The 71,342-nt window shown below is 40.4% G+C and overlaps 2 protein-coding genes and 1 long non-coding RNA gene across 11 annotated transcripts; all 3 read left to right on the top strand.

The window, feature by feature from the left end:
* The first annotated feature begins 14,508 nt into the window (after positions 1–14,508).
* LOC123820829 lies at positions 14,509–16,008 on the top strand. Of its 3 annotated transcripts, none has more exons than XR_006786030.1 (3): positions 14,509–14,747; positions 15,098–15,179; positions 15,978–16,008. It is a non-coding gene; the product is annotated as an uncharacterized LOC123820829 (long non-coding RNA). The 3 variants fall into 3 exon arrangements; XR_006786031.1 differs by lacking the exon at positions 15,978–16,008 and adding an exon at positions 15,923–15,958; XR_006786032.1 differs by lacking the exon at positions 15,978–16,008 and adding an exon at positions 15,500–15,559.
* Positions 16,009–16,016: 8 nt separating this feature from the next.
* On the top strand, positions 16,017–19,553 carry ZNF32 (zinc finger protein 32). 5 transcript variants are annotated; one of them, XM_045841789.1, is made up of 4 exons: positions 16,017–16,078; positions 16,804–16,941; positions 17,209–17,348; positions 18,626–19,553. In XM_045841789.1, the coding sequence occupies exons 3-4, from the start codon at positions 17,279–17,281 to the stop codon at positions 19,375–19,377; spliced, it is 822 nt and encodes a 273-aa protein (XP_045697745.1). In that variant the 5' UTR covers positions 16,017–16,078; positions 16,804–16,941; positions 17,209–17,278; the 3' UTR covers positions 19,378–19,553. The 5 variants fall into 5 exon arrangements, with proteins under 5 accessions (XP_045697745.1, XP_045697744.1, XP_045697747.1 ...); XM_045841788.1 differs by having other exon boundaries at positions 16,018–16,078; positions 16,729–16,941; XM_045841790.1 differs by lacking the exon at positions 16,017–16,078 and adding an exon at positions 16,638–16,689.
* Positions 19,554–23,872: 4,319 nt separating this feature from the next.
* ZNF239 (zinc finger protein 239) lies at positions 23,873–71,053 on the top strand. 3 transcript variants are annotated; one of them, XM_045842440.1, is made up of 6 exons: positions 23,873–23,925; positions 24,669–24,715; positions 37,572–37,704; positions 66,861–66,930; positions 67,258–67,362; positions 69,147–71,053. In XM_045842440.1, the coding sequence occupies exon 6, from the start codon at positions 69,377–69,379 to the stop codon at positions 70,592–70,594; it is 1,218 nt and encodes a 405-aa protein (XP_045698396.1). In that variant the 5' UTR covers positions 23,873–23,925; positions 24,669–24,715; positions 37,572–37,704; positions 66,861–66,930; positions 67,258–67,362; positions 69,147–69,376; the 3' UTR covers positions 70,595–71,053. The 3 variants fall into 3 exon arrangements, with proteins under 3 accessions (XP_045698396.1, XP_045698398.1, XP_045698397.1); XM_045842442.1 differs by lacking the exon at positions 67,258–67,362 and having other exon boundaries at positions 23,880–23,925; XM_045842441.1 differs by lacking the exons at positions 66,861–66,930; positions 67,258–67,362 and having other exon boundaries at positions 23,880–23,925.
* The last annotated feature ends 289 nt before the right edge of the window (positions 71,054–71,342 follow it).

The following is a 71,342-nucleotide window of genomic DNA, read 5'->3' as shown; positions in this document are numbered from 1 at the left end:
CAAAGAGTGTTAGCTAGATTGATGGAGTCTTAAATATGACACCAGACTTCTGGCTTCATGGCTCTGCAGAGGGGAGGCTCAGAAAAGGGATAGTGTTCTCTGCTCGTCCCAATGTGAGACACCAGATTCTCTCAGTATTCCACTGGTGCCCTTCAAGCTGCTACCCAGTGCTGGAGCTCAAAACACAGTGAGTCTGAGTAGGTGAGTGTGGGGGAGCTTTGTCCCCAGAGCCCCCCGTCCACCACAGATGAGAATAAGTCTATCAAGACATGATCTGCTTGGGGAGGAAAGGTGGCCAATCTCTCAAAGGAGAAGGATCAAGAGCCTTTTCCTCAACAGCTTCGTTGTTTACACAGGAATTCAGGTAAAGCTCATTACTCATTGCTGGGAAGTAAGGATCAAATAACAAGGAACTCTGAGGGCCTATTTTGAGTCAGGGTCAGATAGCTAAAGAGATGTAAAAAACTTTAATGAACAAACTTACTTCTTCCTTGGACCCTTACCATTCAACTGAGAGCATTCTAAACAAAGCAGGTTTCACAGGATTTTATATATTCTTTCTTAGGCCTGATCACCCAGGGGACCCACCCTTTCCAGCACAGGGCTGCACCACCCTCTGTCATTGTTTCAGGCTTAGGTGGAGCAAGGGAAGTAAGGCAGCCAAGAGACTAGGAGATTTTCTCGCAGACAATGAAAACTCAAGTTTTGTCAAAGCCCAGGGGCGAGGGTCCATCACCCCCTTTTGCTGTAGCTTCCAAAATTTTTCCTTGGGGGCCTCCCACGTGATCGTGCCTTTCTTAGATCATTCCCCCCTTGGGGAATCTTACCCTTCATTGGCTAACTGACCAAGCCTTGGGAGCCAGGCAGGGTGAAGTAAAAGGACCAGAAGCGGTGCTCCTGCCAGGGAGATAAGCTTTTGTCTCCTTGGTGGCTTATGGTCCAAGGTCATTCCCTCAGCCTTAGCCTTGGCAGGGGTTACAGCTTCTGATACCTCCTTGGCAGGGTGGTTCCCAACAGGTGAGTTCCTGTGTGAATTTTTTGAGAGGGACTACTTGGGGCTCCACAAGTTTCTTCCACTGACACAATTTCCATTAGATTTTGCCACTAGAACTTATGTGGACTTATCTTCATGGCACTGGAACCCAGAACTCAGGGCCTTATGTGGGGCTCAGACTCCTTCTTCCCAAGACATCCACCATAATCCCTCTGCTGCCATCCTCTGATTACAATCAGTTGGTTTTTCATTTTTTTCTTTGTATTTTTATTTTAATCTTTAAATTTTTATTGATGTTCAATTACTATTGTCTCCATTTTCAAACAGCCATGTTCCCTTGCCCTACTCATGTCCCATGACAACCCTCCATCCTACACCCATTTGGCTTTGTCCATGGGATCTTTACACATGTTCCCTGATGACCATTCCCCTACTTTCCCCCATTAACCAACTCCCACCCCTCTGGTTACTGTCAGTTTTTTCTTTATTTCAATGTCTCTTATTATATATTGCTTGTTTGACTGTTTTGTTGATTAGGTTCCATGTATAGGTGACATCTTATGGTATTTGTCTTTCATTGCTTGCCTTATTTCACTTAGTATAATGCTCTCCAGTTCCATATATGCTGTCTTGAATAGTAGAAGCTCATTTCTTTCTCCTGCGTAGTATTCCATTGTGTAAATGTACCATAGTTTTCTGATCCACTCATTACTGATGACCAGACCACATAGGCTGCATCCAGCACTTGACTAATAAATTGTGCTGCGATGAACATTAGGATGTATACATTCTTTTGAATTGGTATTTGGGATTCTTAGGGTATAATACCAGCAGTGGAATTGTTGGGCCAAAAGGCAGTTCCAATTTTAGTTGTTTTTTTTTTTCAGGAATTCCAGTAATGATTTCCACAGTGGCTGAAGCACTCTGCATTCCCACCAATAATGTACTAGGGTTCCCTCCTCTCCACAACCTCTCCTGCATTTACGAGGCTATTCTGCCCATCATGAAGTGTTATCTCACTGCGGTTTTAATTTGCATCTCTCCAATGGCTAGAGATGCTGAGCATCCTTTCATGTGGCTCTGGGCCCTCTGTAGCTCCCCTTGAAGAAGGGTCTGTTCAAGTCCTTGGCCCATTTTTTAATTGCACTGTTTCTTTTGATGGTGTGGAATCATGAGTTCTTTATATATTTTGCAGATCAAACCCTAGGCTGAGGTATCATTTCCAAATATAGTTCCCCACATGGTTGATTTCCTTTTCATGTAGCTGATGTTTTCTTTAGCCATACAGAAGTTTTTAATTTGATGAAATCCCATTTGTTTATTCTTTCCTTTATGTCCCTTGCTCTAGGGGACATATCAGTGAAAATATTGCTGCATGGAATATCTGAGATTTTCATGCCTATGTTCTCTTCTAGGACTTTTATGATGTCATGACTTATATTTAAGCCTTTTATCTGTCTTGAGTTTATTTTTGTGTATAGTGTAAGTTGGTGATGGAGTTTCTTTTTTTGGAATGTAGCTGTGCAGATCTCCCAACATCATTTCTTGAAGAGGCCATATGCACTCCATTTTATGCTTCCGCCCTTTTTGTTGGAGTTAGAAGCATAACTCCATATGGGGTTATAACACATGGGGTTATTTCTGGGCCCTCTATTCTGTTCCATTGATCTATGTGTCTATTCTTATGCTAGTATCAGACTGTTTTGATTACAGTGGCCTTGTAATATAGTTTGCTATCAGGTATTCTGATCCCTCCTACTTTATTCTTCTTTCTCAAAATTGCTAAGGCTATTCATGACCGTCAATGTTTCCACATAAATATTTGAATATGTTTCTTCTAAATCTATGGAACATGTTATTAGTATATTAATAGGAATTGTGTTGAATCTATAAACTCCTTTGGGTCGTATGGACATTATGATGATGCTAATTGTTCCAATATATGAACACAGTATACACTTCAATTTATTTGTGTCTTCCTTAATTTCTTTCTTCAGTGTTGTGTAGTTTCTGAGTACAGATCTTTTATCTCCTTAGGTTTATTCCTAGGTACAATATTGTTCTTGTTGCTATAGCAAATGGCACTTTTGTGCTAATTTCTGTTTCTGATATTTCACTGTTGGTGTACAAAAATGCTTTTGATCCCCGAATATTAACTTTGTACCCTATTGTTTTACCAAATTCTCTTATTAGGTTGTGCAGTTTTTTGATGGAATGTATAAGGTTTTCTATGTACACTATTATTTCATGTACACTATTATCTCATGTGCAAAAAATGACAGTTTTACTTCTTCCTTTCCAACTGGGATGTCTTTTATTCTTTTTCTTGTCTGATTATTGTGGCTGAGACTTCCAATATTATGTTGAATACAAGTGGTGAAAGCAGACATCTTTGTCTTGTTCCTGATTTTAATGGAGAAGATTTTAGTTTTTGCCTATTGAGTATGATGTTAGCTGTACGTTTCTAGTATATGGCCTTTATTATGTGAAAGTATGATCCCTCTATTCCGACTTTACTGTTTTTATTATAAATGGGTGCTATACCTTATTAAATGCTTTTTCTGCATCTCTTGATATGATCATGTGATTTTTGTTTTTCCTTTTGTTTATTTGATATATTACATTCATTGATTTGTGATATTGTACCATCCTTGCATCCCTGGGATGAATTCCACTTGATCATGGTATATGATCTTTTTAATGTATTGCTCTATGCGGTTTGCCAATATTTTGTTGAGGATTTTAGTGTCTATGTTCATCAGTGATATTGGCCTGTAGTTTTTTTTTCTTTGTTGTGTCTTTTTCTCATTTGGGGATTAGGATAAGGCTCCCACAGAAAGAGTTTGGAAGTCTTTCCTCCTCTTGGATTTTAGAATAGTCTGAGGATAGGGGTTGGCTCTTCCACAAGTATTTTGTAAAATTCTCTGATGAAACCGTCCAGTTCTGAGTATTGTGTGCTGGGTGTTTTTTTTTTTATAACTCCTTCAATTTTACCAGCTGTTATTGATCTGTTCAGGCATTCTGCTTCTTCTTGATGCAGTTTTGGAAGATTGTTATTTTCTAGAAATATGTCCATTTCATCCAGTTGTTCAAATCTTGGCATATAGTTGTTGGTATAATTTCTTACAATTCTTTGTATTTCTGTGGTATCAGTTGTAATCTCCTCTTTCATTTCTGATTGTGTTTATTTGGGTCCTCTCTTTTTTTTCTTGATGAGTCTGCTTAAAGGCTTGTCAATTTTCTTTATCGCTTCAAAGAACGATCTCCTGGAATTATTGATCTTTTGAATTGTTCTTTTTTTCTCTATGTCATTTTATTCTGCTCTGATCTTGATTATTTTCTTCCTTTTACTAGCTCTGTACTTTGTTGTTATTCACTAGTACTTTTACATGTATGGTTAGGTTGTTTATGTGAAATGTTTCTATCTGTTTTAGGTAGGCCTGTAGTGCTATGAACTTCCTTCTCAGGATTGCCTTTGCTGTGACCCATAGGCTTTGGATTACTGGGTATTAAATTTCATTTATTTCTAGAAACTTTTTGATATCTTCCTTGATATCATTATTAACCCATTTTTTGTTGTTTAATAGCATTATATGCAGTATCCATTTGTTTCAATGTTTTAGAGTTTTTTCCTTGAGGTTGGTTTCTAGTTTCAAGCCCCTGTTGTACAAGAATATGCTTGATATGATTTCAATTGTCTTGAATTTGTTGAGGCTTGTTTTGTGTCCTATCATGCTATCTGTCTTTGAAAATGTTTCATGTTCATTTGAAAAGAATATATATTTTGTTTTTGGAGGACAAAAGGATACACACACACACACACACACACACACACTTAAGTTCATTTTATCTAATTTGTCTTTCAGTTCCACAATATCATTGTTGACATTCTGTTTGGATATTCTATCCATTGCTGACAGTGGGGAGTTAAAATCCCTTACTGTAATTGTGTAACAGTTTATATCTTTTTTGAAATCCTCCAAGCTTTTTCTTATATATTTGGATGCTCCTAAGTTGGGTGCATATATGTTTACAATATTTATGTCTTCTTTATAGATTCTGCTCTTGAGTATTATGAAGTGTCTTACTGGGTCTCTTTTCATGGCCTTTGTTTTGAAGCGTATGTAAGTATTGCTACCACAGCTTTTTTCCTGTCCATTTTCTTGGTAAGTTTTTTTTTCCAACCCTTCGCTTTCAGTCTGTATAAGTCTTTTGTTCGGACATGGGTCTCTTGTAGAGCATATGTGTGGGTCTTGTTTTCTTACCCATTCACCTACCCTATATTTTTTTATTGGAGCATTTATATTTAAGGTTATTATTGATAGGTACTTATTCATTACAATTTTGCTTCCTTTGTACCTGTATTCCTCTCTGTATCACCATTTTTCTTCATCTTCTTAAATCAGTTCTTTTGACATGTCTTGCAATGGTGGTTTGATGGAGGTGTAATCATTTATTCTCCTTTTGTCTTGCAAAACCCTTATTTCACATTCCATTTTAATGGAGAGCCATGCTGGATAGAGTAGTCTTGTTTGCAGGCCTTTAATTTTCATTTCTTGGCATATATCTGATCATTCCCTTCTAGCTTGTAGTGCTTCTGTTGAGAAGTCAGCTCTTAGCCTTTTGGGGGCTCCCTTGCATGTCACTTCCTGTTTCTGCCTTGCTGCCTTCAAGATTCTCTCTTAATTTGAATTTTGCAATTTTAATTATGATGTGTCTTGAAATAGGTATCTTCGGGTTCATCTTGATTGAGATCTTTGAGCTGCCTGGATGTGTAACTCTTTCTCTCATCAAATTAGAGAAGTTTTCCATCATTACTTTTCCAAAAAGTTTTTCTATCCTTGCTCTTCTTCTCCTTCTCTCATCCCTATTATATGGATTTTATTACATTTTGAGTTGTTCTGCAGTTTCATTAACCCCTTTTTGTGCATTTTGAGTCTTTCTTCCTTTTCTTGCTCTTTGTGGGAGTATTTTTCTACCTTGTCCTCCAGCTTGCTGAATCGATCCCATGCTTCATTCAGTATGAATTCCATTCAGAAGGAATTTTGATTCCTTCTACTGTGTTCTTCAATTCAGAAATTGTATTCCTCATTTCCTCTTGGCTCTTGTTGACTGTTTCTACATCCTTTGTCATGCTGATATAGTTTGTAGTAAGTTCCACACAGTTTCTCTGTGGCTTCTGGTAATTCTCACTGAGCTCATTGAGCTTCCTTATAACCATTGTTTTGAACTCAATATCTGATAGTTAGCTTGCCTCTATTTCATTTAACATTCTTTCTGAGAATTTCTCCTTTCCTTTCTTTTGGGGTTCTTTGTCTTCCCATAATTGTGAGACTCTTCTTGTTTGCCTCTGTGTCTTAAATTGATCCATTTTGACTCTCTGATTTTGTGATGTGAACTTCTATGGTAGAAGATCTGTGAGATTCACTGGTGCAGTATCCTTTATCTCCTGAACTTGATGCTATTGAGATGGCCTTTATGCCATTTATGTTGGTGCTCTGGTTGTAATTGGGTTTCGATTGTTGTTAGGTCATTCTTTGGTGGGTCATTCCCTCCAGCTGGTTGACTGAGGGTCACTCTGCCCACCACATCTTGTATGCTGTTGTACAGGTGTGGTCAGAACAAAATCACAAAGCCAGGGAACAAACCTATATCCGCAAAAATATCCCCACTCCCCACAAACCCATTATCAACAGCAAATGAACCAGTATTAATAAAGGTGTAAAGAGATTAAGTCTGTTATAAGAAAGGAGAGAAATAAACTATAGTATAAAATCTAGTGACTTAATATGCACAAACTTGATGGAAAAGAATAAATATTAGAAAGCTATGCAGAAACAAAGTATGGAAAATCATGGAGAAGACCACAGTGGATTTCATCTCAGTAGCCTCTAGTATTTACCACTGTTTTTTTCTTTCTGGATCTACCTCTGATGATGTCTGATGTTGATCTTGTCTGACCTTAGTCAGCCAGTTCAAGACTTCCAGGGATCTACTGTCAGTAGCTGTCTTCAGTTATTAATCTTGTCACACTGTATGTACTCAGCAGTCAAGCTTAAGAACCATAGGGAGGGGCAAAGTCCCTCCTGGGTTCAGGGCTACTATTTCCCCTCAGGCTGCTGCTTCTCTGAGGGGAGTGGTCTGCCTAAGCAGGATGCCTGCTGCCATATGGGGGATGACTCAGCACTAGGGCCCGGAGCTACTCTCTCAGTTCTCTCCACAAAGTTTTCATCTCCAGTCTCTCCTCTAGCCCACTCTGCTCCTGCCTTTGCCTGAGGCCAGGGCAAGAGACTGCAAATGCAAAGTTGTGTGTTGGCCCTTTAAATGGATCTTTGTGTCTCCAGTGATCCATGTTTGGCAGAGAGCTAACCTGCCACTTTTCACTGCTGGTTGTTATCTGTGTACCTTTTGGGCTCTAGTGCTCTAGGTTGGGCATCCCAGCTTAGGGTTTAAACACCACTCTTCTAAAGGGGATAGAACAAGCCACTTAATTATTCCTCCACTGTTGCCAGCTGTGGGCATCCAGCTAGCCTTCTCAAGTCCCCAGCAGCTCTACCTATCATATTTTTGGACTATAAGATGCATGTTTTTTCCACATTTTTGCTTCAATTTTTTTTTGTTTTAAAAAAAATTTAAGTGCCCTGGCTGGCATAGCTCAGTGGATTGAGCGTGGGCTGCAAACCAAAGCCTCACAGGTTCGATTCTCAGTCAGGGCACAAGCCTGGGTTGCAGGCCATGGTCCCCAGCAACCGCACATTAATGTTTCTCTCTCTCTCTCTCTCTTTCTCCCTCCCTTCCCTCTCTAAAAATAAATAAATAAAATCTTAAAAAAATTTAAGCAAAAAAATGTGGTAAAAAAAGTGCATCTTCTAGTCTGAAAACTGCAGTAACACAAAGAAACAAACACAGGGAGGTTGCCAAGTTGAGGAGACTAAGAAATATGTCCCAAATGAAAGAACAAAACAAAACACCAGAAGAAGAACTAAATGAAATGGATATAGCCAAGCTATCACATGCAGAGTTCAAAACACTGGTGACCAAGATGCTCAAGGAACTCACTGAGTACAGCAACAACATAAAGGAAGAAGTGAAAATTATACAATGAAATAAAGAAAATTCTACAGAGAACAAACAATGAAGGGAAGGAAGCTGAGATTCAAATCAATGATTTGATACATAGGGAAGAAATAAACATTTAACCAGAACAGAAAAAGAAATAAGAATTTGAAAAAAAATGAGGATACTATGAGAAAACTCTTGGACATCCCCAAATGTGCCAACATCTGAATCATAGGGATGCCAGAAGGAAAAGAGTAAGAGCAAGAAGTTGAAAATTTATTTGAAAAAATAGTGAAAGAAAATTTCCCTAATTTGGCAAAGGCAATAGATATACAACTCCAGGCATCACAGAGAGTCCCAACCAAGTGGGACACAAAGAGGACCACATATCATAAGGAGGATGCCAAAGGCAAAAGATAAAGAGTGAATCTAAAAGCAGCAACAGAAAAGCAGATTGTTACCTACAAAAAAATACCCATAAGACTGTCACCTGGTTTCTCAAAAGAAACTGTGCAGGCAAGAAGGGACTGGGAAGAAATATCCAATTGCAAGGACCTACAACCTAGATTACTATTCCAGCAAAGCAATCATTGAGAATGGAAGGACAGATAAAGTGCTTCCCAGACAAGGTAAAGCTAAAGGAGTCCATCATTGCCAAGCAATTATTACATGAAATGTTAAAGGGAGTTATTGAAGAAGAAGTAGATCAAAACTATGAAAATTTAAAATGCAACAAATTCACAACTATAAACAACTGAATCTAAAGGAAAAAACTAAGCAAACAACAAGAACAGGAACAGAATCACAGGTATGGAGATCATTTGGAGGGTTAACAGCTGGGAGGGAGAAGGGGGAGAAGGGAAAGAGATGCAGGGATTAATGCATAATTTCCTCCTTGGCAAAGTGTCTGTTCAAGTCTTTTGCCCATTTTTTTATTTTAGTGTGTATCCTATATTACTTTTCTTTTTTAAGTATATTTTCTTGATTATGCTATTACAGTTTTCCCAATTTCTTCCCCTTTATCCTCCCTCCACCCTGTACCCCCCAACCCTCCAGCATTCATCATTCATCTTCCTTCTTAGTTCATGTCCATGGGTTTTACTCATAAGTTCTTTGAGTTCTCTATTTCCTATACCATTATTGATCTCTCCCCATCTATTTTATACCTACCAATTATGCTTCTTTTTCCGTGCAATTTCTCCCATGCCTCCCTGCCCCCTACCCACTGAAATATCACCATGTGATGTCCATTTCTCTGATTAAGTTCCTGTTCTAGTTGTTTGCTTAGTTTTTGTTTTTGTTGTTTTTCTTTTTTTTAGGTTCATTTGTTGATTGTTGTGAGTTTGTTGTCATTTTACTGTTCATAGTTTTTTTTATCTTCTTCAATTTCTTAGATAAGACCCTTTAACATTTCATATAATAAGGACTTGGTGATGATCAACTCCTTTAACTTGACCTTATCTGGGAAGCACTTTATCTGCCCTTCCATTCTAAAGGATAGCTTTGCTGGGTAGAGTAATCTTGGGTGTAGGTCTTTGCCTTTCATGACTTCTTTCCAGCTAGTTCTTGATTGCAAGGTTTCTTTTGAGAAATCAGCTGATAGTATTATGAGCACTCCCTTGTAGTGCTCATAAGGAGCCTCTGCAACAAATGGTGTTGTGGGATCTGGACTGCTATATGAAAAAATGAAAGTTGACCACCAACTTAAACTAATACACAAAAATAAACTCAAGATGGATAAAAGACTTAAATATTAGTCAGTACACCATAAATGTCCTAGAAGAGAATGTTAGCAAGAAAATCTCAGATATTCCATGCAGCAGTATTTTCACCAATATGTCCCCTAGAGCAAGGGACATAATGAAAGAATAAACAATTGAGACCTCATCAAATTAATAAGATTCTTCACAGCTAAAGAAAACACCAGAAAAATGAAAATGGAACCCACTGTATGGGAAAATATATTTGCCAATGATACTTCAGACTAGGGTTTGATCACCAAAATACATAAAGAACTCACACATCTCCATTCCAGGAAGACAAACAATCCCACTAAAAAATAGGCAACGGATCTGAACAGACACTTCTCCAGGGGGGGACAAACAGAAGGCCCAGAAATATACGAAAGGATGTTCAGCATCACCAGCCATCAGAGAGATGCAAATTAAACCACAATGAGATACCACTTCACACTCACCATAATGGCCATCATAAACAAATCAACAAAGTGCTGGTGAGCTTGTGGAGAAAAGGGAACCCCAGTATAGTGTTGGTGAAAATGCAGATTGTTGCAGCCACTATGGAAAACAGTATGGAATTTCCTCAAAAAATTAAAAATGGAACTGCCTTTTGGTCAGTCAATTCTACTGCTGGGATTATACCTTAAGAATCCTGAAACACCAATTCAAAAAAACATATGCACACCAATTTATAGCAGCATTATTTATAAGAGCAAATTTCTGGAAACAGCCTAAGTGCCCATAAGTAAATGACTAGATCAAAAAACTGTGGTACATTTACACAGTGGAATACTACATAGCAGAAAGAAGGAATTCACACTCTTTGCAACAGCACAGATGGAACTGTAGAGCATTATGCTAAGTGACATAAGCCAGGCAGTGAAAGACAAATACCATATGATCTCACCTATAAGTAGAAGCTAATCAACAAACAAACAAGCAAGCAGAATATAATCAGAAACATTGAAATAAAGAACAAACTGACAGTAACCAGAGGGGGTGGAGTAGGGGGATAGTGAGTCATCTAGGAACATGTATAACGGACGCTTGGACAAAGACACTGCGGGGGTGAGGATTGAATGGGGGAGGGGGAGAGTAGGGATGGGGGGAATAATGGGGGGAATAAGACAACTGTAATTGAACAAGAATTTTAAAAATGATTAAGACATGATTGTCACAAAGTAGCTTCATTTACTTGCAACAAGTAAAGGAGAGAAGGGATTTATATTGAATGCTCTGTCTTCTGTAGAAAGACTTAGTCTTTAACATTTAGCAAGAATAACATGTAATAAGAACTGCCCAGACTTTGAAACCCTTAACCTATCTAACTATGCCTCCACTGAGGTTTTTCACTCCCCTTCTTAAAGGAACAGGAACAAGGGTCAGTTTTATAACTGCTTCCTGCTGAATGTGAACAGAGTACATCTTTGACTTGAAAAAGTGAAATTCTCTGGCTGCCTGACAAAGTCTTCAGCTCTCCTAGGTTCTGGGATTCCTGAGAACTGGAGTGTATAAAGAGATCACTACTCTAACAGGAGAAATGTGTCATAAGAAGTGGGGCAGATGTGGGAAAAATCAAAGAGACAGATCCTGCCACTCGTAAACTCACACTCTAGTGGGGATCTAATGAGCAAGGTGGTCCAGAGTGACAGCCACCAATAATGACAAAGATGCCAACAATGGAGAGAAGGGGGAAGGTGTCATATCTGAGTTTTTTCCCATATGATCCAGGACACCCCATGTTTTTTTATTCAGGAATCAGTTATTAAGTTGTTCAGTCATTCCAGGACTTTGAAAGACAGGTAGGAGCTGGGCAGGAAGTGACTATGTAGAAAGGGAGAGCCCAGTGGATAAAACACAGAAATCCAAGAGAGGGAAAAGATGCCAGATATGACAGTTCTACAAAATACCCAGTAGGTATCCCACCGATGGCACAATAGGTATCCCACGTGCCAAGCATGTGAAGCACACATGCTTGCCATATGGCCATAAAGAGCTATACCTTGTAAGGCACTTGGGCCTGGAGAGGAGGACAGCTTGGAAGGAAGTCTTGACATGGCCCTCTGCATCTGCTGCTATCTTAGATGTACCACCAAAAAAAGTCCCTCTCTCCCCATTCCCATGATAGGAGACACTCCTGGGAAATACAGATTCGTGTGTGTGTGTGTGTGTGTGTGTGTGTGTGTACACAGGAGAAGGGTAAGGCCAAACATGTCAGGCCTTACTGTTCAGGCTCCAGCACAAGGCCCTCTATGGTCAGACATCCTTTTAGACACCATCCCCTAGTTAGCCAGCTACACAGCTGCAGCCTACAAACTAAAAGTCCCTCTGAAACTCAAGATTCAGGAAGAAACCACCAGTTATTCTCTACTTCTTTGTTCCCTAAACCCACTGCCCTGTAGGCACTGGGATAAGCCTTGACATGAACAGATCACCTGAGGCCTATATGGCCCAACTGGCTCCTCCACCCTTTGTCCCCAGATTGAAAATGTTAGGAGCTAAGGACTGAAAGTGAAGAAAAGAAACAGCTTTGAGCACATGTTGTAATCAACAGTAGGGTAAAGAGTCAGCCATGAGGGGCTGCTCACATGAGGCACTGCCCAGTCTCACCTTCTCTCTGGCCCAGACACCCACACAGCAGTCACTTCCTACTACATTAACAAGCCCCAGCTCCTCTCAGCCCTCTGGCTCCTGGACTCGGAGAGAACATGGGCTGAGGTTTCCCCAAGGCTGGCCCTCCATGCTCCAGACAGGTGGGACTGTGAAAGGCAGAAGGCATTCCTAGGCTGCCTGATTTAACAGCCTGGCTCACCTGCCACAATTCAGATCAAAACTGCTAAAAAAGAAGGTTCTGGGAGGTGTGGCCTCCCTGTACCTGTCTCCCTTCCAGCTCACACTCAGAAGTGCAGTATTCTGTTACTAAACTTCTATGCCTGTCTCTCCTGTGATAAAACACTGGGCTACTCCACCTTGTTGCTTCCACAGGAGGGCAAGTGCCCAGGTTAACCCATTTCACTGCCAGTAGGCAGACTCTCACAGCCATAGAGGCCTGTGCCTAGGCTGAGGCAGAGCTGCTGCTCAAGGACAGGACACAACTTAGAAGAACCTTATCCTGCCTGTGGAGGCAGAGAACAAGGTCTCACCTCCACCTGCCCCACCTCAAGTCACACCACAGCTTTGGATTAAAGAGAGGGAGCTAATGGGCTACTACTCTGAAAATTAGCTGGGGTCTCAGGAGTCTTCTGAACTTGATTGGACTTTGACGTGGGAATTCATGAGTGCGCACTTGCCCAGAGTTGGCGACCTCAAAACCATCCTTGCAGGTGAATGGACAGAGAACAGTAAATTACCTCTTAAAGCAGCTCTAAAATCTTACTAAAAGCAATTCACCTCCCCGTGTCATTTCCACCTTCCTCCTACACAGTGTGGCTAGGCTTCCTAGCCGAAACTTTTGACTTCTGTTATTAAAATAAATACACGTGGTTGATTCTACCTGTTTCATTTTGCAAGTCTAGCATTTCTACACATAAGACAAACAAGACCACACAAAGAATAAAATCCAACTCCTACAGGACAGACCATCTCACAACCAGACTAGAGAGACTGTCACCTGAGGATGTCTTAGATCAATGGTCCCCAATCTTTTTGGCGCCAGGGACAAGTTCTGTGGAAAACAATTTTTCCACCATCCAGGGACGGGTGACAGGAGGCGGAGCTCAGGTGGTAACTCAAAAGAAGCTTCCCTGGCTCACCCTGCTCCTGGTTCGTACCAGGCCACTGAATGTACTGGTCCATGTTCTGGGGCTTGGGGATCCCTGTCTCAGATTCCCCAGCCGGCATTGCTCAACTCCCCGAACAGAGTTAGACCTAGGTGAGGCTCTGAATTTGGCTTCCCAGCAACAGTGCCTGCCCAACCAACCAGAAAACAGGCACGCACCAGGACTGAAACTACGTACGTTTCTGATACCCTCTGCCCAAAACGGGAATAACAACGCTAATTAAAGCGACCACAGGGGTTGACCTACCCGCCTCCCTTCCGAATCACTGAATGAAACAGGTTCAGGTGTCCACAGGCCAGACAGCTATCTTGGTGGTCAGCACCAAGGGGAAACTACCCACCAAGGGATAAACCCCAGAGGGACTGCTGCCGCCAACTTCTTCATCAAGCATCCACACAAGGCCAAGAGGGAGGGAGCGTTTTTAAAGGAGTCCCCATATGGAGTTGCCAAATTTGTTACCAACCCAAATGAGTTTACTGCTTGGGGTATTCATTTCAAGAAGGAGCAGTGGTTGTTACAAGGCAGTTTTATTTACTTGCAGCAAGTAAAGGAGACAGGATTCATTTCCAAAGATCTAGCTTCCAAAGAGAGGCTTAACCTTTAACATAGGGTCTCAACACATAACTCCTACACATAACACCTAAGCACCTAAGGCTTTATCAACCAACTTCTCCCCAAGACTTTGTTTCCTTCCATGATACCCTGCAAGGCCACTATATTACTGTTTCTGGCTCAGCAGATGGCTTCACCAGGCTGTCCATTCCGCCTGGCTCTCTAGTCTGTGGACATGTCCGCACCTCAGTAGGAGCGTTGCGACACCCAGAGGAACTACATTTCCCACAGTGCTCTGGAGAAGCTGGGCGCTGGGGTCTGTGACCTGAGGGTGGGTTTGTGCAGAGCCTCCTGGGAGTTGTAGTCTGGTTGGCTCTGCGGGCGCTGCTGCAAGCCGCGGTGGCCTTTGTTTGTGTGTGGGCTTGCGCGGTGGTGGTGAGTGAGGCTGCTGGCAGGTCAGTGCCCCCAGGTGAGCCAGAGCCACGCTGGCAGGCGGCTGCCTGGCTCCTCCATCGCTTCCAAGGCTTGGATCAGGCCAGGCCTGCCGGCTGCGAGGGAGCTAACCGTGTGGGGAGAAGTCTGCGGCTAGAGAGAAGGGTCCCGCTGGACCGGAGGAGGAGGGAGGTGAGGGGCTTGAGGTCCAGCGCGCAGGGCGTGCCGTCAAGGAGTGGCAGTGTTCAGGACCGAGGGAGAGTTTACTCCAAGGGGTAGGGGTTCCTAGACCAGGGATCGGCAGGGCAGGGCGTGTAGAGGGTCCTTCACCCTGCAGTCTGTGAACGGGTGTTGGGGCGGGGGGCGGGGGCAGCGGGCAGGTGCATCCTGGCCCAGCGGTGAGGGTTTCAAAGGATGGATAGAAGAGTTTCATTTTCTCTAGGGAGGATGAATGGGAGAAAGGACAAAACAGATTCAGTTGTATGGAGAATATAATCTTCCCTACCCAGAATCTCCTTATCCTGAAATTATCTATCCCCCAGGAGCTTCCGGAGACTCAGCAATCATCCTCTCTTCTCGTTCTCTTCTTTTGGGGACTCTGAAGTTTAGACCTTAAACCTACAGGTATTGTCAGAGACCCTTCACATTCATTTTATTCTCTTATTCTCCCAGGAACTACTTGATATGAAACTGTTATTAATCTATTTAGTAAGTGAGGAAGTGAAGTCAGCGCTGTTTGGTTGCTTGCACAAGGTCACATAGAGGAGTGGGAAGCCAAGTCTCATGACCTAATTCTGAGCTTTCCCACAGGATAAATGGCTTTTCTGCTAGGAAAAGCAATATTTGCTATGATAAAGCCACTTTCTCCAAAATATTCAGGAAATTAATTCTTCAGACATGTGACCTAGGGAGAAAAATAAGACAGTTTCTCTTTATTAATCAAGGAAGTTCCTGAGATACAATTGAGTTTGTTACTTGTTGAAGATCTCACAGTATGTGGAGAGATAGAGCTGTAAGTACTACCCACTTGTTCTGACCAAGCTCTATTTGCTGGATTCCCCAGGAACAGAGTCCAACTTCAGGCAGCAGGTACCAGGTACTTTCCATGGACTCTTGGTGGATGTGCAGTTGTTGAGCAGTAATACCTTGAATTTCCAAATTAATGTCCTGTAGCATCCTGACACTCTTAATAGGGGATTCCTTTGTAGCTTGTACTCCAAATTGGAGGTGACACCTCCAAATAAGAATTTAAAATGCCTCTTCGGGCACCACAATATGTAGCAGAATGTGGAGTTGAAAAGAAGACCAGGTGCTTCAGTTAACAAAACAAAGAATTATAGCATCACATTGCTATTTCATTAAATCAGGTGGCCAGCATTTTTTTCTTTAATATTCACTGGAGGATGTGTTTATTGACTTAAGAGAGAGAGGAGGGGAAGAGAAGAAACACATCAATGTGAGAGAGTAACAGCAATCAGTTGCTTCCTACGTGCACACCAACCAGGGATGGAACCCCCAACCAGGTATGTGCCCTGACCAAGAATGGAACCCACAACCTTTTGGTGTACAGAACAGCACTCCAACCAGCTGAGAGCTACCTGACTAGCGTGGTGGCTAGCATTTTGATGAGACATATTAGAAGGAAATGAAGATTATATACTGAACCACTGTATCAAGTATAAGAATGCAGCAATCAGGATCCTTAAGTAAGAAGAGAATATTCCAAAGAAAAAGTGTAGAAAAAGATAATATAGGGTAAGAGAATTCACAGGATCTAGAAGAGTAGTAAAGTCTTTCCAAACTCTGTTTTATTCTGTTTTATTTTATAAAAACTCCCACCAGCTCTATAGTGATGAGGATCTACAGAATTATCTAGTGCTGAGGTATAGGCTTTAGATCCAGAAAATCTTGGAGTTGAATCTTTCTCCCATCTTGACTCCTTACTGGCTCTGAGAATTTGGGCAAGTTACTCACTGTAATTGGAATGCCTTGGGCTTGGTTTTGGAGCCCAAAGTAGCTCTTCCTTTTCCAAGTATTGACAAATATTTACACTTCCCTTAGAACTGTTATCCTCATATATTGAAGAGTAAGAGGGGAGAATCTGGATCTGGAGCCTCCTAAGAATGGTTTAAAGGTAGCACATGAAATCACTTATTCTCTCCTTATAACTTAGGGGGAATTCGAGAGGAGAGCTACAGCCATTTCCATTGTAGAACCAAGCATGAAGGCTGAATGTTGACTTTTATAGATTCTGAATTCCTTTGGAGGCTATTCAAAGAGCAGATGGCTAGATGGGGGAAGAAACTGGAAGATTCTAATCACGTGCCAAGGCTAAGGAACAAACAGAAGTGCCCGTTATCTTAGAGACTGGCCAGAAAAGACAGAGGTGTGTTTATGTGTTCTCAGCTTTTCTACCTCCTGCCTCCTCCTGGGCTTGTTTGTATATGGTCATGGTACCTCTAAGACTATTTTTGCTGTTACATGTTATATGTGACTGACATTACATCAGGCCATCCAGAGTTCCTCCATTTACTCATACCCCAAACTGGAGCTCCTGTTGACTTTAAATCTTTTCATTCATCAGTTCTCATGCTCTTTTCCTGTTTTTGTTGTTCTGTTTCATTTTTGTTTGGTTGGTATTTTCCTCCCTCAGGTGCTCAAGAACAGCCTGTGGATGCATTATATGAAGAGGTGGTGATTAAGGTCATACAGCAGGAGTGGACATGTTTGGCTTTCCATCAGCTACCCTGCTGGACTGTCATGGAAGATATGCACAGAATGTAGCATTTTTCAGTGAGTGAGTCCTGTTTCTGTCCTTAGGGACAGTTGATCACTGTCTCTGTTCTTAGCACTAGTTGGCAGGGTAAGGAAGCAGAGGAGATATTCCTTTGATGGACTTCATCCTTCCAGGTGATAAAGGGAAACCCAGAAAGCTGGAGTCACAAGTAACAGTAGAAACAGCAAAAGGACAATCCCGATATGGAGGTAAACTTGAGGTAGTCTGTCAGAGAATGAATAAACAGCTTTAAATCTCAGTGCAGTCACTGAGTAAAAAAGGGTAAGGCAGAGGAACAATTAGAAAAATCTTCTTAGGATGACTCCAAGAAAACTGTTAATAGTGATAAATTGGAGCCACATTTAAAGGATAGTAGGCAGCTCAGATACAAGGCGATATTGGAAAATAATGTCAGTCACTGCATAGGAAGTGCTTGAGAATAACTTCCAAACACAAATTGATTTTGGTTCCACCATAGCATAGTAAACTGAAGTAGCATCAATTTTAAAAGGGAAAAATTCCTTGGATCAGAATCTATGGTTGTTCTGACTTGATCTGTAGTATCAGACAAGTCATTTAATTTCCTTGTACTGCAGGGTCTTCATCTGTAAAACAGGACAATAAGCTCTACCCTCACGGCTAGTAGGAATGAGAGATAATAGGTGTAAAGTGCTCAGGATTCTACTACACATTTTCTGACATCATGGAGTTTACTCCACTGTCAGAAAAGCAGACTAGTACAGAAGAGAATTTCTCGTGAGTTTAATGAAATCTAAGTTTCAGGATTCCTCTCTTGCATTGGTCTCTGCAAAGTCCTGTTCCTACTTTTATAACTTTTTTGTAATGGAGTGCCTCCAAAATGTTAAAGATTTGGGCCCTACACAACCTGGATCCTCACATAATTGAAGTTAGATAAAATTGCACTGAGTCTCTGTGTGATCCTGTGTAGTTTTCTTAATTTTTCTGAGTCTGGAGATATTTATGTCTACCTCACAAGATTATTTGGGAGGCTAAATTAAACAATGTAGAGGCAGTACACTGCTGTGGAGCACGCCTGTGTTTGAATCCCAACTCTATGCCTATCTACTGCATGACCTTTGACAACCTCCCTATGCTTTCATTTCCTTATCTATAGCAATCTCATGAGATTGTTTTTAGGGTTAAGTTATTTATGCAAAATTCACTGTATTATGTCTGGCATATAATAAACACTCAACAAAGCATTGTTTATTTTTTCCCTATTCTCACTCAGCATATTGGTACATTTTACATGACTTCCCTCTCATTTTACTAGATGTGATGACAGAGGCCCACAACAAATATGATCACTCTGAGGCCACAGGATCCTCAAGCTTGGATTTCCAGAATTCTTTCAGAAGAGAGAAGCTGGAACAAAAATCCCCAGATTTTAAGACACTACAGGAAGATCCACCTGGAGTGAAACAGAGGGTCTATGAGTGCCAGGAATGTGGAAAATCCTTCAGGCAAAAGGGTAGTCTAACATTACATGAGAGAATCCACACTGGTCAAAAGCCCTTTGAGTGTACCCATTGTGGAAAAAGCTTCAGGGCCAAAGGCAATCTTGTTACACATCAGCGAATACACACAGGAGAGAAGCCCTATCAGTGCAAGGAGTGTGGGAAAAGCTTTAGTCAACGAGGTAGTCTGGCTGTTCATGAAAGACTCCACACTGGACAGAAACCCTATGAATGTGCTATTTGTCAGAGAAGTTTCAGGAACCAGAGTAACCTTGCTGTTCATAGAAGAGTTCATAGTGGTGAGAAGCCCTATAGATGTGATCAGTGTGGAAAAGCCTTCAGTCAGAAAGGAAGCTTAATTGTTCACATCAGAGTCCACACAGGCCTGAAACCATATGCCTGCGTACAATGCAGGAAGAGTTTCCATACCAGGGGAAATTGTATCCTACATGGCAAAATCCACACAGGAGAGACACCATATCTATGTGGCCAATGTGGGAAAAGCTTCACTCAGAGAGGAAGTTTGGCAGTGCACCAGCGAACCTGCTCACAAAGGCTCACCCTTTAACCACATTCTTCAAAGAGAACTCTATGAATTAAGAGTACGAAATCAGCTGAGATCAAGCAGCCTATCCAATTCTATGGACTGAAAGGAGACTCTCAGAAAGACCATCACTGGGTAGGACAAACTGACTTTTCTTTTTTCCAAATGAGTATGAAAAATAAATGTCTTATTTATCCTCATCATGATGATGTTTATTTTATAATTTATGTCAGTTTATTTTGACCTAATTTCCCAAGGTACTTTCATTAATCTAGTACACACTTAGATAGTGTTCTGTGTGTAGCAGATACAGACTTTATATTTTTAATTGACAGCATCAGCCTTTTTAAAAAATCCTTTTATCAATCTCAAAATTTTTCTTCTCTACATACTCAGATTAATCATTTACATTTAAGTCTGGGTAGAAATGATGAGGTGAATTTAACTACTTTAATAATACTCTTATTGAATATTATGTTAGCTGGATGATACCCCCAAAAAACCTATTCTAACATATTGTCATGTCCATAGCAGAGGTTCTAGCCTTTCTTTATAAAAGAATGTTCCTTGCCCTGGCTTGTATGGCTCAGTGGATTGAGTGCCGGCCTGCAAGGCAAAGGGCCATGGGTTCAAATCCCAGTCAGGGCACATGCCTCAGTTGTGAGCCAGGTCCCCAGTAGGGGGTGCACGAGAGGCAACCACACATTGATGTTTCTCTCGCTCTCTTTCTCCTTCCCTTCCCTTCTAAAAAGTAAATAAATAAATAAATAGAATCTTTAAAAAAAACCTATGAAAAAGAAGTTTCCTTTTTAAGCCTTCAAAGATTTGAAGTCTGCACTGTGATTTACTTCATTCCTCCAGTACTGAGATAACTTGCCTATAGCCAAAGAGCAGAAAACTGCAATTTTTTGAGAATCCTAAGCCTAATATGCCCTCTACTAAACTAACTCCTTCCTGGGAGACACCATGCTATTCACGCCCTTTTTGACAAAAGTAGCAGTATCTCAGGGTTGAGGTTACCTAGAAAGGACATGACTGTCCTTATCACTGAGACCAGATTTGTAGTCAATAATGAACGTACAATCCTCTAACAATACTATTGTCTTCCTCCTACACATATAAGACAAACAAAGAAATTTGGAAGGATAATCCACTCTTAATTTTTTTTTTACCTCTAGTGGATGAAACTTGAAGGATATTAGAAGAAATTCGTTCTGAGGAAGAGTTTCCTTTTTTATTAACCTTAGTCATCTATATAAATTTTCATGGTAAATATTGGGTTGGCCAAAGGTGTGTCTGGTTTTTTCCATAAAATAAAAGGTACATTATTCATTTTTACCAATAACTTTATTGATTTGGATATTTTCAGTATGTCAGCTATCTCCTGCTTTTGGCTTCTAATGGGTAGAGACCAGGGGTGCTGCTAAACATATTCCAATGCATAAGACACCCCCACAGCAAAGAGTCACTTGGCCAAAATGTCAAAAGTACCAAGAAACTTTGCAAACCACTTTTGACACATCCAATCAGTCAGCACCTTCTCTGTACAGTACACAAATCTTTTTTGTGTGTTTCAGTTGCATTTTTACCTTTCTTGAAATAAAGCATAATATACCAAAAAACATATATCTTCTTCCATCTCCAGTATTAAAATGGCTGCACAGGAATTCACCAATTTTGATGTTTTCTTTTAATGAACACTGATATGACCACTGTCATGATACAATCTAACAAAATTGTCTTGAATGAAGATCAAGATAACCAAGCACTACTAGAGCCATTATGCAGCAAAAACTAAATGAACTTTTTGGACCAACCCAATATTTATGTAATTTAAAAAAAATGAATGATGAGGACTTTCTGTCAAGATGGTGGAATGGGGAGATACAGTGCTTGCCTCTTAACATGACCACATCAAAATTACAACTAAATTATAGAACAGCGACTCCTGAGAAGCACCTATATGCCAGCTGAACAGAATTCCTCCAAAAATATAAAAAAGCAACTTCAAGACTGGCAAGGGCAGAGAGAGGAAACAAGCTGGTCCCAATCCCTCCTGCTATAGTTAAGGATTAGGATGGATATCTTGGGTGTGAGGGTCCCCCATCAAGGAGCAAGGGATTTTCACCCCACACTGGGCTTCCCAGCTCTGAGCACCTGAATCAAGAAGAGGAGTCCCCACAATTTCTGGTTGTGAAAAATCAGCAGGGATTCCATTTGGGTAAGACTGAAGACCACTAAGTAGACTCAGGCTTTCTTTTAAAGAACCTGAGCAAACATTCATAAACACTAGCCCTAAGCTCCAGCAAAAGAACAGCAAAGTGCCAGGGACATACAGGGAAGAACTGAATCTTCTGGCTTCAGGGTGAAGGTTATAGGGGCTTCTCTCTTCTGCAGGGCAGAAATGCTGTCTGGCACCATTATCCTTTGTTGAGCCCACCCTACACACAGCCTGGGCAGCAGAGTAGGAAGTCACCATTGCTATTTTGTTGAGACTTTCCTACACCCACCTGCAGATGAAGGCAGGCACCAAATATGAGTCTCAACCTGGCTAACATCTCTCACTGCACCCTGATGAATCCCTAAGACACTACCCCACCCAAATCATGCACAAGCCTAAACCAATTTCAGCAGCTTTTCCACACAAACAACCAGCCTTGGTCCATACTGCAGACATTCCTAAAATATCCCAAAGGGCCACAGAGCCCAAACAAGCAGCACCTGGCTTCCTACAGCATGCGCAGTGCCCCTTGCAGAGCAGCCCCAATCCCAGCACAGGTGTCAGCCAGAATCCGATCATAGTACAGCCTCTCCCAGGTGCTTCCAAACCCAGCAACCCGAAATCACTTCACAGCTCTTACCAGGTGGTCCAGGGTGAGGAAGAGAAGCAGCTGAACTTAATCTGCACCAGAGCCCCTCCCAAAAGTCCCCAGCACAGGGCAAAGCAGACTAGCAAGGAGCAGAGTAGAGTTGTCTAGCTAGAAAGGGACCTGGCCCCAGGGCTGCCTCACAGCTGTATTGTATCACAAATGAGCTGTTTTGCATTGAACAAAGTTTCCTTGTTCACCACACCCCAAACTGGGGGGATTCCTGTTGCCATTGAATTGGCCCAACGACCATCAACCATCGCAACCAGCAATATGAATGGGTGAAAAATGAAAACGGGGACTTCTGGTATCAGCCATGATGTGTAACTGGAAAAGACACTGGCGTTCGGGCTGCCTGTCACTACCAAATCCAATAAGCAATGACAGTGATTGAATTTTTTATAGGCGCTTTATTCAGATGGCCAGCAATCCGAGAAGATGGCGGGTTCATACCCTAACAAACCATCTTGCTCTTTCTTTCCCAGCCAGATCTTTTAAAGATTTTATTTATTTATTTTCAGAGAGGGAAGGGAGGGAGAAAGAGAGAGAGAGAGAAACATCAATGTGCAGTTGCTGGGGGTCATGGCCGGCAACCCGGGCATGTACCCTGACTGGGAATCGAACCTGCAACACTTTGGTTCGCAGCCCAAAAGTGTCCAATCCACTGAGCAACACCAGCCAGGGCCAGCAGCCAGATCTTTTATAAGGGGGTTGGGAGAGGGCAAACAAGGTGTCTGCGAAAGCCTTTGAAATTCAACAGTTGCCTCCAGGGGGGGAGGGTAGTCGCTTGCTTCTTCCTGGTACAGACAGTCTTCAGACTGAGGTAATCTCCAGCCAGTGACCCAGGAGGTCAACTGCTTAAAAATTAGGTGCCAGGATGGGCCTTATCTGTAGTTGCTGAAACAAAAACTTAACATACACATTACTTGCTAGATTTATGACTATTTACCTTAAGTTAAATTTTCCCAAGTCTTAAACCCCTATCAGATGGAGTAGCCCCATTTCTCCCAAGTCCTCCCTCCTGTAACTAAAAAATCCTAGGAAGAGTTGATTGCTGAATGGCACGTGACTGATTTCCTCAACTCCTCAGTCTCGTCTCCAAAATTTCCGATTTTAAATTGCACTAGCATCCCTCTATCCCTGATTTAGCTCTACTTTTTTCATAATATATATGACCTTATAATACACATGACCTTATAATACACTATACCGTTTATCAACAATTGCTTGTTTCCTTCTCTAGTATTTAATATCCAACGTGACTTTTCTTTAAGCGTCTTGAACAGTCCCTGGGCACAGTAGGCCCTCAAGTGTTTGCTAAACTAATGAACCTCAAGAGGCAGATGAGGATGTCAAGCGGCATATAGTCGGCATTTGGTCGGTTCAGAACGTTTTTATGGGTAAAGACAACATTACGGATATTTACGTTCTTCCCCTCCAGTAGTGCACTAACAAAATGAAAAACACTGCAATGGGCATTCCTAAAATAATTTTTACTCGTTTGTAATTTAAAAAGTAATAACGTGAATGAACTCTGGAGGAACAGTTAATATCGGACCTCCTTGCAGTTCCTTTGGAAGTCCTGGGACTACCACCGGATGTGTGAACAGCGAGTGACGTGACCCTCCCTCGGCTTTCTGGGACTTGTAGTTCGCTGTGGGCGTGGGGAAGACGCTAGTTGCAATCTGGGATTCTGCGCTACCAGGTATTAGATTCACATGGGAAGTGAGCGGCGTCTGGCTGCTGGCGCCTCTCCCGAGGCGTATAGGACAGTGGAGATGTGGGAGTTCCAGAGAGAGGCTCCGGGCTGGAGACCCGAATGCCCGTCTGGGCAGCCGTGGGAAGGCCAGCCACACGGGGGAAGTTCGTCCCAGGCCGCACCAGTGCCCCGGAGCGGCGACCGCCCTGCATCTCAATGGGCCCTCCTCTAGCCTGAGCTCCGGCCTTGCCCCGACTGCAGGCTTCGTAGTTGGCCTTTTCCGCGCCAGTGACTGGCCTTTTATCAAGGTTTTGGGTGGACATTGACGACTGAGAGGGGCCCTTGTGATGGGCTGAGATTTCTGTCCTCACAGCACGGTCCTCGCTAAAATATTGCATCCGAGCTGTACCCCGAAAACCAATCAGGTCGAGGAACGCGTCGAAGACATCCAAAAAAATCCATCCCTGAAGGCGATAGATCCAATTAGCTACCACTGCTCAACTTGAATATTTTAGAGCTGCTAGGGGCAGCAGGATGTACCCTGGTGGGAAGGGGGTGTGGCCTGTTTGAGCCTGAGCCCAGTAGAGAGAGGTGAGCGAGGTGCCACGTAGGGAGACTGGAAAGGCACCCCAGGAGAGGAGAGGGCTACATAGAGTAGCAGGAACGGAGGGACTTTTCCTTGCAGTCTTGCCGGACTGGCTAGTCCTGCAAAGTGGACTTGATTTTGATGGCTTTTTCTCTTTTGCTAGCTCTTTCTGGAAGTCTGTCCTGAGAGGAGGGAATGACCAAGTTCCAGGTGAGTTGGGGTTTCTTCAGAAAATTCTAGCAAGTTCCAGGTGAGATGGGGTTTCTTCTTCGAAAATGCAAGAAACCTTTCTTTCTTGGGACAGGGAAAGGACGTCAGCACAATAATTGCGTGCCTATCTGATCTTTGTTCTGTGTGTCGTTTTCTCTTTATTGTCAGACATACGGGCATAGTAACATTAAAATACTAAGGGCATATTGCTATCAGAGGATGTTGCCAGAGTCTGCACAGGCCTCTGCTGCCTTAATTTATTCTTTTAAAAATTTATTTATTTATTTATTTATTTATTAGAGAGAGGGGAAGGGAGGGAAAAAGAGAGGGAAAGAAACGTCAGTGTGAAGCAGAAACATGGAATGCTTGCCTCTCTTATAGCTGGAACAAACCCGCAACCCAGGCATGTGCCATGACCGGAATCAAACTGGCTATCCCTCGCCTTGGAAGGACAGCCAACCAACTGAACCACACCTATGAGGGCTGCTGCCTTTAAATTACACATCAGTTTCCACTGAATTACTCTGCATCCATGAACTTGGCCCACTCCCCAGTGCACTGGGCTCTGCTTTTTTATTGAAAGACTCCACATAGCACCTTTGCTGGTCATCTCTATCAAAGCCTACCTTTTTCTGCTAGACACTTCATTCACATTGAAAGTCTTAAAGCTATTACATGTTCAATCCAATGATAAGTAGTCTCAGGAAAACCAACTCACTCCCAGCATGCACCTCAACCAGGCTGCATAATAGAACTATTTGTGGTGGTTTTTGTTTGTTTGTTTTAAGAATTAAGTTTCCTAGGCAGTGCCACCTCCAGATCTATTAAAAAGAGAATTTCACTCCTTTTATTTTTTTTATATTGGTTATGTTTGTACATCCATAGATTTTTTGCATTTATAGTCAAATATTTCTCTACTTGCCTTATGTGAGCATCTCTGAGCTAAACAAGATGTCCATCTTTTATGCTGACTGCTTTCTTTTTTTACCAACATATCTGCATGTTTAATTGGTACAATAAAGTGTTAAATTACTTATTGGCACTTTTTTAAAAAACAATTTTTCATTTGTCTCCATAAAACCATTTCTAGAAAGTTACCTCAAGATTGGCACTTAGAATCATAGAATGTTTTATGATTCTGTGTTTTTATGGAAAATGTTTTTTGGAACAGAATGTTTTATGGAAGGAGCCAGCCAGCCCCTCTCTGCCTTGGTGCCATCACTTTTACAGAAGACACATCTAATTTTGAGGGAGATAAAAAAAGGAAGCACTATGTCCTTTGTTGCAGAGAGCAGCAGAACCAGAAATAAGCCCCATGTTTTCTAACACCAAGCTGTTCCTTCTCCATAACTAAACACGTCATCACACCAGGAATTATTTGAACAAAATATCAAGCTGGATTTTAAGGGAAAAATAATTGGTTCTTAACCAAGACTACCTTTTTGCTCAGCAAATACAGTCCTCACATTCATAGACTGTGAACTCTTACAAAAATTGGTTTGTTTAGAGAACAATAAACTGCCTCAAGGTACTGAAAGCATGTCATCACTGTGAAAAGTAATTGAAGACTTCAAAGGATATTAGCATGACTAAGACCCTGTACATTTTTCTTCCCTCTCTTCTACCTGTTACCTAGTAAAGATTATTTATTCACTGCTGATGAAGTTTGAGATTGCTGATATTATAAATTTTAAGATTCTGGTGTATATTAATAACTCTTTGAATTTAAAGAAAGGACTTCATCCCACCAGTACTTGCTGAGTGTTTTTATATACCGGACATTGTCTTTGGGTCTTCTGAAAGGCAGCAGCCCCAGTTTAACCCCTCCCTTCCTCTGTGACTTGGCTAAGTCACTTCACCATTATGAACCTTAGTTTTGTCATCTGAAAATGAGAGTGTTGAGTTTGAGGATCTCGAGGTTCTTTTTTACTTGTAGCATTTGATTATTCTTTTAAATGGAATGTGTATTTGCAAATATCATTTAGATTCTGAGTCAGTTGTGTTAGTTGCTGAGGATTTAAAGATTAGTTGAGTATGCCTCCAATCCTTTAGAACAGCAGTCTTCAACCTTTTTGGCTCAAGGGACCAGTTTCGTGGAAAGTAATTTTTCTATGGACTGGGGTTTCGGGACCGTTCAAGTACATTGCATTCAAGCTCACCTCTTCTTGTGCAACCCGGTTGGGGATGGACCCCTGCTTTAGAACGTTACATCCAATTTGGAAGATAGATTTAATAGATATCCTAGAGGTATGTGAAAGATACTATGAGATGTTGGAGGAGAAGCACCTAACTCATCCTTATTCTTGAGAAAGAAGATTGTTGATTGTCCTGAAACTGAAAGGAGTTCCAAAATGTATGGGAGAAATGTAAGTCAGAGCAGAAACAATATATATATAAGGGCTATTCTAGACTAACAGTATGTTTAGATGACTACAGGTAATCAATCCAGTGTGACTACAGCTCCTGTCTACCTCTGCCTTCTGCATTACTGTTTCCTGCCCCTTGCAAAGTAAATTGTTGGATCCAGCAAGGAAGGGCTCTGGAAAGGAAGTGGAAAGGCACATGATATATGTAGTTTGAAGAAGTTTGACATTTGTTGGTGGAGTGGACTGGAGGTGGGGCAGGGGGGCAGTGGCCGTGGTGGGAGGGACAGAAAACTACTGATCCCCACCTTCCACTTTGGTTGGCCCTTAGGATACTGAGTACACTTTTCCAGAGTAAGCATGGGTTCCACACTTTGGGGTGACTCATAAGCTCCGCTGATAACAGGGGAAACTATTTATTATTCAGAGTCTTTTAGTCCCAACTTTATTTTGTTTTAGCAGAACCGCTATTTTCGTTCCCTTTTTCCTTTCCCCTGTCATACTGATTCCTTTCATTTAGTCCACTGTCATACTATTTCTCATCTCTTGGAATTTTCAACCTATTACAAAGTCTATAGTCAGTCCACCAACATAACCATTCCATTCTCAGCACAGAATTCTCCTCACCACTTTGTGGGATTTTTAAAAATTACTAAATCTGACTGTCTAATCTATGAATTGAAAAAATGGCAAAATTTGTATTTGAAGACTTGGTAAGGAGTTACTGTGGTCTAGGTAAGAAATAAGAGCCTTATCTAGGACAGTGGCAATGGGAGTAAAGACCAGTTAACACATTGGAGGGAGATTTAGGAGACAGTACTGACAAGATCTGAAGTTATCTGAATATTTTTGAGGTAGGGATGGTGTCTTCCATAATCCAGACAACAGGGTAGAAGATGGATAAAACATAAAAGGGAAAAAAGATAATTGATGGACTTGTATCTCAGAAGGGAAAAAAGGATTTGATTTGCCGATGGAGAGGTTAGCCTTGGACAGAAAGAAACTTTTTTTCTCTTGAGATAAAGAAATTTGGTTTAAAGGAGTGGCTAATTCGACTTCTTGATATTCACCTGGCCCTGTTGTACTGAAGGATTCATGCATTTATGTCACTCTTGGGCAATATCCTCCACTTGTCCTTATCCCACCCTCATGCAGGGATTTGTAGACTTCTCTACCTCAATCTCATCCCTCTTTCTCGGACACAGTGGAGACCTGTGACTTTGAAGAGAAACTGCCACTTGCCTTGTTAGCACCTCCACTAGTGACTAGTAGAGTAGTCAAGTCATTCCTTTTGGGGAGGGGGATACCAAAATTGGTTGTCCTTACTTTCCTGAGGAAGTAGTAGATTGGTGCCCCTTCAGCCCCAGGCCTAAGATGTGAGTTCTTCTGAAGGTTACTAGGCACATCCCTGGGTCAAAGTTGTTGTTCCTTTGGGCTTCACTTGGCTCTCATCAGTTGTTTTGTATATTCTCTCCTGTTTTTCTGCTTGTGGCCTGTATCCTGGTGGCAGCCCACAAACATTTTGCTACCACTATGCAAAGATATAAGTGTTGCCAGTGGAAACAGGATTCTTTTGTGGAATCACAAGAAATACATTTTGGGGACCCACACATAGGAGACTTGAGGCTTAGTGGTAAACCTTATTCTAGTGAAAACAGAGGACTACCCCCAGGTGCCTGATATCTTACTCACTACCAGGTGGCTCAGCTCTGTCTGGCAGCAAAACAAGTCCTGGGCCTGGTGAGCACAAGTGCCCACCAGGAGGGTCAGGATCCAGAACTGCAATACCATCAACCAGGTCTCTGTTAGGCCAGAGTCGTTCAAGAAACCAGACAGGCACAGCAAGCTAAGCAGCAAGGGTTTATAAGCGTGGGAAAAGTGGGACCAACCAAGGGAGGTTGGGGAGCCAACCAAGGGAGGTTAAGACTGTCCTCCTGTGTCCTTGGGGTGGAGTCACAGGTGGGGTGACTGGGGTGTTAATGTCCGATTGGTCATTCTGGGCTGCTGGGTCGAGGTGTAGGGATGTCATTGGCTGGGGCTAGTCGCCATGCACCATCTCTGCTGACTGTTGTTCTTTGTACCCCTTGTCAGCCTCTGGTATGCTGGATAAGCTGACCACAATCTTAACCAAGCGTCTGTTCGTCCTGGGTAGGGTCGGCAGTTTCCTAATCCTGCCTGGACCTGTCAGTCACCGGTAGTCCAGCACAGTGTTTATTCTTGGCTGTGCTTGCCTGTGTCTTATTTCCCAATCTGCATGTCTGTCACTAAGGCTCAATGGTGCTGAGCCATGTTCCAGCATGATGCTTCAGCCCCTGTGGCTGTAAGGGGGGAGAAAATATGCTAAGACATATTCATAAACAAACCATGGGCTTTTGTTAAGCTTTGATTATATCTCCTTGGGTTTGGTATAGAGTAGGCTTTCTTTCAAACTAAACAATCCTCTTTCTAGTTCTTTACGGGCTTGTGCTGGGCCTTCTCCCTAACCAACCCCTTTCCTGGATTGTCCCTGATTCCATGCCCTTATCCTATCCAATCTTTCCCAGGCTAGACATGCCCCCCCGTTTTTTGCCATTTTGGCTCCTACTGCTCATGCCTCAAAGTAGAAGAACCTCCCCTGAACCATCATGACTTTTACTGTGCATGCCTCAATGGAGGAATTTCCCTTTTACTGCTTCTCCACCACCCCAATCTGGGGAAATGGAAGGGTTCTTCCCTGGAGAGATTGGAAAGCCCTTCCTTCCTCCCTACTCATAGGGGAGGAAGGGATGTTAATCACCTTGGTGGAGCAATGAGGCTATCCCCTGGAGTGTCTGGAAGCAGTGGCTTCCTAGTCAATCAGGCTTAGCCAGTTTAGCTCCCTTCTCTTTTTAAAAACTAAATAGCTGCCTAAGCTAACATAAGGACATAAATTGAGTGATTAAAACTTTTATATTTGTTAAATCTAATAATTTAAAAAATAGATATTGGTATTATATATTTTGAATATATTTTATAAAACTATTGGTCTGGGATACATTAGAAAATTTTTAAAAGAAATTGGTCCTTCACCAGAGGCAGTTTGAAATCTTCTGGTCCATGGAAAGATCCCGAGGGGAACCAGACTCACTGTGAACTAAATATTTAAAATATTCTTAAGTGTGAGGTCTTGTATGAGGCCTGAATGATGCAGCCGTGAACAAATCAGACAGCCTCTCTGTTCTTAGGGAGGGACAGACAGTAAATAAGAAAGCATACAAATAGGAAAATGAGATAAGGCATTAGTAGTACGAAGAAATTAAAACATGGAGAAGTGAAGGTTTGGGGACATGTCTGGTATTTTTGCCATTGACATCCTTGCTGCAGGCATTTTCATGTATAAGTAATTGGCTGTAAGGCAGTTTTGCCATAAAAAAAGATATAAAATCACAAACACAAAGAGGGACATTAAAAAGGACATAAAATTAAAAAGATTATATTATGAAATGCAAATATTCAAATGCTTTTTAAAATGTGTGTACATTCATGACAATACTGTTACAGAACAGACCCGGAGGTGGGGGCGTGAATGATATACTATTACCAAATGGACCTACCCTTGTGCTCTGGGCCCCCCTCCCCATCCCCGAACTAGGTTCACCTTGCTCAATGCCAGAGATTAGTGAAAAGGAAAGAGATTATTTATTTAAAAAGTTATACAGACTTAGAGTAATGACTTAATGTCTTCATTAAAAATCCTAAAGTCTTTTAGAATACCCACAAACTCATAGTCCTTCCTTCTCCCCTTTGCCCAGTCCAGGGTACCACATCTCAGGAAAAGAAGTAGAAGTCCAAAGTTCAGGCAGCCCCTCTGTTCTGGCACCATCAGCTGTGTTGCTGCCTGTTCTCCAGTTAATCCAAAACCATGTGGCACCTGCTTGTGGCCTACCAGCAAGAATCTTTTCAACCCTGTTCTTCCAGGCAAAGTTTGTCTTATGGCTGAGCCACATGGCAAAAAGGAGCACCCTAAAGCTGCACGGTCCCAACCAAAAAGCCCCAACATGGCTGCAGCACCTGGGTTTAAATCCCAGCACCAGTCTTCCTCTGCAGCACCATTTCCAACTCCTCTCACAATCTGTTACACCTGTCTTATTGGGCTGCCATAGTTAAGTCCTGGCAGGCATGGCCCCATGGCATGGAGCCAATAATCTGCAAGCTTTTATTCAGGTGCTGTACCCAGAGGGTGTTGCCTCCCAGTTGTATCATGGGTTGAAGTTACTCCCATCCCCCTGGCTCAAAGCAGGGCCACAGCTATTTAACATATCTATCAAACCAGTTAAACATTATAGATATGTTAAATGACCATGCTAGAGATTAGCTGCAAAGCTGTTATATGCAAAACAGCTCTCAATGATCCTGCTCCATGTGTCCCATCCCCCAGCTCAGACTTGTGGGGGTGAGAACATCCTATATATACGTTTTTTCTAATATTTCCTGGACACTCTGAGTTCTAGGCCCCATTACAAATCCCTATTTGTAGTCCCCCTTGGCTGCACCTGTAGGAAGGTGCAGCCAGAGGGTCCCTAAAAGAAGGATTTGTAATGGGGTCCAGAACTCAAGGTGTCCAGGAAATATTAGAAAGATATATAGGATGTCCTCATCCTCCACCATAGGTGTGAGTTGGGGGAAGGGACACATGGAGCAGGGCCATTCAGAGCTGTTTTGCATAGCAACTAACCTTTGCAGCTAACCTCTGGTGTGGTCATTTAACATATCTATAACCTTTAACTGGTTGCATAGATATGTTAAATAGCTGTGGCCATGCTCTGAGCCAGGGAGATGGAAGGAAGTTCCCCCCAAGATGTAACTGGGAGGCAACTCCCCCTAGTTACAGTGCCTATGTGAGAGCTTGGAGATGATTGGCTCCATGACTTGGGGCCACCTCTGCGCAGACTCCTGATGAAGCCCAGTAGAGCTGGAAGGATATTTAAACCCAGATTCGGTAGCCATTGAAGGGAAGCACGCAGCTGCAGCCATGTAAGGAGAACTGTTACAGAACACAACAAGGTGGGGCCTGGGATGATATACTATTATTGAAAGAAGGCCCCGGGTCCGTTACATCCGCCACCCAAGGAAAGACATCTCTCAATGCCAGAGATTTGTGAAAAGGAAAGGAAATGTTTATTTAATGCTATACAAACTTAAAGTAGTGACCTAATGTCTTTACCAAAATCCCAAAGTCCCTTAAAACACCCACAAACACACACAGTCCTTCCTTTCTTCCCCCTTTGCCCAGTCCAGAGTACCATATCTCAGGAAAGGAAATAGAAGTCTATGGCTCAGGCAGTCCTCTGGTTCTTCCCAGTTAGTACTCCATCTCGACTGGGAGACCTCCCTGGGTTCCCGGCACCCTCCGCTGAGTCACCCGGATCTTTGCTAAAACCAGGTGGTGGTTCCCCCTTCTAAAGCTGCCGGGGTCCCCACTCTGGCAGAGGCATGTGGTCCTCTCTCCAGGGGCCACGGGAGTCCCTATTCTGTCAAGGCCGCATGGTTCTCCCTCTCTCAGGGCTGTGGGAAGGGAGAGTCCCCACTCTGTCCAGGCCACGTGGTTCTTTCTCAATGGCTGCCATGTCTGGGTTTAAATCCCCCGTGCCAATCTTCTTCTGCAACCCTATTTCCAACTCCTCCTACACTTGGGCACACTTGCCCTCAATCTGCTGTCTTCTCTAGCTTTTCTGGTCACCATCATGGGTCTAGGCAGGTGTCACCCCATGTCATGGAGCCAATCTTCTCCCAGCTCCCACGCAGGCACTGTAACTCGAGGGACCTGCCCCCCAGGTCCCATCTTGGGGGGGAGGTCCCTTTCCATCCCCCTGGCCTTGAGCATGGCCATAGCTATTTAGCATATCTAAGTGACCAGCCAAAGGCTATAGGTATGCTAAATGACCATGCCATGGATTAGCTGCAAAGCTGCCCTGCATGTTCTTGCTCTGTGTGCCCCTTCCCGCAACTCACACCTGTGGGGGAAGGGGTGAAGACACCTTAAAATCTCCTGGACACCTTGAGTTCTGGACCCCATTTCAAATGCCCATTTGGGGTCCCCCCACTTGGCTACACCCTGTAACAGAACCACGCACTTTTGGCAGAGTTGGGGGACCCCACTCCACTCCCGCAGCCATGAGAAGAACCACCACGTGGCTTTAGCTAGAGATCCTGGCAACACAGCTGATGGTGCTGGGAACCAAGGAAGGCCTACCAGCTGAGCACAGATTACTGGGAAGAACCGGGAGCTGCCTGAGCCATGGACTTATATTTCTTTCCCTGAGATATGGTACCCCAGACTGGGCAAAGGGGGAAGGAAAGACTGTGTGTGTTTGTGGGTGTTTTAAGGGACTCTGGGATTTGGATGAAGACATTAAGTCATTACTCTTAAGTTTGTATAACTTGAATAAATAATTCCTTTTCTTTTCACCAATCTCTAACATGGAGAGCTATAATTCTCTGGCGTAGGGAAAGGCGAACCTAGTACAGGGGGACCCCAGGAGAAACGGGGGTCAATTCAGTAGCATTGTGGGACCCTCTTCCCTGGTGGCCAATAGAGGGGGATCATGGGAGACCACATGCGCAGTAGCTTTAAAGTAATACAACTACTTGTACATGTGCAGTAAAGCCCACCAAAACTAGCCAGAAAGGATCCGCCCTATAAGAATAGAGTCCCTCCAGCCTATGAGGTCAATCTCTGCTTGGAGTTGGCCTGCTCCCATGTTCTCTGCTATAAACTCTGGGTGTTCGGTTCAATTTTTTGTCCTGATCACTAAGAATCTGGTTACCTGTGCCCACCTGTGACACACCCTGTTATAATACTGCTCAAATAATTTATTTTATTTTATGGATTGTACCTAAGCATTTGTCTTCATTCTTTAAGAAATATGGGTTTAACTATGCACCCTCAATGAGGCTCCTTGGCCTCTCATTCTTTTCCCCATTTAGTGTTTAAAAATAAGAAGTCAACTCTTGGGGCTAATCATCATCATCTAGGAGAAATGCTCACTATTTTAAGACCACCACTATGACTACTCATCACTGTATAGACCATTATGAAGACTAACTGAGATTTATCTATAATATAAAAATGGCAGTAACTGTGGTAATTTTGTGCCTGGAAAGTGAAACCAAACTGACAGCTTGCTTAAATATATTGTCTGGGGAAGGTTGTTAATTTGTCATGGAGAAATGAAACCAAACAAGAAACAGTCAACGAGCTGTTTTATCTTTTTTTTTTTATGGCAGTGAATTGATTTATTAATTGAGAAATGAAACCAAATAAACAAAAAAAAAATGAACTGTCAACCAGTTACCTTAATTTTTTTTTGTTTTACCACACAATTGCCTTATATCCAATGAGTTATGCAGGGATAATGTTGGCAGCAAAAATGTTACAGCAAAAGTATCTAGAACAGATTTTTTTGTGTGTCACTATGGATTAGATAGTCAAGGAAATTCTTAGAGGAGAAGGCAGTTCAGCTGAGATGTGTATAAGGAAGCAGGCATGTAAAGATATGAAAAAAGAATATTGTAGGCAGAAAGGATAATTAGTGAAAATTCCAAAAGTTGGGATGTTTGAAGTAGTCAAGGATATGCTAAGTGACACATAAGGGAGAAGTGACAGGACTCCAGTCTATAAAGCCTTGCAGGCCTCGGTGAAGAGTCTTAATTTTACTCAATGCCCCTTGAAAAGCCTTTGGAGGATTTCATGACTAACATGGTGTGTATTAAAAGATCACTGTGGCTACCCTGTGGAAAATTCATTGTGGGGGGGTGAGGGTAAGAAATACAAATTAGGAGATAGTTAATGACCACTGTGACTCATACTGATAATAGTGCAAGATAGGAGTAGATTCAGATATATTTTAGAGATAATCAGACTTGGTGATGGAAAATGTGAGGAAGTGAGAAAAAATCAAAATGACATAGGATTTTGGTGTGAGCAATTGGGAGGGTCATGTGACTACTAAAATGGGTACAGCTAGGGAAGAACAGTTTGTTTTTTACCTCAGTTAAAAAAGTACAGATTTTAGTTTTGGACAGTTCTACCAACTAGAGTTCAACATTTCTGTTAAGGACTATCGACATTCTGGTTGTGAAAAATATATGCAAACTTCCAGAACACACAGAGGAGCCAAAACACCTGGACCCACGTGCAGAGGTGCCTAAGCCTCCAGCTTTGGGAAGGTGATGGCGGGGAGGGGTGGGGCAGAGCGGGGGCAGGTCTCTGGTAGGACTTCAGTCTGTATCCTGGTTGTGAATATGACCTACAAGGCCAGGAGATTAGAGTACTATATTCGGATCCAGCTGGGGTGATAGGTGAGAGTTGGGTTGTAGGTAAGAGGAACATGGCCAGGGGCACTGGTCCAGATCCTGGTTGTGGGTAGGACCAATTCCTGGAGTTGTGGGTTGGATCCATCCCCTACTCACATGCACAGAGCTGCAACAACATTGCCCCATTCCTCTGAACCAGAACATCCACAAACACACCATTCGTGCCCAGGTAACACAAGTAGAAGTTGCCACAGCATCAGGCCCAAGCTGAGGCCGAGGGTTTGGGGTATGAAGATCTCCAGGTGGCATGGTGCCATGAAGCTCAAGTGGCCACTGCTCACGTCCACCAAGCCCTGCATAAGGGGTAGAGGATAGTCACTAGGTACTTCTTCATCAGGTACTCCAACTTCAGGCACACTGTACCAGAGGCCCACTGGTGCCAGGAACCCTGTACCTGCCATGGTGGTGAGGCCCAGTGAGGCCCTTGACAAGCCACAGCCCAGAAGACCAGATACTGATGTAGATTAGTGGGAGGAAGAGTTGTGCTGAGGCCTATTAAATTTTAATTTAACCTTTTATTTATTTTTTATATATTTTATTGATTATACTATTACAGTTGTCCCATTTTTTTCTCCCCTTGATTCCCCTCTGCCCAGTACCCCCCACCAGCATTCCCCACCTTAGTCCATGTCCAAGGGTATTACATATAAATTCTTCAGCTTCTCCATTGCCCATACAATTGTTAACCTCCCCCTGTATATTTTGTACCTACCATTTATGCTTCTTATTCTGTGTACCTTTTCCCCATTCTCCCCCCTTCCCCTCCCCACTGATAACCCTCCATGTGATCTCTATCTCTGTGAATCACAGAAATAGTTCCTGTTCTAGTTGTTTGCTTAGTTTTTGTTTTTTTAAGTTCAGTTGTTTATAGTTGTGAGTTTGTAAATTTGGCGTTTTAGACATCCAAGTGTAGATCTCATGTGGAAGGTTAGAACCTGGAGTTAAGGAGAAAGGAAATATGTATTTGCAAATCCCTAGAGTGTGTTATGGTTGTGCGTATATATGCTATTTTTTTTTCCAGTAATGTTCAATCACTTGGTTTAGAAGAAGAAATGACATAGGATTGATATGACTATGGAAAAATTTGAAATACAAAGTATACTGTGGCTGAGAGGAAAAAAGAAGAATGGTTGCAGGGATGTCCAACCAGGGGCTTGTGGGCCACATGGAGCCCAGGTCCACTATGAATGCAGGTCAACACAAAAATCATAAGTTTACTTAAAACATTATGAGATTTTTTATGTGATTAAGTGTTGCAATGTCACCTAATCACAGAATCACAATGGCCCAAGACATCTCTTCTTCTTCCAGTTTGGCCCAGAGATGACAAAAGTTTGGACAACCCTGGAAAGGATGGTGATCTTAATAAAGTAGGTGTGTTGGAAAAGGAAGAGCAGAAAGAATTAGGAGATGTTTTAAGGTGTGGCTATTAAGATATTAGTATTTCAAAAGCAGAGTGGTCCAAGATAGTGAAATGGCCCTGATTATGGTTATTGAGCATGAAATGAGACTGACATCATTGGTACTGTAGAGATTTAAAAATGTCATGTTAGGATGTTTGGTAAATTGTACTTAATGTGTGTTCAAGTTGACAGGATAATAGCACATCATGGGATGGAGAGGACAACTCAGCAATACAATGAGATGACAGTGACATGGAAAGATTAAGCAGCTGGATAGGTTGAGCTTGAATGAGTTGTGGGCAGGAGGGGAACGATTTGGAAGGAAGTAGCAAAGTAGATGATAGAGGAAAGTATTTCTATCAAAACTTGATTTAGAGCCCTGGCTGGTGTGGCTCAGTGGCTTGAGTGCCAGCCTGCGAACCGAAAGGTCACTGGTTTGATTTCTTGTCAGGACACATGCCTGGGTTGCAGGCCAAGTCCCCTGCTGGGGGCATGTGAGAGGCAACCAATTGATATTTCCTTCGCACGTCTGTGTTTCTCTCCTCTTTCTTCTTTCCTTCTCCTTTCTCTAGAAATGAATAAATAGAATCTGAAAAATACAAAAACGAAAAATACTTGATTTAGATCCCTCAGATCCCTGAACTGTACACTTCTATAGCCTTCTTACCTTTACAAGTGCTACCAAACATCACCTTCCTTCCAGGGCATTTGTGTAGATGATCGTCAGTTAAGGAGGATTGTGCTTTATTGTTTTAGGAACCAGTAACATTTGAGGACTTCTCTGTGGACTTCACTGGAGGGGAGTGGAGTCACCTAGCTGTTACTCAGCTACCGAGGCAACTGCACGGAGCTGGGATGCTGGAGAGCTACTGCCAGTTGGTCTCCGTGGGTAAGAACATGAGTTTGGACACCTGCTTCTATTTTTTTAATTGACTATGTTATTATAGTTGTCCCAGTTTTCCCCCCTTACCCTCTCCACCCACCACCTCCCACTTCCTCTGGTGATCCCCCTCCTTTATTCTTGTCCATGGGTTCATGCATATAAGTTCTTTGGCAACTCCATTTCCCATACTTGCTCTTAACATCCTTTCCCTATTCTATAACTGTATTTCTTAATCCCTTCACCTTTTCTCCCATTCTCCCATCCCCACGGGCCAATATTCCAATGTTCTCCATATCTATGATTCTGTTTCTGTTCTTATTTGCTTAGTCTGTTTTTAAGATTCAGTTGTTGATATGTATGTGTTTATTGCCATTTTATTGTTTATAGTTTTGATCTTCTTTTTCTTAAATAAGTCCTTTCAATATTTCATATAATAATGGTTTGGTGAGGATGAACTCCTTTAGTTTTACTTTGTCAGGGAAACACTTTATCTACCATTCAATTTCTAAATTATAGCTTTGCTGGATAGAATAATCTAGGTTATAGGTACTTGCTTTTCATTACTTTGAATACTTCTTGCCAATCCCTTCTAGTGTGAAAAGTGTTTTTGAGAAATCAGCTGACAATCTTATGGGAACTCCTTTGTAGGTAATTATCTGGTTTTCTCTTGCTGCTTTTAAGTTTCTCTTTATTTTTAGACTTTGGCATTTTAATTATGATGTTTCTTGATGCCATCCCCTTTATCAGTTTTGTCTGGAACTCTGCTTCCTGGATTTGTATGTGTATTTCTTTCACCAAATCAGAGAAGTTTTCTTTTATTATTTTTTCAAATAGGTTTCCAATTTCTTGCTCTTTCTCTTCTTCTGGCACCCCTATGATGTGCATGTTGGAACATTTGAATTTGACCCAGAAGCTTCTTACACTGTCCTCGATTTTTTGGATTCTTTTTTCTTCTTACTGTACTGATTGGATGTCGTTTGCTTCCTTATATTCCAAATTATTGATTTGATTCTTGGCTTCATCTACTCCACTGTTGATTCTCTATAAATTGTTCTGTATTTCAATCAGTATATCCTACATTTCTTCCTGGATCTTTTTTATGCTGTTGAAGTACCCACCATGTTCTTTGAGCATCCTTATGTTATAACATCCTTATGTTATAAGGATGCTCAAAGAACATGGTGGGTACTGCATCATGTTCTGCATCTGATAGATTGATTATCTCCATTTTTTTTAGTCCTTTTTCTGGAGTTTTGTTCTGTTCTTTCATTTTGGCCATACTTCTTTGTCTCCTCATTTTGGCAGCCTCCCTGTATTTTTTTATTTTTATTTTTTTTCTGTGTATTAGGTAGAGCTGCTTTGACTCTGTGTCTTGGTAGCATGGCCTAATGTAATAGATGTTCTGTAGGGTCTGTTGGCACAGCCTCCTCTGTCTCCCAAGCTGTATACTTAAGGTATTCCCTCCATGTGGGGTGAGTACTCCCTCCTCTTATAAATAAGTCTTGATTACTATAAGCAGGTCAATGGGAGGGATCCATCCAGTCCAGACAGCTGGTAGGACTGACTGTGACCCCTGGCCAACAACCACTTCCCTCAGTGGCTTATGGAGGTAGTTGGATGTTGCTCCACTGTGCTCTCTAACTGTCCTTTGGATGCGCAGGCCAAGGTCAGTGTCCACCTGTGTTCTGTCTGGGGTCCCCTTGACATAAGCTATAAAGCAATCTGCAAATGGCTGCCGCTATTGCCAGGCCAGGGGCCACTCAGTGAGAGGTATGGGGGACTGGGCTCAGCTGTTGTGTGTTTGAGTGGATTTAAGGTCTGAGGCCTACATCTAGCCCAAACCTTCATATGGAAAAGCCACTGTTACCAGCTTGGGTTGGGCTGTAAGTTTGATGAGGCAGGCCCTTAGGTAATCATCAGGGCAGGGCTTACTGTTTGAGGTGGATAGAAATTCAGATATACTGCCGCTACACTGTTGCTCTGTGTGGGGAGGGCTCAGAAAAGAAACAGTGGCTGCTGTCTGCAGTTTTATCTGAGAGGAAGCTGTCCCCCAACTCTTGCCCTGATGCCAGACACTTCAGTTCTTCCCCATATGCCTCTAGTGCCCTTCAAGGTGCTGCCCCAGTGCTGGAGCTCAGAGGGAGTGAGTCTGAGTAAGTCTCTGTGTGGTGCAAGACCGTTTAAGGGAAGAGGCCTGAGAATCCTGCAGTTTCTTCTGTCAGCCCAACTCCCACTAGTTTTTACAGCCAGAAGTTATGGGATCTTATCTTCCTAGCACTGAAACCCTGGGCTGGGTGGTCTGGTATGGAGCTGGGATCCCTCACTGCTGAAATATCCCCCCATTTTATATCCACTACATGTGGGTTTGGGACCAGCTGGTTTCTTGTCTCCACTTCATCCCTCCTGCCTATCTGGATGAATGTGGTTTCTTTAATTCCTCAGTTGTCAAGACTTCCATACTGACGATTATTAGAAGAAAATCAGACTTCTGATTTTCTGACACTTCTGAGTGATATCTGTTCTGTAGTTTAGGTATAATTTTTCTGTGGTATGAGGAGGTGAACCATTTACCTATGCCTCCATCTTGACCAGAAGTCCCATTGGAGGCTTTATTTCTTCAATTTTAAATAGGAGTTATGGTTCAGGTAAGAGTTTCCTAATTTCTTTTTGGTACAAAAAGATGTTTTTGATTATTTTAAACAACTAAAGAAATTTACTTGGTAAGAGTTGGAGAATGGTAGCTTTAGTAAGTTGTATAAGAACCATACCTGATCCATCCCTGATAAACCATAATTTGGAACTGATTTTATTTTCTGCACAGTTGCCTAATCCCTGTGTGTTTCCCAGATATGATCTCTCAGTTGCAACAAGTTGAAGATAATTATACAGTAAAGAACAAACTCTGAAGAAATCGGTGAAGCACCATGGCAAGTCACACCCAGGGTAATCCATTAAGAAGAGCCCCTATTTAAATGTTTCAGGAGTTCTCTTTGAATTTTGCTGGTCAGTGGAGAAAGCTGAGACTTCAAGGATACTTTCCTCAAACTGATCTACCTGTATCTATTCACTTATTCTCCCTTCTACCTTTTCAGAAAGTTTTGGTCTTTCTTTTTTTTTTTTTTTTTTGTCTTTTAGAGAGAAGGAAAGGAAGGGAGAAAGAGGGAGAGAAACATTGAGATGTGGGAGAAACATGGATCAGTTGCCTCTTCCATGCCCCCACCTGGGGACTTGGCTCACAATCCAGGCATGTGCCCTGACTGGGAATTGGTCTCAGGACCTTTCAGATCACAGACTGGTGCTCAATCCACTGAGCCACACCACCCAGGGCAAAAGTTGTGGTCTTTCTTATTCACACTGACTTTATCTGTACTTTTATCTTCTCTCACATTTTCCCCACATTGGTCTGGTACCATCTTTGCTTGAACTTTATTTTCATTAAAAATCCCTCTGCTTTACAATACCTAGTTTCCTTTTCTTTTTTTCTTACATATTCAGAGATTCATCCCTCTTCCCTTCTGAATATAAGATAACATTGTAGTAAGACAAAATCTCATATCCTAGAGATAGATAGAGGTTTAATTGATAAAGTTTTCCTTAAAAATATTTTGACTGCTTGAAGCAAAGATCCTTAAACATTTTTAAAATATTTTAAAGATTTTATGTTATTATTTATTTTTTAGAGAGAGAGAAGAGGAGGGAGAAAGAGAGAGAAAGAAATATCAATGTGTGGTTGCCTCTCACATGCCCCCTACTGGGAACCTGGCCTGTAACCCAGTCATATGCCCTGACTGGGAATTGAACCATCAACCCTTTGGTTTGTAGGCCCACACTCAATCTACTGAGCTACACCAGACAGGGCACATTTTTGATGAAATAATTCATTTTCAGGTATCTGTCATAAGAAATTAACCAGTAACTCCAACTGAAAATTGTGAACAGTCATTATAATATTTCAATAATAAATATATTGAAAAATTACTTATAAGATATACTATAGGGGCTTAGTCATACAAATTATAGTGAATCATACAAGAGAAAAAGATGTGTTCATTAAAAAATATACTAAGGACTTTTTAAATTTTTATTAACTTTATCAGGGTAACATTGGTTAATAAAATTGTATATCTCAGGTATACAATTCTATAACATACCATCTGAATATTGTGTTGTGTGTTCATCACAACAAGTCTCCTTCCATCACATTTATCCCCTTTCACTCATTTCTACTTCTCCTAATCTGCCTTTTCCTCTGGTAATCACAATATTGTTGTCTCTTTCTATGAGCTTTGGGTTTTTTTTTCTTACTCCATTCATCTTTTTAACCCAGCCCCTTAATCTCCTCCTTTCTGACAGCTGTCAATATGTTCTCTCTGTCTATGAGTCTGTTTGAGTCTGTTTCTATTTTGTTTGTTAGTTTATTTTGTTCATTAATTCCACATGTAACTGAAATCATATGGTATTTGTCTTTCTCTGACTGGCTTATTTCACTAAGCGTAATACTCTCCCAGTCTATCCATGCTGTCACAAAAGGTAAAATTTCCTTCTTTTTTCTGTGGAGTAGTATTTCATTGCATAAGTGTACCACAAGTTTTTTATTTACGCATCAACAAATGTACACTAGGCCTGCTTCCAAATCTTGGCAATAATAAATAACACAACAGTGAACATAGGGGTGCATATATTCTTTAGAATTACTATCTTGGGTTTCTTTGGATATATTCCTAGAAGTAGAATCTCTGGGGTCATAAGGCAGTTCCATTTTAATTTTTGGAGGTAACTCCATACTGCTTTCCACAGTAGCTTCACTAGTCATTCCTACCAGTAGACCCTACAAGGGTTCCTTTTTCTCCACATCCTAGGTAGCACTTACTGTTTGTTGATTTATTGATGGTAGCTATTCTAACCAGGTGTAAGGCATTATTTTAATGGGGTTTGAATTTGCAAACTTTGATGATTAGTGACGTTGTGCTTTTTCATGTCTATTGGCCATCTGTATGTCCTCTTTGGAAAAGTATCTATTCAAGTTCTTTGCTTATTTTTTAAATTCAGTTGTTTGGGTTTTTAGTGTTGAGGGTTTTCTTGTTCATTTTTTTTTTAGATTTTATTTATTTATTTTTAGAGAGGGAAGGGAAGAACAAAGAGAGAGAAACATCAATGTGCGGTTGCTGGGGGCTGTGGCCTGCAACCCAAGCATGCGCCCTGACTGGGAATCGAACCTGCGATGCTTTGGTTCGCAGCCTGTACTCAATCCACTGAGCTATGCCAGCCAGGGCTAGTGTTGAGTTTTATAACATCTTTATAAATTTTGGATATTAACCGCTTATCAGAGGGGTCATTGACAAATAGGTTGATCCATTTAGAGGGTTGTCTTTTTCATTTTGTTGATGGTTTCCTTTGCTGTGTAAAACTTTTTAGTCTGATATAGTCTTATTTATTCTTTCGTTTCCCTTGCCTGATGAGCTCTATCAGAAAAAAAATATTGCTGCAAGATATTTCTGAGATATTACTGTCTATGTTTTCTTTTAGATTTTTTATGGTTTAGAGTGTAACATTTGGCTTTAATTCATTTTGAGTTTAGTCCTTTTAACTAGATGGGAAGATGCATGTCTACCTACTAGGTTGAACCATGGAAATTTGCCATTTTGTAGTAAAAACAGATATTCTACAAAAATGACTGAAAAAAGTATCTTGTTATGGTGGCTTTCAGGGTTTTTTCCCTGCTTTGGGCCACATGGTTCTCTCCCCTCAGTCACTGTGGCTCTTGAACCATTGTCTTTACATAAACCTTGGTGTGAGGCGAGTGCAACTGAGTGAAATGGTCTCTGCAAGTGGTAAGGCTCAAGAATTTCCATATACTTAATATAAACCTAGTACCTGTATTCTATTTTTTAGCACAATTGCCCACTTGTAGATCATGTTAAACTTTTGCCCCTTCAGAATTTTTCCTTTTTAAATTTTTCTTTTGGAGTAATTACTGTTGCTAATTTTTCTGCTGGTTTTCAGTGTTAATCTTTTTATTTTCTTTATTTTCATTGTTAACACGATTACAGATGTCCCCATTTTCCCTCCCTTTGCCTGTCACCACGCAGCCCCCACCCCCTTCCCTTTGGCCATCACCATACTGTTTTCTGTGTCTATGTGTTATTCACATATGTTCTCTTGATACTCCCTTTACCTTCTTTCATCCAGTACAACCCTCCCCCCACCTCTGACAGCTGTTAGTCTGTTTTATGTATCCATTCCTCTGTTTCTGTTTTGTTCATCAGTTTATTTTGTTCATTAGATTCCACATATAAGTGAGATCATATGGTATTTGTCTTTCTCTGACTGGTTTATTTCACTTACAATAATTTTCAGGTCCATCCATGTTTTCGCAAAAGGTAAGATTTCCTTCTTTTTTTGTGGCGTCATAGTGATGCGGACACTGACCAGCATTGTCTGCGGCATTATGGATGAGACAAGACAAATTAGCACAGACTACTGAGTCCTGTGGAGGAAAAGGGATGGCCCGGCTACTCTCAAGGGGAGAGTGTGCCAACCCTTGCCTTGACAAGCTTTTATTGATGTAATAGCATACATCAAAAAAAGGTTTTCATTCATTATACTTAGGTTTGCTTTAGGTAATTACTTTTTACAGATAGCAACAGAAGGGATGTTACTGATTACTTCTTATAGATTAAAAAGGAAAAAATGTTGCAAATGCAAGGGAATGATAAGAGCAATAGGTCTTGTTACACTTCAATCCTTGGGAGAATTAGCACAGACTTCAGGAAGTTACTTTGCAGTAAGCGTTTGCTGCCTGAACTCAGGGTGAGGGAATTTTAGCAAGAGCAAGTCACAAAGCAGCCTAGTTATAACATAGGCCTGGTTTCCCACGGGAGAACCTATCTGTGGGTTTGGCTCCTGTGTACCACAACAAGCCTATTGGTTTTTCAATAGGGTTGAGCTACAATTGCCATTGCCAGGCAGATTGGTTCCCCACAGCATAGTATTCCATTGTGTAAGTATACCACAACTTTCTTATCAACTCATCTACTGATGAGAACTTGGGCTATTTCCAGATCTTGTCTATTGTAAACAATGTTTATATGAATGTAAGGGTGCATATATTTTTTTAAATTGGTGTTTTTGGATTCTTAGGACATGTTCACTGAAGTGGGATCACAGGGTCAAAAGGCAGTTCCATTTTTAATTTTTTGAGGAAACTCTACACTGTTTTTCACAGTGCCTGCAACAGTCTGCATTACCACCAGCAGTATACTAGGGTTCCCTTTTCTCCACATTGTTGCCAACATTTGTTGTTTGTTGATTTACTGATGGTACTATTCTGGCTAGTATGAAATGATATATCATTGTGGTTTTAATTTGCATCTCTGTGATGATTAGTGACATTGGGCATTTTTTTTCATACGTCTATGGGTCATCTAGATGTCCTTTCTGGAGAAGTGTCTATTCAGTTCCTTTTTCCATTTTTGAATTGTACTATTTGTCTTCCTGGTGTTGAGTTCTATAAGTTCTTTATGTATTTAGAAATTAAACACTTACCAGATGTATCATTGGTGAATATGTTCTCCCGTACAGTGGGTTCCCTTTTCATTTTGTTGATATTTTCTTTTGCTGTGCAGAAGCTTTTTAATTTGATGTAGTCTTATTTTTTTTATTTTTTCTTTCTTTCCTATGCCCTAGGAGATATACTGGCAAAAATATTGCAATGAGAAATGTCTGAGATTTTACTGCCTATGTTTTCTTCTAGGATATTTGTGGTTACACGACTTATACATAAGTAAGTGTGTTAGCCATTTTCAGTTATTCTTGCGTATGCTGTAAAGTGGTGACCTAGGTTAACTATTTTTCACATACCTGTCCAATTTTTATAACAGCATTTATTGAAGATACAGTCTTTACTCCATTGTATGCTCTTGCCTCCATCGTCAAATATTAATTTACCATACAAGTGTAGGTTGATTTCTGGGCTCTCTATTATGTTCCATTGATCTATATGCCTGTTTTTATGCCAGAACTAGGCTGTTTGATTTCAGTGGCTTCGTAGTATAGTTTCATAGCTGGTATTATGATATCTCCATCTTTGTTCTTCTTTCTCCAGATGGCTGCGGCTATTCTGGGTCTTTTTTAGTTCCATATAAATTTTTAGAATATTTGTTCTACATCTGTGAAATATGCCATTGGTATTTTAATAGGAATTTCCTTGAATCTATAGATTGCCTTGGGTAGTATGGGCATTTTTTAAAATTATTTTATTGTTGTTCAATCACAATTGTCTGTATTTACTCCCCCACCCATCCCCCCAACCCCAGCCAAACCCACCTACCTCCCTTGCTTACACCCCCTTCTTGGTTTTGTCCATGTGTCCTTTATAGTTGTTCCTATAATGGACATTTTTTTAAGTTTATTTATTTATTATTTGTTTGTTTGCTTGCCTTTCTTTAACTGTTGTTCAACTACAGTTTTCTGCCTTTTTCCCCCACCTCTCCCTATAACCACAGCCCTCCCTACCTCTCTCCCTATTTCTAACACCCCCCTTGTTATTGTCCATGTGTCCTTTATAATTGTTCCTGCAAAGCCTTCACCCTTTCCCCCTGTAATCCCCTACCCTCTGGTCACTGTCAGCCTGTTTTCAATTTCAGTGTCTTTGGTTATATTTTGCTTGTTTGTTTGTTTTGTTGATTAGGTTCCTGTTGAGGTTGAGATCATATGCAGGCCTTTGTTTTTTATTACTTCGAATATTTCTTGCCATTCCCTTCTGGCTTGGAGTGTTTCCATTGAGAAGTCAGGTGCTAGTCTTATTGTGGCTCCTTTATATATTACTTCCTGTTTCTCCCTTCCTGCCTTTAAGATTCTCTCTTTGTCTTGCAATTTTGCTGTTTTAATTATGATGTGTCTTAGAGTGAGCCTCTTTGGGTTGCCCTTGAATGGGACTCTCTGTGTTTCCTGGATTTGTGTGACTCTTTCTCTCATCAAAAGAGGGAAATTTTCCAACATTATTTTTTCAAACAGGTTTTTTGTCCCTTGCTCTTCTTCTTCTCCCTCTGTTATCCTTATTATATAGATATTAGTTTTCATATTGTCCTGAAGTTCCCTTTATACTTGTTCATTCTTTTTTCCTTTTCTTGATCTTTCTGGAAGTTTTTTTCTACCTTGTCCTCTAGCTCACTGATTCTATCCTTTGCTTCATCTAGTCTGCTTTTGGTTCCTCCTATTGTTATTCAATTCAGAGATTGTATTCTTCATTTCCTCTTGGCCCTTGCTGATAGTTTCTATTTCCTTTTTTATGTTAATATTGTTTGCAGTGAGTTCATCATAGTTTTCCTGTAGTTTTTGGTCATTCTCTGTGAGTTCATTGAGCTTCCTTATAACGACTGCTTTGAACTCAATATCTGATAGTTGACTTGCCTCTATTTCATTTAGCATTCTTTCTGAGGCTTCCTCCTTTTATTTCAATAAGGGGTTCATTTCTTTGTCCTTCCATTGTTTGTGAGGACTTCTGGTCTTCTTGTTAGCCTCTGCTTCTTAAATGGATATGTTCTGACTCCCTGAGTTTTTCCTGTCAAATTCTATGGTAGGAGACCTGTGAGATTCAGTGTTGCATTGTCCTTGACCTTCTGAACTTGCTGGTCTTAGGGTGTCATTTATGTTGGCTCTCTGGATGTTTTGGGGTTTTTATTGTTGGGTCATTCCATGGTGTGTCTTTCCTTCTAGCTGGTTAACTGAGGGTCACTCTGCTTACTATGTCTTTTATGCTGTTGTGCAGTTGCTGACAGGTTTTGTGGAAGCTGGTTCTTCTGTCTCTCTGAGGTTATGAGGGTAATCTCTCACTATTGTTCAGTTGTTTGTCCTGAGTAATTTCTCCACTCTTTATTTTTAATTTCAAATTGGTCCTAGGTGGAGGTTAGTGTGGCTTCCACTCATTCTTTCACCTTCTTCCATTATTATCTGTTGGTGGTTCCTTTGTTGTTTGGTTCTCCCTTCCATCAGCTATATTGGTGTTCACAGCTCCCACCTACTCTTTTATGTGATCAGTTGGAGGGGAAAGGCAAAATGGATTGAGACAACACCAGTGTATTCTATGGGATTTAAAGTACCAACCTGTAGAGAAAAGATAGGAGATCCTTTTGGTAAGTATATTGTTAACCATGATATTTCATCCAACTAATCACTTTTTATAAAGGGTGGAAAAGAGATAAGAATCTCGTTAGAGCAGTGAAGGATAGTAGGTTTAATCACCCAAACAGAGAGCTTGTGGGAGGTCAGATTATGAGATATGGTGAGAGTAAATTGTAGAAAATAGGTGTAGTGTGTGAGAGAATGGAGTTAACTACAGCAGTAATAAAGTTCTGGAAGGCAGAGAAATGGGCTAAGATCCGGAAAGTGTGCTGAATAGTATTTACAATTGTATGGAACAACAGTTATTTACAATAATAATGGAAAACCAACCATATGATAGAAACTATATGATCTGTATAACAAGAATTGGAAGTACACTTAGTGTAATGTGCTATTGGAACATATGTGAAGTGAAAGAAGGAAAATTAAAATACATTATGGAAGAGAGAACAAGGAAAACCAATGAAACAATGTAATTAAACAAATAAAATGAAGAAAACTAAACAGAAAGAAGATTAAAAAATACTAATAAAATAAAAGAAGTAAAAATAAAGAAAAAGAAATAATAGTACAAATAAACAAAACATGTAAGTTCTCTGTAATAGCAAAGTGAAATTTGTCCCAGTTTCTAAGTTGTTGGGATTAGCCTTGTGAGCCCTCTTTTGGTCTGACACTGGTCCTTTCACAGCTCCAGGTCTTATTGTCCCACTTGGGGGTTGGGGGGTAAGCCTCCTGGTAACTTTAAACCACCCAAGTGAGTTCTGCTGATCTTCCTGGCTGCAGCAGGCTGAGGGGGTTCGCACTTTGCTTTTCTCCCTTTCTATGGTTTTGTGAGGGTTGGGGCTTGATCTGGGTCACAGTCTTCACAGTTGCCCAGCCTCTAGCCCACTTCCTCTGTTTCCTGCTGGGCTCCCACTGCTCATCTGCACCAGGCTAGTGCCTTCAATTCACCAGTTGTGCTGTCCTTGAGGTGCACTCACCAGGGGCACCTCATATCCCACCTTCTTGCTCTTTGCTGTTCTAGGTGCTAGGCACTCTGAAAATCTCTTCTGATTCGTTTAGCTCCCCCACTGAATTAAGTCTTTCTGGGGACTGCTAACTCACTGAGCCCTGCTGCTCTTCTCTGGGGCCTGCGACTTGTCCTTCCTCTTAGCTCTGCTGCAGGGGGGTCGTGCCACTACTGAGGCTGCCTCAGCAGGGGCATGTGCATGGCCAAAGCTGTGGCTACCACAGTTGTGGTGGCGGGGTCAGCCAGATTGGCAGGGGCAGTGGTTGCAGGAGAGTTCCCTAAACAGCCACCAAGAGCCTTTTTTTGAACAAAATCCTCCTATTCAAGCCTGCCTCTCCTAACAAGCACCAATCCTTTCACACAGCCCAACTTTCCAACCAGACCAGAGGCTATCCAGGTCACAGTCCAACACGGCCTAACTCTTCTCCATTGTCTATGTATCACCTGGCTCTCCAATTTCTCTGGTAATGACCTAGCAGATGTCTACAGTCCTAGTGGGTGAACAGCGCCCCTGTGTGTCTGTCACTTGTCTTTATTCTACCCAGCGACTTCATGCATCCACTTCCATCCTGGTGTCACTCTACCTTCCCTGTTTGGCATGGGAGGGCGCTGTTGATTTGACTCTCTTCCATGGATCCTGTGGCAGGCCCGGCAGGTGCCAGGCTGTGGACTGCAGCAGCTCTGGTCCCAGCGCAGGTCCCATGCTTGACCCACGCTGGACCCAGGGACCTTACCATCCCAAAGCAATCTCCTTATCATCTGTTTTTCAATGCCTTCTACAGTTTTGGCCTCCAACCTTCATATATGCTGTGATACTGTTGGCTGTTCACTCTGTTCCTCAAGAAATCAGCTAGGTTCCAACTGTGTGCAGGGAAAGTGGGCTCTGCTCCCACCTACCTCGCTGCCATCTTCCCCAAGCAGCTACCCTATATCTTTTGATTGGAGCATTTTATCCATTTGTATGTAAGGTTATTGATAGTAACTTATTCATTGCTTTTTTTCACCTTCTTAAAGCAATCTGTTTTGCATCTTATAGTAGCTTGGTGGAGATGTACTCTTTTAGCCTTTTTTGTCTGCTTATTTCACCTTCATATTTTGCCTTCCATTTTAACTGGGAGCCTTGCTGGATAGAGTAGTGTTGGTTGCAGACCTTTGCTTTTCCTTATTGGGAATATTTCTTGCCATTCCCTTTTGGCTTGTACTTTCTGTTGAGAAATCAGCCAATGGCTTTATTGGAGCTACCTTGTATGTTACTAGCTGTTTCCTCCTTGCTGCCTTTAACATTATCTCCTTGTGTTTAAAGTTTGCCAATGTAATTAATTACAGTTGGAGTGGGTCTCTTTGGGTTCATCTTGATGGGACCCCCTCTGTGCTTCCTGGACTTGCATGACTTTTTCTCTCATCAAGTTAGGGATGTTTTCTGCCATTACTTTTTCAAACAAGTTTTCTATTCCTTCCTCCTTTTCTTCTCCTGCTGGTATTCCTATGATACAAATATTACATTTCATGTTATTCCTGCAATTCCTGTAAACTGTCTTCATTGTTTTTGAGTCTATTTTTCATTTTGTTTTTCTATCTGGGTGTTTTTTTCTACTTTGTCCTCCCACTCATTGATTTGATACTCTGCCTCACCATGCCCTCTTTTAATTCCTTATACTGTATTATTTATTTCAGATATTATATTTTTCATTTCCTCCTGGCTCTTATTTATATTTTTTATGTCCTTTCTATGCTGATGTAGTTGCCAGTAAGTTCCTTATAGCTTGCATAGACTTCTTTGTAGTTCTCACTTAGCGCCTTGAGTATCCTCATAAGCATTTTTTTAACTCTATGTCTGATACATTGCTTTCCTCAGTTTCATTTGGCATTCTTTCTGAGGATTCCTTTCCTTTTGTTTGGGAGTTGTTTTTTGTCTCCCCATTTAGGTGATTCTTGTTTGTTTCTGCATATTAAATTAATCTGCTTTGGCTCCCAGTCTTCGTGGAGTGGCTTTCTGTGGTAGGAGTCCTGTAGGACTCAGTGGTGCAGTCTCCTTGGTCTCCTGAGCTGGATGTTCTAGGAGGTGGTGTCCTGCAGCCATCCAAGGCCAGGAAGGGTCACATGGGATTTGGGCAGACATAAGAAGATTCGCAGAGCCATTGGGATGTCTGACATGCCTTTGTTCTGGGGTGGGGTGATCCACACATGCTGCGAGTCACACCACGGGAAGTCCTGTCTCCCTTATATACTAAGTTCACACAAAGCCAGCAAGGTACCAATACTAACCTTCTAGTTATATAACAGTTTCATTCCACACATGTGAGCCTTTACTGAAGGCCACATGAACATTGCCAAGCCAGTCGCCCAGATATCCAGGTGAGGGAGCCTGACTGACTGACTCCATTTTCCCTACGGGTAGGCTCTCTTATTGTAATTGGGTTTTGGTTGTTGTTGGGTTGTTTTTTGGTGGGTTCTTGCCCCTAGCTGCTGGCTGACGGGTTCACACTGCCCACCACATGTTGTATGCTGTTAAACAGGTGCTGCCAGAACAAAACAAAACAATCCAGGAAACAAAATCCACACCTGCAAAAATAACACCCACTCACAACCACACTATCAACAATGAATGGGTAAGTTTTAATAATGATGGAAGAGATTAAGACTATTATAAGAAAGGAAAGACGAATATGAGATGACTAACAGAAAGGAAAATGATATTGAGTGGTTAGAGGGAGGAGAAATTATCAGAGTATGAATAGAAACAGCAAAGAAAGAAAGAAAATGAAATTTACATAGTAAATTAAAAAAGAGGGAAGAGGGCAAAATGGAATGAGAAAGGGTAAGAGTATAATACTGAAAAAGAATTTTAAAAAATAGTCAAAAATAGGAATAAAGTTGAAGAGAAACATCCACCACTGCAATATCAATGCCAGATGAGCAAAGACTAATACAGTTGGTAAAGGAATAAGAAGGAATGAAGAAAGAAGAAAAGCTTATGAGGTGTCTAAAGGAAAGAAGAGTGATATTGAAAGGATAGAGAGAGAAGGAGTACTAAGAGTGAGGAATGAAAACCAGTCTAAGAGTGGGGAAAGGTAAAGTTTAAAATGAATAAAAAGGAAAAGTCAAGAGGAAGGCAAAATTGAGTAGTAAAGGGATACAGTACAATTTGAAGTTTGAAATACAAAAACAGTGAACATCTAGGAATAAAATTGAATGAATGCAATAACAACTACCATATCAACAACCAAGTAGCAAAGATTAATGAAGGTGGAGAGAGAATAAGGATATTATAAGAATAGGAAAGAGAATGTGAGATGACTAATGATAAGAAAAATGGTTTTTAGAGACTGGAGAGAAGAGAAATGGTAACAGTGCAGAATAGGCTCAAGACAGAAAAAGAAAAAAATAGAATTTAAAACAAAAATAAGAAGAGGAAGGAATAAGGTAATAAGGTAAAATGGAGGAAGTGAAAGGAGAAGTAAAATATGAGATTGGAAATAAACCAGAATGAAAAAAATAGTGAAATAATAGAAACAAACAGGGGAAAAAAGAAAAAGTGTTAAAAAGTTATGCAGGAGAAGAAATAACACAAATAAAACACAAGACCTTGGCAGAATTTGTCTCAGCAGAGTCTAGTGTTTGCCACTGTCTTCTGCTTCTGGATCCACCCCTGGTACTGTCAGATGGTGTCCTAGTCTAGCACTACACAACCTGTTTGAGACTACGAGTGATCCACAGTCTGTGGCTATCTCTTTCAGCCTTGGCTTGGTTCCCAGTGTTCTGCTCTGCCAGCTTTACATCAGCACAAGGCCAATGAGTACTTTGTGTAATGTCCAAGAGCACTGCCAATACAACTTACTTCTTTCCATCCACAGGGCACCTCTGGAGCAACTGGGAGGGTGGAATCCCTGGGTCGCCCCCTGGGAGCACTGTTCAGTCTCAGGGAAGATGGTGGGAGTGTTTTCCAGTCCCCTCACTACAAATCTTGTCCCAGATTTTTTCCTATAATGTATGGTTTCTGGTGAATTAGCTGTCTGTTTCCTGTGAGGGGCCTGTGTGTTTCAAAGGGCTGCTTTTTCCTACCTGATGCTGATAGCACCTATGTCTAACAGCTGAGGCTGGGAGTATTCCAAACACACCTTGTTGCACCTGTCTCTAATCTTTCTGCTCTTCTGGTTTAGGGAATCAGGGCCTGAGGAACCAATGTATCTCGTAGTGTCTGATAGAAGTTCAGAAAGGGCCCTTTCAGAGAGATTATCAGATCTTCTCTTTTTTTCCCCTGTGGATATGCACCAAGCAGGGCTTCCTGAGCCTGGCCTCACTGACCTACAGAGCCTGCAATACCTCAGGTCAGGATAGGGCATGCCTGCTTGCCTGTGAGGACACCTGCCTGGCTGCAAAGAATCCCAGGCATTTTTCCTGGCCATCCAGTCCTCAGCCTGCTGCTCTTGTAGGATATTCAAGCCTGCACTGTCCATTCTTCAGTTCCCTGCTCAACGGCTATGCTGGGTTGGGTCCCACAGTCCCATCAGTGTGACGCTTTTTGTTCTTCCTGTGCAGCTGGACTCAGTGGGACCAAACTGAGCTTTCACTGTGGTTTTTTTGTTGGCAAAGCTGTTGTGTGCATACACGGGAGTAAACACAGGGTCCCTTTAGTGTCTTTAAAAGGGTTTCTATGTGGCCCCCTCACTGCAGCACCAAGCCCTGGGCTGGTTGTCTCCATGTTCCGCATTCCCGAAAAGTACAAAGTCTCTCTGGCAGGACTGACCACAGCATGTCAGTGCATCCAACAGTTTTAGATAGAGTTTCTCTCTGGAACTTTCCCAGAATGTGCTGCAGCTATGGATGTGCTGCTCACTGTATATTTTATATGGCCTTAGTCTCACGGGCTTTGTATATCCTCCCAAGTCTCTCCCAATTAGGGTTGGTGGTTTCCCTCTGTGTGACCAGATCCTACTCCAGGAGGGGAGGGATCACTAACTGCATTTTCTGACTGATCTCTCCTTCTGCAGACACTTCACACAGATTATTTCCTCCTGTACTTATAAAATCTCTTACAGGACGGTGCAAAGCATCCTCTGTATTCCTGGGTTTGAAAAATTCATATCAGCTGAGATTCCATTGATTATTCAGGTCACTTGTCAGAAGATCAGCTGAAAATCCATTCTGGTGGCACAAGCAAGTGGGCTCAGCTTCCACCTACTCAGTGGCCATCTTCCTGTACCACAGTTCTTTTATCCACTCATCTACTGATGGCATTTAGGCAATTTCCAAATCTTGGCTATTGTAAATAGTGATGCTATGAATATGGGGTTTATAAATTATTTTTGAATTGGTGTTTTGAGATTCTTTGGGTATACTCCAACAGTGGAATCACTGGTCAAAAGGCACTTCCATTTTTAGTTTTGTAAGGAAATTTATACTATTTTTCAGTGGCTAAACCAGTCTGCAGTCCCATCAACAGTACACTGAGGTTTCCTTTTCTCCACATCCTTGCCAGCACTTACTGTTTTTTGATGCATTAATGACAGCCATTTTGGCAAATGTGAGGTGATATCTCAATATGGTTTTAATTTGCATTTCTCTGATGGCTAGTGATCTTGACCATTTTTCCATACATCTGTGGGCCATCTGTGTGTCCTCCTTGGAGAAGTGTCTATTCAAGTCCTTTGCCCATTCTTTGATTGGATTGTTTGTCTTCCTGGTATTGAGTAGTAGAAGTTCTTTGTATATTTTAGAGATTAAACATTTGTCAGATGTATCATTGGCAAATATGTTCTGCCATATAATTGGTTCTTTTTTCATTTTGATGATAGTTTCTGTAGCTGTGCAGAAGCCTTTTAATTTGATGTAGTCCCATTTGTTTTTTTTTCTTTTATTTCTCTTGTCTTAGGAGATAATATTGGCAAAAATTCTGCTATGGGAGATATGTGAAATTTTAAGGTATGTGTTTACCTCTAGGATTTTTATAGTATCATGACTTATATTTAAGTCTTTTTCCCATTTTGAGTTTATTCTGATGAATAGTGTAAGATGGTAGTCTAGTTTTATTTTTCTTGTATGTACCAGTCCAGTTGTCCCAACACCATTTTTTGAAGAGACTGTCTCTATTTCATTGTATGCTTCTGCCCCTTTTGTTGAATATTAATTGACCGTAGAGACATGGGTTTATTTCTGGGCTCTCTGTTCTATTCTGTTAATCTATGTGTTTGTTCTTATGCCAGCACCAGACAGTTTTGATTACAGTGGTCTTGTAATATAGTTTGATATCAAGTATTCAAGTATTGTGATTCCTCCAACTTTGTTATTTTTTCTCAAGATTGCTGGGGCTATTCAGGGGTTTTTTGGGGGGGGTTCCTTATAAATGTTTAGAGTATTTGTTTTTGATCTGTGAAACAAGCCATTGGTATCTTAATTTCCTTGAATCTATAGATTTCTTTGGGTAGTATGGGCATTTTAATGATGTTAATTTTTCCAGTCCCTCAACATGGTATATACTTATTTAATGTTCCTCATTTTTTTTTACTTGGTTTCCTGTAGTTTCTCAGGTACAGGTCATTTACCTCGTTGGTTAAGTTTATTCCTATGTACTTTATTTTTTATTGCAACAGTAAATGGGATTATTTTCTTAGTTTTTCTTTTTGATACTTCATTATCGGTATATAAATATGTCATTCATTTCTCAATAGTGACTTTGTATCCCACTACTTTCCCAAATTCATTTTCAGGTCAAGTAGTTTTTTGGTGGAGCCTATACAGTTTTCTTTGTACAGTGTCATGTCGTCTGTAAATAATGACAGGTTTACCTCCTCTTTTCCAACTTGGATACCTTTTATTTCTTATTCTTGTCTGATTGCTGTGGCTAAGACTTCTAATACAATGTTGAGTAAAAGTGGTGGAAGTGGACACCCATGTCTTGTTCCTGATCTTAAGGGAAACAGTTATAGTTTTTGCCCATTGAAAATGATGTTGGCAGTAGGTATTTCATATATGGCCTTTATTATGTGAGGTATGTCCCTCTAGCCCCACTTTGCTGAGTGTTTTCATTATAAATGGTGCTGGATTTTTCAAATGCTTTTTCTGAATCTATAGATATGGTCGTTGACTTTTGTCTCTCATTATGTTGATATGATGTATCACATTTATTGATTAGCTTGCAAGGGATGCATCCTTGCATCCCTTGAATAAATCCCACTTGATTATGGGTATGATCTTTTTAATATATTGCTCTATCCTTTTTGATAATACTTTATTGAGGATTTTAGCATCTTTGTTCAGAGAGATAGGCCTGCAATTTTCATTATTTGTTGTGTCTTTACCTGATTTTGGAATTAGGAAAATATTGGCCTCTTAAAAAGAGTTTGGAAGTCTTCCCTCATCTTGAACTTTTTGGAATAGTTTGGGAAGGATAGGTGTTAGTTCTCCTTTGATTAGTAAAATTCACCTATGAGGCTGTACAGTCCAAGATTTTTGTATGCTGTGAGTTTTTTTATTACTGTTTTGATTTCACTAGTTGTTATCACTCTCTTCAGGTTTTCTACTTCTTCCTGATTTCATTTTGGAAAACTGCTTGTTTCTAGAAATTTATCCCTTTCACCCAAGGTGTCCAATTTCTTAGCATATAGTTGTTCATAGTAATTTCTTATAATCCTTTGTATTTCTGTGGTATCTGTTGTTACTTCTCCTCTTTCATTTCTAATTGTATTTATTTGGGTCCTCTCTCTCTTTTTCTTGATGAATCTCATTAAAAGCTGGTCAATTTTGTTTATCCTTTCAGAAAACCAGCTCATGGATTCATTGATCTTTTGAATAGTGTTTTTAGTCTCTATGTCATTTATTTCTGCTCTGATCTTATTTCCTTCCTTCTACTGGTTCTGGGTTTCATTTGTTTTTGTTCTGGTTCTTTTTGGTGTAAGGTTAGTTAGGTTGTTTATTTGAGATATTTCTATATTTTTTAGGTAGGCCTATATTCTTGTAACTTCCCTCTCAGGATTGCTTTTGCTCTGTCCCATGAATTTTTAGTTCTTTGTGTTCAGTTTTCTTTCTTTCCAGGTATATTTTGATTTCTTCCTTGATCTCATTGTTAACCCAGTCATTTAATAACATGTTATTTAGCCTCCATGTATTTGAATGTTTCCGAGTTTTTTCTTGATATTTATTTCTAGTTTTAAGCCATTGTCATCTGAGAAAATGATTGATATGACATCAATTTTTTTAACTTGTTAAGGCTTATTTTGTGTCCTACAATGTTGTCTATTTGAGAATGTTCCATGTGCTTTTGAGATAAATGTATATTCTTCGTGGTGAAATGTTTGGTAAATATTCATTAAGTCCATTTGATCTAATGTGTCATTTAATGCCACTATATCCTTCTTGATTTTTTAGTCTGGAGGATCTGTTTATTGTTGGCAGTGGAGTTTTAAAATCACCTACAATGACTTACTGCTGTCCATCTCTTTCTAAAGTCCTCGAAGATTTTCTTTAAATGTTTAGGTGCTCCTATATCAGGTAAATATGTTTACTAGGGTTATATCCTTTTGTTGGATTGACTCTTTGAAAAAGTTATGTAGTGGTGTTTTCTGCCTCTTGTTATGGTCTTTGTTTTGAAGTTTATTTTTTCAGGTAGAAGTATTTTTACCCAAGTTGTTCTTTTGCCTCCATTTGCATGGAATATTTTTCTCTATCCTTTCACTTTCGGCCTGTGTAAATCTTTTGTTCTGATGTGGGTCTCCTGTAGACAGAATATATGCTGGTTGTGTTTTCTATTCACCTACTCAATGTCTTTTCATTGGAGCATTTAACCCATTTATATTTAAGGTTATTATTAATAGGTACTTACTCATTGCCATTCTGTTTCTTTTGTACCTGTGTTCCTTTGTCTTTTTATTTCTTCTTCTTAAAGCAGTGCCTTTAGCATCTCTTGCCATGCTAGTTTGGTGGAAATGTACTTTTTTAGCCTTTTTTTTTTCAGAAGCTATTTCACTATTCATTTTAAATGAGAGCCTAGCTGGATAGAGTAGTCTTGGTTGCAGTTCCTTGCTTTTCATTACTTGGAATATTTCAAGCCAATCCCTTCTGTTTTATAGTGTTTCTGTTGAGAAATCAGCCTTATTGTAACTGCCTTGTAGGTAACTAGCTGTTTCTCTCTTGCTGCCTTTAATATTATCTTTGTCTTTAAACTTTGCCATTTTAATTTTGATGTGTGTCAGTGTCAGCCTCTTTGGGTTCATCTTCACTGAGACTCTGTGCTTTCTGAAACTCTGTGACTTTTTCCCTTACCAAATTAGGGAAGTTTTCTGTCATTATTTTGTCAAACAAGCTCTTTATCTTTTGGTCCATTTCTTCCTCTTCTGGCATCCCTATGATGTGAATATTGTTATATTTCATGTTGTTCCAAAACTCTCTTAGGTTATTCTCATTTTTTTAAGTCTTTTTTTCATTTTCTTGCTCTGACTAGATGTTTTTTTCCACACCTTATCTATCCTCTGTTTCATCTTGCCTGCTTCTCATTCCTTCTACAGTATTTCAGATATTGTATTCTTCATTTCCATCTGGTTCTTATTCATAGCTTTTATGTTCTTTCTTATGCTGGTATAATTCTCATTAAGTCCCTTGATCATCCTTATAACCATTACTCTGAATTTATATCTGATAATTTGCTTGCTTCAATTTCATTTAGCTCTTTTTCTGGGGATTTCACCTTTTCTTTTGTTTGTAGTTTGTCTCACCATTTTAGCTGTCTCTTTGTTTGTTTGTTTTAGGATTTTATATATTTAATTTTAGAGAGAGGAACATTTAGAGATATGATCATGTGATTTTTGTCTTTGCTTTTGTTTATGTGATGTATTACATTTACTGACTTGCGAATATTGAACCATCCTTGCATCCCTGGAATGAATCCCACTTGGTCATGGTGTATAATCTTTTTAATGTATTGTTGGATGTGGTTTGCCAGTATTTTGTTGAGGATTTTAGCGTCAATGTTCATCAGTGATATTGGCCTGAAGTTTTCTTTCTTTGTTGTGTCTTTATTTGGTTTTGGAATTAGGATGATGTTGGCCTCATAAAAAGAGTTTGGGAGAATCCCATCTTTTTGGATTTTTTGGAATAGTCTGTGAAGGATAGGGGTTAGCTCTTCCTTAAATGCTTTGTAGAATTCTCCTGTGAAACCACCTGGTCCCGGGCTTTTGTGTGTTGGGAGTTTTTGATTACTGCTTCAATTTCTTTTGTTGTTATTGGTCTGTTCAGACTTTCTGCTTCTTTTTCATTGAGTTTTGGAAGATTATATTTTTCTAGAAAGTTGTCCATTTCATCTAGGTTTTCAAATTTTTTTGGCATACAGTTCTTCGTAGTAATTTCTTACAATCCTTTGTATTTCTGTGATATCTGTTGTAATCTCTCCTCTTTCATTTCTGATTGTGTTTATTTGGGTCTTCTCTTTTTTTTCTTGATGAGTCTGCTTAAAGGCTTGTTGATTTTGTTTATCTTTTCAAAGAACCAGCTCTTGGATTCATTGATCCTTAGAATTGTGCTTTTAGTCTCTATATCATTTAATTCTGCTCTGATCTTGGTTATTTCCTTCCTTCTGCTTGCTCTGGGCTGTCTTTGTTGTTGTTCCTCGAGTTCTTGTAGACGTAGGGTTAGGTTGTTTGTTTGGAAAGTTTCTAACCTTTTTAGGTGGGCCTGTATCGCTATGAACTTCCCTCTCAGGACTGCCTTGGCTGTGTCCCATAAGTTTTGGGTTGTAGTGAGTTCGTTTTCATTTGTTTCCAGAAACCTTTTGATTTCTTCCCTAATATCATTCTTGACCCATTCATTGTTTAATAGCATGCTATTTAATCTCCATGATTTTGAGTGTTTTTGGTTTTTTTCCCTTCGGGTTGGTTTCTAGCTTCAGTCCCTTGTGGTCTGAGAAAATGCTTAGTATGATTTCAATTTTCTTGATATTCTTGAGGCTTGTTTTGTGTCCTATCATGTGGTCTATCTTTGAGAATGTTCCATGCACATTTGAAAAGAATGTATATTTAGCTTCTTTTGGATGGAGGGCTCGGTATATATCAGTAAAATCCATTTCATCAAGGGTATTGTTCAATGCCACAATATCTTTGTTGATATTTTGTTTAGAAGATCTGTCCATTTTTGATAGTAGGGTGTTAAAATCTCCCACTATAATTGTGTTGCTGTCCATATCTTTCTTGAAGTCCTCTAAGATTTTCTTTATGTATTTCGGGTGCTCCTATGTTGGGTGCATATATATTTACAATATTTATGTCTTCTTGATGGATTCTTCCCTTGAGTATTATGAAGTGACCTTCTGGGTCTCTCTTTATGGACCTTTTTTGGAAGTCTATTTTGTCTGATATGAGTATTGCTACCCCCAGCTTTTTTTTCCCTGACCATTTGCTTGGAAGATTTGTTTCCAGCCCTTCACTTTCAGCCTGTGTAGGTCTTTTTATCCTGAGGTGGGTCTCTTGTAGACAGCAGATATGTGGGTCATTTTTTCTTATCCAATCAGCTATTCTATGTCTTTTGATTGGAGCATTTAATCCATTTACGTTTAAGGTTATTATTGATAGGTACTTATTCATCGTCTTTTATGTATGTGTGTTTCTCTCTCTCTCTCTCTCTCTCTCTTTCTTCTCTCCTCCTTAAAGCAGTCCTTTTAGAATCTCTTGCAGAGCTGGTTTGGTCGAGGTGTATTCTTTTAGACTTCTTTTGTCTGGGAAGCTTCTTATTTGGCCTTCAATCTTGATCGAGAGCCTTGCTGGATATAGTAGCCTTGGTTGCAGACCTCTGGTTCTCATTACCTGAAGTATTTCTTGCCATTCTCTTCTGGCTTGAAGTGTTTCCATTGAGAAGTCAGCTGTTAGCCTTATTGGGGCTCCCTTGTATGTTATTTCCTTCTTCTCCCTTGCTGCCTTTAAGATTCTCTCTTTGTCTTGAAATTTTGTCATTTTAATTATGATGTGCCTTGGGGTGGGTCTCTTTGGGTTCCTCTTGATTGGGACTCTCTGTGTTTCCTGGATTTGTGTGACTTTTTTCTCTCGTCAAATTAGGGAAGTTCTCCTTCATTACTTGTTCAACTAGGTTTTCGATCCCTTGCTCTTCTTCTTCACCTTCTGGTATCCCTATTATACAGATATTATTACATTTCATATTGTCTTGCATTTCTCTTAATCCCTCCTCATTCTTTCTGAGCCTCTTTTCCTTTTCTTTCTCTTTCTGGATGCTGCTTTCTACTTTGTCCTCCAGCTCGCTAATCCGATCTTCTGCTTCATCGATCCTGCTTTTCATTCCTTCTACAGTGTTCTTCAGTTCAGAAATTGTATTCTTCATTTCCTCTTGACCTTTGTTGAGAGTTTCTATTTCCTTTTTCATGTTTATATAGTTTTCAGTGAGATTGATGTAGTTTCCCTCTAATTTCTGAAAGCTCATTGTGAGTTCATTGAACTTCCTGGTAATCATTGTTTTGAACTCACTATCTGATAGTTGGGTTGCCTCTATTTCATTTAGCGTTTTTCCTGAGGCTTCCTCGTTTCCCTTCAGTTGGGGGGTTGTTTCTTTGTTTTCTCATTGTTCGTGGGTTTCTTCTTTGTTCTTCTTGTTTGTTAATTTGAACTGTTCTGGTTCCCTGTATTTATGGTGTGAACTTCTGTGGTAGAATTTTTGTGTGTTTCAGTGGTGCAATCTCCTTCATGTATCCTGGTGGTCACAGCTTCCCCCTACTCTTTTTTGAGATCGTCTGGTTTTCCAGTGAGTGCAATAATTTCTGATGTCCTGCTTTCAAAAGTGATTCGGCAACCCAGCCAACTTCCTCTGCCTCCCCACCGATCCGCGAGTCTCCCCCCTCTTCACAGAAGCCGAGAAAAACGCTGCCTACAGTAAGGCCGCCATCTTCCTCTCCCTTGTGCAATGTTTTTTACACAAGATTTTTTTTTAAATCTCAAATTTCAGAGAACAAGTATATTACAAAATGAAATCCCCAATAATTATTCATCCTGTTTTTTCTACTCATATGTGTGTATATTATAAATATTCACATGAAAATTTTATGAGCTTATACTGGATGTATTTTTCAACTGTCTGTTTTGTGCAGTATCTTAGAGGTCTATGTTATGTCAATTAATTGCCTGTAAAAGGACCTTTATTCTCATTATTCCCTCATTTTCTTCCAATGTTACATTCTCATTCTTTTTTTTCTTTAAGATTTCATTCATTACCATCAGTAAATCAATGTATCAAAAAACTATAGTACATCTACACGATGGGATACTATGCAGCAGAAAGAAATAAGGAGATCCTACCCTTTGCAACAGCATGCATGGAACTGGAGAGCATTGAGCTTAGTCAGAGGTATCAAACTCATTTTCACCTGGGGCCACATCAGCCTCACAGTTGCTTTCAAGGGGCTGAATATAATTATAGGACTGTATAAATATAACTACTCCTTAACAGTTAAGCGAGAGCTGGTCACTGCTGCCAGGTAGAGACAAGGTGCCAGGCCAGAAAAAACAAGAAGGTCTGGATTTGGCCCATGGGCCTTGTGTTTGCCAAGGAACAACTGTGTGCTAAGTGAAATAAGTCAGGTGTTGAAAGACAAATACCATATGATCTCACTTTTGAGTGGAACCTAATCAACAAAACAAACAAGCAAGCAAAATATAACCAGAGACATTGAAATAAAGAACAAGCTAATAGTAACCAGAGAGGAGGGGCAAAGGAATAATGGGGGCAAAAGGGTTTTCAGGAACAACTATAAAGGACACATGGGCAAAACCAAGGTGTGGTAGAATCCGGGGAGAGAAATGGGGATGGCTGTGGTCAGGGAGGGGAGTGGTGAGGGTAAAAGGCAGACAACTGTATTGAATAACAATACAATTTTTAAAAAAGATTTTATTTCTTTTTAGAGAGTGGAGAAGGGAGAGAGAAAGCGAGGGGTAGAAATATTCATTTGAGATAGAAACATCAGTCGGTTGCCTCTTACCCGTACCCCACCTAGGGACCAAACTGTCAACCCAGGCATGTGCCCAGACCAAGAATCAAACCAGTGACCTTTTCCTCTGCAAAATGATGCCCAATGACCTGAGCCACACTGATCAGGGTTTATTCTTAACAATATTTTCAAAAACTAATATCACAAAGTTTTATTACTGCTTATAAAATCTACAATTAATACAGTCCCTGCCCACTGATTTTCATAGCCCTGCCATTTCTTTTATTTCTTTATTTTTTATTGTTGTTCAAGTACATTTGTCTCCATTTCCCCACCACTACTCCTCCACCACCCTACCCATCCCCACCTCCCACCCTCGATCCTACCCTCCTTTGCATTGTTCCTGTGTCCTTTAAAAATGTTTCTTGATGACCCTTCCCATTTTCTTCCCCATTATTCCTTCACCCCTCCCCTCTGGTTATTATCAGTTTGTTCTTTATTTCAATGTCTCTGGTTATATTTTGCTTGCTTATTTGTTTTGTTGATTAGGTTCCACTTACAGGTGAGATCCTGTGGTATTTTTCTTTCACCATCTGGCTTACTTTGCTTAGCATAATGCTCTCCAGTTCTGTCCATGCTGTTGCAAAGGGTAGGAGCTCCTTCTTTCTTTCTGCTGCAGAATTCCCTTGTCTAAATGTGCCATAGTTTTTTGATCCATTCATTTACCAATGGGCACTTAGGTTGCCTCCAACACTTGTCTATTATAAATTGTGCTGCTATGAATATCGGGGTGCATAGGTTCTTTTTCATTGGTGTTTCAGGGCTTGTAGGGTATAATCTGAGCAGTGGAATTGCTGGGTCAAAAGGCAGTTGGATTTTTAGTTTTCTGAGGAAATGCCATACTGTTTTCCACAGTGGCTGCACCAGTCTGCATTCCCACCAACAGTGCACTAGGGTTCCCTTTTGTCCACAGCCTCACTAGCACTTGTTGTTTATTGATTTGTTTATGGTGGCCATTCTCACTGGTGTTAAGTGGTATCACATTGTGGTTTTAATTTGCATCTCTCTGATGGCTAGAGATGCTGAGCATCCTTTCATATGTCTCTGGCCCTCTGTATGTCCTCCTTGGAGAAATGTCTGTCCAGATCCTCTGCCCATTTTTTAATTAGTTTGTCTTCCTGGTGTGGAGTTGTGTAAATTCTTTATGTATTTTGGAGATCAAACTCCTGTCCGAGGTATCATTGGTAAATAAATTTTCCCATATGGTTGATTCTCTTTTCATTTTAATGCTGTTTTCTTTAGCCATGCAGAAGCTTTTTATCTTGCTGAAATCCCATTTGTTTATTCTTTCCTTTATGTCCCTTGCTCTAGGGGACATATTGGTGAAAATACTGCTGTGTGGAATGTCTGAGATTTTCCTGCCTATGTTCTCCTTTAGGACTTTTATGGTGTTACAACTTATATAAGTCTTTTATCCACCTTGAATTTATTTTTGTGTATGGTGTAAGTTGGTGATCAAGTTTCATTTTTTTTGTGTGTAGCTGTTCAGCTCTCCCAACACCATTTGTTGAAGAGGCTATTTTTATTCCATTTTATGCTTGTGCCCACTATGTCAAATATTATCTGACCATAGAGACTTTGGTTTATTTCTGGGCTCTCTGTTCTGTTCCATTCATCTATGTGTGTGTTTTTATGCCAGTACTAGACTATTTTGACTACTGTGGCCTTGTAATATAGTTTCTTATCAGCTATTCTGATGCCTCCTACTTTGCTCTTTTTTTTCTCAAAATTGCTGAGGCTATTTAGGGTGTTTATGGTTCCATATAAATTTTTGAAATATTTATTCTACATCTGTAAACTATGTCATTATATTTTAATAGGGATTGCATTTAATCTATAAATTGCTTTGGATAGTATGGACATTTTGATGATATTAATTCTTCCAATCCATGAACATGGTAAATGCTTCCATTTATTGGTATCTTCCTTAATTTCCTTCTTCAGTGTTGTATAGTTGTCTGAGTACAGGTCTTTTACTTCCTTGGTTAGGTTTATTCCTCAGTACTTTAGTTTTCTTGTTGCATAGCCCTGTCATTTCTGCAGTTGTTCCCAAGTATGTTACAACAAGAATGTTGAAGCAATGACCTTTGACCATTTAATAATTTTGACCCACCTCATGATTTAACTGTTCCATTCCACATTCTTTTACTCTTAGTATATATTTCTATTCTTTTAGATTACTTTTTTTTTCAGAGAGAGGGGAAGAGAAGGCAAAAGACAGGGAGAGAAACATCAATTGGTTGCCTCCTGTTCACCCCCATATAGGGACCAGGCCTGCAACCAAGGCATGTGACCTAATAGGGAACTGAACCAGCAACTTCTGGCTCCCAGGCCAGTGCTCAATCCACTGAGCCACACCAGCCAGGGCATTGCCATTACTTTTAAATTGCATTAACAAACTAATACATTCACCAGGTAAAGCAAATTGTATGGAAAGGCTTAACATAAAAACCAGTCTCCCTGGTCTGCTGCTGTCATGCCACAGAGAATGGCTGCTCTGAGCTGCTCAGTTTCAATCCATGTTTCCAAATAATGTGCTCATGCAGTTACTACTTTTTTAAAAAAGAATTTAAAAAAAGCATAAAAAGGTGCTCAATGTCACTTGTCAATTACACCTAAATAAAGCTTTAAAGAAAAGTACACTGAGGATTTTGGAGAAAGGTAGAAAATAAATTATGCATGAGTAGGAAAGAAAAGTGACATTTCTAAGTATACTAAATGTTTTTATTTTTTCAATTTCATTGTTTATGCTATTACAGTTGTCCCAGTTGTACTAAATGTTTTTAAATTTTAAAAGTTGCACTGCAAAAATGAAAAGGTGCACAGTGAAAAATTTATGTTATATCCCTAACTCCACTGTACCCATGCTCTCGTTGATTGCTATCACTGACCATCTACAAAGAGTGAACTTTATGCAACTCAGAACTGTTCCTGGAAAGCTAAAGGATGAAACTTGAAACTGTAATGCTGAGTGCATGCAATTGTGATTTTGATCAGTAATTGTTAAAATGTCCTTGTTGGGAGGTGATACCAGTTTACAATCACAAGCAGTGTATGTCTTCAGGCTTTGGGGTTTTGCCAGTGTAACAGGTACAAATTTGTACCTCAGTATAGTTTTATTTTGAATTTACTATATTATGATATACTATTATTTTCCAGTTTGTCAATATTTGACATTTGCTATTGACTTTCTTCCACCCTTACATGTGATGATTTAGCTCTTTTACATTACTTTCCCAAAATGCCCATCTTCCCAAGAATTGATGTCAGACTCATGTGGGTGATTAATGCTTACATTGCTTTGAATTCATAATTTTTATTCCCTGCAGTCAAGTAGTATACTATACTAGTATTACAATTCCTTTTTTTCATTTCTAAACCTAATACTTATTTTCTAAAATGTTTTATATAGAGGGGGTTAATTCTGTATTGTTTTATAGGGTTTTGAATAATTTGGTTAATTATTTATCAACAATTGATTCAACTTAATGTTCTGTTTTACTGACTTCTTCGCTCATTCTCATTTCTTGTATTTGAGGTAATTTAAAATATATTTTTTGCTATGGTACATTTCTGAGTAATTATTTTAGTAATTGTTTAAATCCTTCCTTGTCTGCAAATGTATCTATTTATTCCTCCTACTGAAGTGATTGATTGGTTAAGTATACTGTTTGGATACTTTCAGCATTTTCTGGGATTTCTTTTTTGCTTGAAGTCTTGAGGTTTCATAATTACATTTTTAGCATTCAGTGGGCTCTGAATCTTCAGTACAAAGAAGTGTTTAATTTGTGGGAGGTTTTTTTTTTCTGTTGTTTCATGATAGTTTCTTTCCCTTCATTCTATCTTGTCTATATTCCTAGAACTCCTACAAAATTTGTGTTTATTTTTATCTTTCCATCCATCTGTCCTTTTATTCTGCATTATAGGAGAATCTCTTCATCTTCTATCTCAGTCGTGTATTCATTTTGCTATTTAGCCCTTCTGGATTACAGGCCTCAGAATCAGACTGCCTGACACTTAGTTACCTAACCATTAAAACCTTGGTTTCCTTGTATGTAGAATGAGTGTCCTGAGAGTTCCTCTCACATAAGATTGTACAACTACTGCCTGAGTGCTTCAAATGGATATGGTAAGTCTTCATTATTATGATTATCATGTTTTTCAATCTTTTAATTAAGAAGAATTCTGATTATCTGTTTTTCATAACATGTTCATGTCTTGTCTTGTTTTCATGTGTGATATCCTGTCAGATTTCTCTAATTATGTACCTTTTAAATTCTGTTTCCTCTGTTCACTATTTCTTGAGTTTATGCCACTCTCTATGGAACTTAGATTCTACTTTTTTATCTGCTTACATTTTTTTATTGTCTCATTTGTTCCCAGAAGTCTTATGTTCACAGTATTATACTGGAATGTACATCCTCAGCTGACACACAACCCTCTTTATTGCATGCAGGTTATATTTATAAGAGACACCTCTAATGGCTGGGCTTGGAATGGATATAATAAGAATCCTGATGGTAGATGTATACTCTTTTTTTGTGGGTGCCTTTTCAGACAAGTAAGTTATCTGGAGCATGCCATAATTTGACCTCTAGCTCTGTTATATTTCCCTTGTCAAAAATCTCACTTCATGGGTTACCTTGAGGCTTTGTCCTAGGCATATATAGAGTCAATTTTCTCTTTTTGTAACTTAATCAACCCTCTCATTATGCAGGTTTAGCATTACCTCAACTTCTTCTCTTTTCAGCTCAACTAATATTATTGGGAGTCTTTTCTTTAACAGATTATTTATTTTGTTATTCAGATTTTGCGGGGGCCTATTTCTGTTAACTACCCAGTATTTCATTTTTTGTTGGGAAAAGGGTGGTTGGGAAAGTGGTGCTGCTAATGGCAACAGCTAGTCTAGCCATCAGAAAGGACTAACATGAATTAATAAAACAGCTTCCAGGATAAACCTCTCTTATTTTAAAATGTTGATTCTGAGTTTGGAATTGGAATTTTTTGACTTTCTAGGACTTCTTGAGAAGATCTTTCAGTCCTGCAGAAGTCTTCCTGTACATGATTTGAACTGTGCAGTATTTTTTTCTAGTTTCTCCATCATTTCTAATCCATCTGTTCATTATCATTTAGGAGTTCCTTGACATTTTTATTCTGGTAGTGACAATCCCACTTTTTTCCAAGACTTTTACAGATTTCTTTTTGTCATTTCAGTGTAATATTAGGATATGCACTTTGTTTTGACCAACATGTATATCCTAGTAAGTCTAAAATCTGTATTTTTAGCACAATTCTCTTTCAGAAATTCCAGACCCATATATTTCATTGCTTACTGAACATTGTAAGAAGATTCCACCAGCACCACAAATTAAACATTAGATATAGAGTTTGTCATCTGTCCTTCTTCTCCACTCCAGCCTTTTCCTTTTGCATTCCCTATTTTATTACATAGTATCCCCAAGCCTAATCACTAAAGCAAGGAACTGTAGGTTGTGCTTGGTGTTTCCTTTCCTTTCTTTGTTTAGTTACCACATTGTTTAAAATGCCTCTGTCCCCTCTCTCCATAACCATCATCCTTACCATTTTTCTCCTGTTTTGCTACAGCAATTGTCTCTCTACGTAGTCTTGCTCATTTTCAATTGTTTCATTCCCAATTGAACTCCTTCAATAGCTTTAAACCCCTGAGGATTTTAGCCCTAAATCCTTAGTAGTACACACCAAGACCTTTGTTTTGGCTCCTGCCTTCCTCTCCAAGGCACACTTTTTACCACTGTTACCTACTTTATATCCTTGACAAGAAGTTGTTTATAGTTATCTTGAACATGTTATATTTTCCCTTTTTGTTTTCCTTACATATGCCCCCAGGCTTGGGTCTAATGCCCTTACTCTGCTTGCATGCCTGGTTGTGCCTGCATCTTCTACAGCACTGGTATGGTGTTATCATTGATGATATATTTGTCTTTCTTCCCAGTAGGCACTAGCTTGTTAAGTAAAAAGATTGTTTTCTTTCTTGTATCCCTAGCATCTATTAAAGTGGATTACCAATGATATGCAAATTTGCTTAAAATGAAGTAAAGTGAAAAAAATGTAATTTGTAGCAAGGATGTGAGATATGTAGCCTACTGCAGAGATAGGGGAGGAACACTTTTATTGACAATGCTTAAAAGCAGAGAAAATATTTCTGTTTTGTGTAAAGCCTTCTTTGACATTTAACCAAAGGACATGTCTGTAAGAACAAAACTGAACTTTTTCCAAATTACTAAGTCTTCATGACTTAGGCACTTCAGTTCTGAAATCTTGAAATCTATCCTTTGTTTTTGTCACTGAATTTTCTTTGTTTTCTAGGAGACTTGAATGAAAATTCTGTGAAGACTCTTCAAGAGAAAGTGTTTAGGGATCTACTACATAAAGAGCTTTCCTGCTGGTTGATTTGAAGAGATGACCAGTACAATAACTGGAGAGTCTTCAAGAAGTGTACAGAAATCTTGAACTAGATATTTTGGGGATAAGCATCTTCTCACAGTTCCTGAAATACAAGCAGTGTTTTGACCCTTCAAAGTGATGATTTCAAAAACATGGAAAGTGAAGAATATTTGTCTTTGAAAGTTCCAAGCCAAATGGCCACACTGGAATCCTCAGTGACATTTTATAAGAATGAGCCCCAAGATTCTCAGAAGAGCAAAAGTCTGTTTGTAAATAGAGAAAGCACTAAGAGAAAAGTGTTAGGAGGAAAAAGCCCTCCTCCCATAGACCATTGTTCAGAGACCCTTCATGTTAAACTTGTGTCTGATGTAATAGAACTGGCCTCGCCATTGTTCAGTGGGGAAGTAATTTGCCAGAATAACCTATTGAAAGAATCCTTGGATCCTTTAGATGGCAACTGTGATAACATTTGTGGTTGGGAATCCCAAGTGGTCAGTGATCAGAGAGCTCATGCAGAGGAGCATCCCTGTAACCATTATGACTCTGGCAAAACACCTAAAATCAGCACAGAGAGTCCTCCATGTAAGAATATCCACATTGCAGAGAAACAATACCAATGCAGTTGGTATGGTAAGGACTACAGTGAGAGCTCAGAACCACTACTTCATCAGAGAGACCACACAGAAGAAAAGCCCTACAAATGTGAACAGTGTGGGAAGAGTTTTGCAAGGAGCTCAAGTCTCCTCATCCATCAAGCAATCCACACTGATGAGAAACCTTATAAGTGTGACAAGTGTGAGAAGGGCTTCACAAGGAGTTCAAGTCTGCTCATCCATCACGCAATCCATACAGGCGAGAAACCTTATAAATGTGACAAGTGTGGGAAGGGCTTTAGTCAGGGCTCCAAACTGCATATCCACCAGCGAGTACACACGGGTGAGAAGCCCTATCAGTGTGGGGAGTGTGGAATGAGCTTCAGTCAGCGCTCTAACCTGTATATCCATCAGCGAGTCCACACAGGAGAAAGGCCCTACAAATGTGGAGAGTGTGGGAAGGGTTTCAGTCAAAGTTCAAACCTTCACATTCATCATTGCATACACACAGGGGAGAAGCCTTACCAGTGCTATGAGTGTGGGAAGGGTTTCAGCCAGAGCTCAGATCTCCGCATCCATCTCAGAGTCCACACTGGGGAGAAGCCATATCACTGTGGCAAGTGTGGGAAGGGATTTAGCCAGAGTTCCAAACTCCTCATCCACCAAAGAGTACATACCGGAGAAAAGCCCTATGAGTGCAGCAAGTGTGGGAAGGGCTTCAGCCAGAGCTCCAACCTCCACATTCACCAGCGGGTTCACAGGAAAGATCCCTGTTAAAGAACTCTTTAATTACATAGTCACATTCTAAAGACTTAAGTATTTTTAACATCACTCTTCCCTATATATTCTATGAAGGAGAGAGACAATAAGTTATTAAAATATGTTATTAAGATGTTCCCTCACTGAAAAGGAATCATTCACTTAAAGTATATAAGTGCCAAGAACTTTTGTTATGCTGTACAATGAACTGCTTTTTCTAGTTCCTTAGACAGGTAGAGTGAAAAGATCTGTACTCTACAGTTCAACCAGTGTTATTGGAACTATATTCCCTACCCAGCATTTACAAAGCAAGAACTTTACATTTTATCTAAGCATAACATGTTTTCCTTTGTTCACAATCTCTGAGAAAATGGAACACTGATTTCTCTTCAAAATATGTGCCTTGTGTTTTTCACATTTCTTTCCAGCCCTAAGTAGCCCCAAATAAACTATAATTTCATAATATGTTGGTTTTAAGCCAGGGGGTGGTTGGAGATATAATGGGCATAGAAATTTGTTGTGTTTATTGCAAAAATGTACAACAGTCTCACAAGAAGTTGGAGAAGAACTACTTCTGTAATACACCCCACGTACCATTTTATAGGATGTTGAACCCTCCTCCTCACAAAACAGCAGCTCAGGAACATAAGTACTGTAGTTCTTTTTCATGGATGCTACTAGTTTACTGGGGTTCTTCCAGATCTCACCACCTTACATGACTTCCCCAAACTAAAGCCAAGTAGGTTACATACACATGTTGAAATAT

This window comes from Phyllostomus hastatus, unplaced genomic scaffold, assembly GCF_019186645.2.
Source record: "Phyllostomus hastatus isolate PE091 unplaced genomic scaffold, TTU_PhHast_1.1 phas_contig_38, whole genome shotgun sequence".
NCBI classification, from domain to species: Eukaryota; Metazoa; Chordata; class Mammalia; order Chiroptera; family Phyllostomidae; genus Phyllostomus; species Phyllostomus hastatus.
Note: the sequence above shows the minus strand (reverse complement) of the source record. Positions and strands in the feature narration are given on the sequence as shown.

What these genes read in the sequence shown, in the direction of transcription:
- ZNF32 (XM_045841789.1), top strand. Translation starts at nt 17,279, where the DNA reads ATGTTTGGCTTTCCATCAGCTACCCTGCTGGACTGTCATGGAAGATAT. An exon ending in ACAGAATGTAGCATTTTTCA is followed by an intron (nt 17,349 to 18,625) that starts GTGAGTGAGTCC and finishes TCATTTTACTAG; the next exon opens with ATGTGATGACAGAGGCCCAC.
- ZNF239 (XM_045842440.1), top strand. Translation starts at nt 69,377, where the DNA reads ATGGAAAGTGAAGAATATTTGTCTTTGAAAGTTCCAAGCCAAATGGCC.